At 36.9% G+C, this 72,089-nt stretch overlaps 1 long non-coding RNA gene across 1 annotated transcript; it reads left to right on the forward strand.

Annotated features, from left to right (window-relative positions):
- The first annotated feature begins 9,199 nt into the window (after positions 1 to 9,199).
- On the forward strand, positions 9,200 to 18,164 carry LOC111096901. The gene is made up of 4 exons (XR_005361691.1): positions 9,200 to 9,349; positions 15,912 to 15,966; positions 17,640 to 17,719; positions 17,825 to 18,164. It is a non-coding gene; the product is annotated as an uncharacterized LOC111096901 (long non-coding RNA).
- Positions 18,165 to 72,089: the final 53,925 nt, after the last annotated feature.

Below are 72,089 nucleotides of genomic sequence, written 5' to 3' on the forward strand. Positions count from 1 at the left end.
TGAATTTCCCCAAAATAGACAGAGATTCAAAAATTCAGTGTTAAGTATCTTATTAGGAAAATGAAGGAAATGCTGGTATGAGAGTGGGGAATTGAAATCAGAAACAGAAGCATGCTAAAGGGAAGGGAAGTAGTAAATGGTAAATTTTCAAGCCAACTGCCACCACAGGAGGCTGGAGACTTAGCCAACAGGGTAAGTCTAGGAGTTAGTAGATCACACACACTTCAGAATTATTCCATTGAAAGGATGCAAAGCTGGGGTTTCCCATGGCAGGAAAAGTATTCATGTAAAGAAACCCTGGTGCTGGGAGTTGGAAGTTGAGTGGTGCATACTGAGGAGAGAGATACAGTTAGGTAGGGAAATGGTAGCATCTACCTTCCAAAGACGAAATGCTTTTGCAAGATTATGCGTACCATAAATTATCAGAAGTAGAATTATTGAAATTTCTTTTTCAAGTCTTCCTACTGAAGTTACAGCAAGATGAGTTTTTTTATTATTATTTTTCTACAACACTCTTTCCTTTTTAAAAGCTAAGCACATGCAGTCCACTTAGATGCTAACCCGGTTTTACAACAGCACAAGGAATCTCATGATACAAATTATATGTTGTATTGTAGTCAGTGAAGATCTATTTAATTTTCCAGGAAGAATTCACTTCAACAACCACCATATCATGGTGGAACTTCTCCTCTTTCTTTTTATTGTACAGCATCATTTATTAACACCTACTATACATAGAACAATCTGGCTGTCAGCATAGGTACAAAAGAACCTGAAAACATAATTGCTGGCTTGTGGAATTTCCATCAAAGAAGAAAATTCTTGACAAGTACACACAAAAAAGATATAAAACGTACAAAAGATAAAACATAAATAGATGTAAACAAATCAATTACTCAGAATATATATATTGAGTGCCCTTCCTATACTAAATCATATTAAATGCTATATGACTAAGCCAAATTCCCAAAACATACAGCACATGTACTTGGAGGAAATCCTAACAATGAAACGGTAAGAGACTCCATAAGAGAATACATACTGAATTCATACACTGGGTAGTAGTATATAGTCAACTGATTTCAGAACAGGGAGCATGAAAATGGGCTATCTAGAAAATGCTTCTCATAGTAAAATAGAGAATATGTTCCAGATTAGTGTCACAAAAGAATAGAAGAATACATCGTGGGAAAGCAATTGTGTAGATATGTTTGTTTTGCTTGAATTCACTGGTGTTTTTCTGAGTTAATCAAGCTGATGTTCTTTTGGTGACAAAGGGTATGTTCTGGCATTAGTTAAAATTTCTCATCATTATCGACAAAATATAGTTTTGCACAAACACCAATCATAAAGTTCTCATGTCTAAATGTAGTAATTCGACCTTAGCATGCATTTTGCAAGTGTGAGGCCATATGTGTCTCCTGAGAACCAGCACTAATGTCTCTCTCAATGGAATTTAAGGATTATCTTTTGTTCCCATGACAAAAGACCCAGAGCTACAAACACAAACAAAACCCAAAAGGTCTCTGCTAGAGATGTGAATGTGTAGTGTATAGTAACTCATAAGTATTAAACATCTGCTATGAATGGAGAACTGTTGTAATATCCTCCTTGTCCAGGGAGTAGGCTAAGAAAGTAAAATGTAGAGAAACCAGCAAGAATAAAATCTAGCCAGTGACCAAATAAAATCTTTCAGCCATGGGAAAGCTACTGGAATTATTAATAAGGAGAAAAGCTTAGGAACATTTAGAAATGCATTATTTATTAAGAAACTGTCAGTGGGACTCATAAAAGGCAGGCTGTGAGTGAAAAATATGCTTGTTTGGGTTGAGTATATTACTGCAGACAGGCTGGAGATAAGCTGGAAACAAAAGGGAACATTAATCTACTCTCAGGAAAGCATTTGTTATGGCAGCAACTATTGCAGTGGTTTTAAGCAAATGAATCACAATATGTGGTGAAAGCAAGTAGGAGTAATTAAAGAACAAAGGTTATATGTTGTCTCAGCAATGGAGGTGAATTTAGTCATCTCATCTTGGGGCCAGTTAGAGGAGAGAGTCGGACACCAGACCGGCTGGCCTGTGTCATGAGAAATGAGAAAATGGACAAGAGACAACCAAAGAAATACATGAGCATTAGGTAAAGAACACTTGACTGAGCAACTGAATGAGGGGCTTACCTGCTACCAAGAAACCTAAGCAGTATCAGCGGGTAGCCCTTCTCCACCCCCCAAGGATGACAGTGACCCTGCTGGTCAGGACACATCGGGGTGGGTGCGGGATAGGTGGGTGTGGACTTTATCTCCTGAGCCCCTAAGTATTTGCCTCCCTTATGTACAAGCAGAAGAGTAAAGTCAATGCCACAAGAAATAGTGTAACAAGCTCAGACCTTAGAATAAGCAGATCTGGATTCAAACCTGGGTTCGTCACTTACTAGCTACATAATTTAGACTAGTGTTCTTGGAGGCTTTTTGTAATCAATGGGAACAGTAACACCAATCTCACATAGTTAGATGAAGGCTAAAAATTTTAAAGCATTAATGAGCACAAAAAGTCCAACAGAGTTGCTGACACATAGCAAGGGTGTGATTAACATTAGCTGCATTCCCTTTTCTGGGCCTAGTAGACAATGCCTTCTTCAAGACAAGGAGAATAATTTGACACGATCTACTCATTACATTTGGAGTTGTATCACTGACATACTCCAAAGCTTTTTTATTTCTCTATTTGGTTCATTATACACTGAGAGAGATAGACCAAAATCCCACATAATAATTCTGTGTTGATTTCTGAAATGTTTGTTTTATATGAGTAGCTGTACTTACATTTGATAAATGAAGTCATTGGTTTTTTTTTAATCTTAATTATGGATTCTACCTTTTATCCTCTCATAATTCTCTTTTAATGATTTTTCTTGAATTCTAGAATATTATTAAAATTAATATTGTCAACATTTTCTTTTTGCTTGAATAGTTCCCATTTCATTTCTGTTCCTAACTGCTGTATGTCACTTTATTCTTAATGAATATTTTATAAGCAGAATAAAGTTTAAAAAAAGAAACTCCTGAATCTTCATATTTTAATCTGTTTCAATTAAGTGGTAACTGATACATTTACAAGTTCAATATTAATGTTCATCTCGATTTTTATTTCCTTTTTAAAGCATTTTAATGTATTTTGCTCTTTGCTTCATTTTATTTTTTCACCATATAAATTATATTTTCTTTGCTTTTTTCTTCCCTAGGATTTTATAACATACAAAATAAGTTTTAATTCTTCTAAAATTTACCTCTAATTTTTTCTGAAATATTCTTGTTCTTATGGGGTTTTTTTCTAATTATTAAAATTAAAAGTGCAAGGTATCTTCAGATACCTTTCCTTCCACCCAGTAGGAGTACTTTGGTCTTTTACTACTTCCCTCCAGTTGCTAGTCTCGGTCTTTCTAACTCCTTATTCTCTTATATCCCTCTATTTATATATGGTATTTAAAGCCATGGACGTGATAGAGAAGAGACTTCCCTTCAGCTTCAGACTCTATCCAGCTGGCTACTGAAAACCTCAAAGGGATATCTGTTGAACATCTCAAATTCAATATGCTCAAAATTCATCTTCTGATTTTTTCCTATAAATCTGCTTCAACCAGAGTCATCTCTATCTCACCAATGGATGGTGTCCTTGTTAACTCATGCCAGAAACCCTGGAATCAATCTGGACTCCTTACTCGATTACATAACAAATTTTCTTGGCTGTCCCTTAAATTTTTTCCTAACATTCTGTCCTTCTCATCTATACCTTTGACTCTCTTCTCCAACCATTGCCTCTCACCCACCTGGATTGTTGCAGGTCTCCTACCTAGTCTCCTCCCCTATATCACCTCTTATACCCTACTGCCCATGCAGCAGCCAAAAGAAAGCTGGTCATAATGGCTATCTTTAGTGATTTTCCATATCTTCAGTTTTCTTCATCTGTCTGCATAAAGTCATAGATATGCTCTAGAAAAGAAGCCAGGGTCATTGCATCTTTGTGTGGAAGAGTGCCAACTAGGAGATTCTCCTCACCCCTTATATCACATGAAGAGAACATCATGCCATTGAGTTAAACTATAGGATTTGGCTGGCAAGTGGTGTGGGTAATACTTGTGCAGAATAGCCACAAGTAGTCTAGAAATTATTAGCAAAATTGAGATGCCACTGAAAAAAATCCAAAAGCATACAGTATTGGCTTAGAAATTATGCATCAACTGATGAAAAGAGATACACATGGTCAGAATTTGGGCTGCAGAAAGTTGAATTGCCAGCTGGCAATGGAGATTGAAAGGCAAACTGGCCTGCTGGAGATTGTTATAACTGGCAAAATATTTGGTGGGATCACCAGCTACTATAACTTAGAAGGCAGTTCCTGTGCTTATTGACCTCAAAGCTCCAAGGGAAAAGGTCAGAAAATGTAACATTAGTTGGTAGGTATTCACTAATCCCCTCTGATCTAGCTGAACATAGATGAACACTAGAATAATAAACTTCTCTTGAATTAAGACTATATGACCAAGTACTTGACAGTGGAATGTGGGTAGAAGGGATGATGATCACATTCAAATGACCTGCAAGATCTCCAAGATGCTCTTATTTACCCATCCATAGAGTAGAGAACAGGAGGTTTTAAGGTGGCATGGCCACACATGAGAAAACAAAAATGTGAGGGGCTTATTTTCTGACCTTCTTCCTATCCTAGAAATTCTTTCCCCTTCTTCTAATGAACTATTCTTAGTCCTCAATATTTTTTCTATACTCCTGTAAAGTTTCATTTTCTTCTAATATTGGGTATTGCTAAGACAAATGCTGATGCCCACATAATGTTTGATCAAGATATTAAAATGTTCTTTTCAAACTGATACTTGTGAGAGATTTTTATCATGTTCTTTACTAACCATTGGTCTATTGAATCTATCTCTTTGGTACATGGTGAATCTTTCAATCTAAATACCCATGCCTTAAATTTTGGAAATGCTTTTCTTAACATCTTAAATTATTGTTTCCTTCCCACTTGCCTTTTCCCCTTTTCTTGTTTCATTTTTGAGAAGAGTCCTCATCTGTCTGAATTATTACCATTTGAAAATACATTTTCTCTGTTTTTATGTAGTAGTTGTATTTCCTTACATTTAGGTGTGTCTCAATTTTACGCCCCACCCTACTGATTCAACTTTCTGCAGCCCAAATTCTGACCATGTGTATTTCCAATGACTACCCTCATGATTTTCAATGGCACAATCATTCCTTTTCTCAGGCAGTTCTAGGTCTATGGATACACCTTATAGTATCATCTTCTGTTTTATTTTTTTTTAAGATTTATTTATTTATTTATTTATGATAGACACAGAGAGAGAAAGAGAAAGAGAGAGAGGCAGAGACACAGGAGGAGGGAGAAGCAAGCTCCATGCTGGGAGCCCGAGGCAGGACTCGATCCCCGGACTCCAGGATCGTGCCCTGGGCCAAAGGCAGGCTCTAAACCGCTGAGCCACCCAGGGATCCCCTCATCTTCTGTTTTAGTTTTGTCGTCGCCTGTAAATTTATTGTTCTCTTTCATAGACATATGCCATTGAAATTTGTATCCTTTTGAATATAGCAAGTAGTTTTCTCAAGTTTCAGCATAGTATTTCCAGATGCTATGTCCTACAGTGTATTTTTATATTTGCATGTCACTCACTCAGAATAAGGCAAACTTACTTAACACTCAGCAGTGTTTATACATAGATACTCCTTGCCTTCCTTCACCATTTACTTGGGTAATAGAGGAACCCACTTCCCCGATGCACACCAGAGGATGGCTGTATCTGCAAAGCTTCTCCCTAAACCCCATTATCTTGTATCCATTTATCTAGTGAGATTTACTAGTTTGAGGTAATATTTTTCTCTTCCCACTGCTTATCTGATTCTCTAATGATTAAAAAAACCATAATGCCAAATGTAGCATTTTACCAGGGCTCATGCTGTATCATATTTTGTTCATTTGTTGAGTCATCGATTTGCTTAATAATATGTGAGTTCTACTCTATAAAATATGCTCTCTAACCTCAACATGTGAGGTTAGGTGGATGGAGTCACAATCACGCATCATTCAAGGGAACTAGCTCCAGATAAAAAGCTATGCCACCTGCCTCAGCCTCCAACCAAGCACTTTCTGCCCCCATGTTATTTGAAAACTAAAGCACCTGAATGAAAAGAAAATCAAAAAGGAATGAGCCAGTGTTACTCTAATCCCATTTTTAAAAAACCATAAGATAGAACAAAATAGTACAGTTTTCTTCAGATTATACATCACTGGTCTCTGCGCTATGATCAGGAAGTCAGGAGGCCAAATTTCTTAACATCTTTCAGATGAGCAGAGTTGGAGCTAAAATATGATCAGGAGAAAATGTTCTGCATCACTTGCCATCAGGGAAATACAAATCAAAACTACAATGAGATACCACCTCACACCAGTGAGAATGGGGAAAATTAACAAGGCAGGAAACAACAAATGTTGGAGAGGATGCGGAGAAAAGGGAACCCTCATACACTGTTGGTGGGAATGTGAACTGGTGCAGCCACTCTGGAAAACTGTGTGGAGGTTCCTCAAACAGTTAAAAATAGACCTGCCCTACGACCCAGCAATTGCACTGTTGGGGATTTACCCCAAAGATACAAATGCAATGAAACGACGGGACACCTGCACCCCGATGTTTATAGCAGCAATGGCCACGATAGCCAAACTGTGGAAGGAGCCTCGGTGTCCAACGAAAGATGAATGGATAAAGAAGATGTGGTTTATGTATACAATGGAATATTACTCAGCTATTAGAAATGACAAATACCCACCATTTGCTTCAACATGTATGGAACTGGAGGGTATTATGCTGACTGAAGTAAGTCAGTCGGAGAAGGACAAACATTATATGGTCTCATTCATTTGGGGAATATAAATAATAGTGAAAGGGAATATAAGGGAAGGGAGAAGAAATGTGTGGGAAATATCAGAAAGGGAGACAGAACGTAAAGACTGCTAACTCTGGGAAACGAACTAGGGGTGGTAGAAGGGGAGGAGGGCGGGGGGTGGGAGTGAATGGGTGACGGGCACTGGGTGTTATTCTGTATGTTAGTAAATTGAACACCAATAAAAAATAAATTAAAAAAAAAAAAAAAAAAAGGAAATCAATTATTTTCTCCCAGAGGCTCACTTTGCTTTGTAATCAACAGGTTGAAGGCCATAGGTCAAATGCTTGGTCTTTGCCTTTTGAGTTGTAAACTTGTTTTCTATTTCTTTATCTCTATCTTTCTCTATCTTTAATGTGCATACCAGTGGTTTCTGTTTCCATTACTTTCCTTTCCACACATGAAGTTCTCATTCTGATCTATTTTACTGATTCCACTAGTTTCAACAACAAAGCCAATCTTCTTTGACTGCCAAAAAAAAAAAAAAAAAAAAATCACTTGTCTTATCATTTCCCTTTTATATAATGAGATCCTTATCCTCTCCATTAGCCAGGCTTGACATCTTAGAAACGCTTCCCTGTTCTTCTCTTCCTATGTTACCAATGAAGTTTTCCTTTGAAAACGCCATATTACTTGCTCCAGAATTCTTCTGAATAGCTTAATCTCTAGCAATCACAATCTTCATTATACTCATAATTATCATGTAACATAGACTGAAACTTCTATATACCAAGAAACTGTACTAAGAGCTTTATATTGAATTTTCATGACAATCCTATGTGATGGTTACTATTCTTATATCCAACTTATAGATGAGGGAACTAGACCTTAAGGAAGTTAAAGTTTCCCAAGTTAATATTCCTAGTAAAGTGTTAGGAAATGTTCCTCCTTGGAGGGCAGTAGAATATAGAAAGAAAATAGGCTTTGAGGTTGGATGAATATACCCATACCTTAGTTCTTTTATTTAGTTCTCTGTGGAGCTATTTAATCTTTCTGGACTTTGGTCTCCACATCTATATAACATAAATAATAACAGAGTTGTAGTGAGAATTAAGCATAAAGTGTCTAAAACAATACAAATACAACTGACTCTTGAGCAACTTGAAGGTTAAGGGCACTGACTCCTCATACGATCAAAAATCCATGGACAACTTTTGACAAAAATTTAACAACTGCTGACCAGAGGCCTTACAAGTAACATAAACATTCCAGTAACACACATTTTGTATTCATATATTGTATTTTTATAGTAAAGTGAACTAGAAAAAAGAAACTATTAAGAAAAACATAAGAGGAAATATATTTATAATACCGTACCACATTTGTATTAAAAAATTCCAGGTATAAATGGACCCACAGAGTTCACACTCATGTTGTTCAAAGGTCAGCTATAATTTTAAAATGTTAATTCTATTTTCTGTAGTAGAAAAACAAAAGGACTTGTTGAGCTTCTTTTGGTCAACTAATTTGGAATATGAGACTTTCTGTGATGTCTAAATCTTATCTAAGAGGCCAATTATAAATGAATATAGCTTTTGGTCCCCCATTTTAACATTCAGCTTTAAATCTTGACATTTAAAAATGTTAAATTAATGGCTGATCAATTCCAAATAAATTACCATCTTTAGAGGTGATGCTAATCAATGGAGGACATGGCAGTGTTGGTTTCACAAAGGCTCATTTGACATTGAAGAAGATGTGATAATAATGGCTTGGTATTTGTGATTTTTACTCACTTATCATGTCATTACCACAGCAAACTTAATAGCTCTAATTAAACCCTTTGATGCTATGACTTCTACCAAGATGATGATGGTAATCATGTTATTATATAGATTATGTTAATAATAGGGCTGGCTTTCTTAGAAATAAAGGAGTGATAACAATAAAATTTGTCTCCATATTCTCCATGTACCAACAGAGAAGCACAATATTAGACATGCACTATGTGAGAGGGCAGCCTAGGCACACTGGCTGTCGAAGGAACCTTGAAACATAAGGTAACTGGCTGGGAATAGGAGGAAAAGAAAGAGAGAGAGAGAGAGATGTCATGCAAAGGTACTTCATGAACATTCATAAATTCACCTACACCCAGAAAAAGCATTTGCACAAAAGAATCATGACACCAGAAAAAGTAGTATAGAAGTGAGAACCCTATGCTCTAAGATCCAGAAAAACGACTATGGATATAAGCAAAGATTCTAAGAAACAAAGGACAGAGTCCAGCCAAAGAATTTGGAAGTTAATAGACAGGAGAGGGGAAAGGAGGGAGACGAAGTGAGACAGAGAGAGAATTTAAGTTTAATGACCAGATGTTACTATCCATGAGTCAAGGAAGTGGTGAATGTTAAGCCTAGCAATGGTCTAGATTTGAGGAGGAATGAGGTAAGTCTGAGACGAGTCTCCCAGTAGCCATGATATTCTCTCCCTGGCCTTGTCTTTACAATACTGTGAAGAAGGATTGACAGAAGACATTCTAGCAGACTTTAAGAACACCAAGCTAACATGATAAATGTCACTCTGGTTCTTAAGTATTTTTCTGGTTCAAAATTAAGATGTTATTGTAATGTTCCATTTAGGCATTTAATATTTTTTCAGAATAAAGTGATCACAAGGTTGGTATGTTTAATTAACTTGCAGCTAAATAATTATAATCCTATTCTTTCCAGTGAGGAGGAATCAAAACAGAGAAAAGTTTTACTTTTCAAACATTAGATAAAAAAGAGGCCAGTTAAGTTACTGATTCTAATTCCATCATTTTAAAGCTAAACAAACTTAAATCAAGAATATATAGGACTTTCATGAGGTGGTTAGTATTAGCCAGTGGAAGAGCTAGACCTAAAATGCCTACTTTCTAATTCTCAGTCCACTGTGCTTTGCCTATTAGTAATTCTATCCTTATGTTACCTGTGTAATTTCTCAAACACTTCTCACATTTTATCTTACTGACTTCTAAAAGTTTCCCTGAAAATGAGTGGATGTGAAAATTGGGACTTAAACTCAAATATTTTTTAATATACCCAAGTAATTGTTCTCTTCAACTTTATCTTCACTCCTTAACTGTCACTGGATAGTGACATGAATCTACCTACCCTTATGATATATCTAATGGAACATCTAATTTGCTTCTCAAACTTAAGATGGTAAGATAGGAATCTTGACTTCCTCATCCAACCTCTACTCTTACCTGCTGGTCCTCTAGCCTTTCTCGTCTTATTAGATGGTACTGCTATGCATTGAACTGCTAAAGTCTAAACACAGGGCTTAAGTCCTCTCTTCCCCTTCTTCCCAATGTCATAATCATTCAGCACATTCTATTGACTACCTCCAACACATATCCCAATGTGTCCACTTCTTTCCAACTCCCTTTCTACTATACTAATCCAGGCCTCTGTCATCACTTGCCTAGATTATCACTATAGTGTGTGTGTCTAGATCTCACTGTTTCCAATATTGCCATCTGCAATTCTGTCTCCACAGAGCTAAGAAATTTTCTCATAAATCCAGTGACAAGAATTTCAAAGCTCCTAGACCATGGACACTCTGACAATATTTGCATATCTGTCCCTGTGTCAGTCTCCCAAACTGGAGGATAAGAGCATCGTGAAGGAATTATATTGCATGCAATCAATATATGTGCCTAAATATAAGTATGTATAGTGCATATTAATTATCGTAATAAATATATATGCCCATCACCAAGAAAATCTTGAAGCGCCTTATGTTGCCGGCCCCCCTCATGTTTCAATCTGCTATCCTTCCCATCCCCCTCAAAAAAAGAAGGCATGAGTCTGACCTTTGGGTATAGGAATCTTATGCTCTGCTTTATAGTTTTAGAATAGATTACATTCCCAAAAGCAGATTTTTATAGTTTTTCTTGTATTTAAACTTTGGATGACTTGAATCATATTAGTTATATTCTTGTGTGGCTTGCTTTTTCTTTTCATTCAACATCTATTCAGTCTGTATAAGCTTTTACATGTTGAAGTCTGTATAGCTTTTACATGTTGATGTGTATAGCTATAGGTCCATTCCTTAGGTTGGACTACTACTGCTAGATTGTCCATTCTGTCAGTCTATCACTGTTTATTAATTTCATAATTTTTGTTTGGGTTGTTTTATATCCTAATATTACATGGTGTTATATAGTAGTTTTATATAAAAACATAGTACATATGTCCAAGATTTTCTTCACAGTATATATCTAAGGGTAGAATTGCTGGGTTGTAGGATTTAGAGATCTTCAAATTTACCAAATAGCAACAAAGAGTTTTGTAGAGTGGTTATACAAATACACCCTTCTATTCCCACTAGCAGTCTGTAAGATTCCCCACAGTCTCACATCCTTGCCAAATCTTGACACCGTCAGAAATTTTAACTTTTGCCAAAATTATTAATGTGAAATGAAAGATTTTATGAGTTTAGTTTGAATTTCCCTGATTTATAGTGAGCCTGAAAATTGTTTCATATTTATTGGCCATTAATTTTTTCTATGAAATGTCTTTTTATATCTTTGAATTATTTAGTTAGTTGGCTCATAAGAGTTTTTTTTACATAGTCTAGATGCAAACCTTTTGTTGATTTTATATGTGGCAAATAACCTCTTCAAATGTATAGCTTTTATTTTCACTTTACAATATGTACCCTGATAAAATGAAATATTGAATTTATTTTTAAAAATTCTATGTTGTTTCTTCTTTCAAAAAAATTTGTTCTCTTCCCCAAAAGGCAATAAATATCTTTTTCAAGTAGTTTTAAAGTTTTACATTTTACATTTAATCTTCAGTCTTCCTGGATGGGATTATTGTATACTGTGAAAGGTGAGCACCCAAATTTATATTTTCCCTATTTGAAAACTAATTGCCTTAGCACCACGTTAAATGTATCATGTTTTGCCGGATATGTTTTCCACCGTTGTCATATAGCAAGATTCTGTATATGCCAGAGTCTGTTTCTAAGCTCTGCTTTATGTCCCACTGGTTATCTGTCTATCCTTGGGTGAATCTCACCCTCTCAATTATTAAGACAGAATAGAGAGACCGTACAATATCATGCTCAAGACAGTGGACTCTGGCACCAGTTACCTGGTTTGATTTCTAGTTCAATTCCATCAGTGCTAGTTGTGTGACCCAGAATAGGTTGCCCAATTCTTTCTAGTCTCCATTTGTAAAAATGGGGACAATATCTATCCCAAAAGTTAGCTGTGAAGACTAAATAAGTCAATTAATATTTTTCAAAAACTTGTAAAAATGCTGATGTGTAGTAATGCTTCATATATGTCAGCATTGCTTTAAAAATTAATTTTTCATTACATGCATTTCTTTCAGACTATCAAAAAAGCTGATCCAAAAAAGTAAAGTCTGTTATTAGATAGGCAAATAAAAACCACTTTCTGTCCTCCCCTCATTTTTGAAATGTAATTAATATCATTACCTCTCAGGTCATACCTGCTGTCCTCAAGCCTGCTGTCATTTCTCCATGAGGAATTGTCCTTGACAAGTATTTTGGCCCCTTTCCCTGGCCTGCTACCAGCCTTCTGCTTATTTCCTGGGACCTGCCGTGTGATGTATTGTTTTCAGCCTCAGCATTGTTTAATGTTCATATACCAAACACTAATTGAAGTTTCCAGGAGCTTATTCCTCCAAGCCAACTTTGTGCTAGTGCTGGGTCCAATCTGTCCAAAGCCCCTTGGGAAATCATTCATCCAAATGCAGGGATTGGTCATCTGGCTGCAAACCAGAGGTCTCGGCATGGTCCACTTGGCCTTGAAGTCTTTAGCCTTCAAAGTCCATATTTTACGAGAAGTTCTGTTTGTTAATGGAGAGACTGAAGTATCTCCAAAAGTACTCCAAAAAGTCTGCTTTGTCTCAGTTAAGAATAGGCACAGATGTTCAGAAAAAGTGCTTACATTTTCCAGGTTGCAGTATGCTCCATGTGCTCTACCTGAGACAGAGTAAAAAATAACTTATTTGTTGCATGAACGGATGATGATACACTTTACCTTTGTAAATTCTCTTTTCCAAAAGGCTTTCTCACACACCCAATTTTCACCTTATCACCTTGAGAAAAAATTCTCATCACTCTCTTCCTATCAGCCTCATTTTTACCATTGAAAACTAAAGGAAATGGCAAATACATGGATTTAATCAAAGTTAAGCAGTTATACATCTCTTCTCTCATCTTCTCATTTAGCAATATTTGAATGTCTGTCAGGACCTGTTAGCTACTAGAAAAGCAAAGATGTTTAAAATAAGGTTCTTGACACCATTTGCTGCCTTACTCACTCATCTTCAGCTTCATGTTGCAGAAATTAAAATAAAAGTATAAATACATTTATATACAACAAACTTACAAATGCTATCACAGAGATACATACAAAGCACTAACAGGACCAGGATTACAGAGGTCTAAATACTACTTAGAATGACCAAGGTCTTAAAGAATCAACAGAACCTTCCAAGATAAAGAATGAAGTAAGGACATTAAAGATAGAGAAAAGCATAAAGGAGAGAGGTGATTTTGTCTTCAGCAATGGAACAGAGTTCAACTGGATTAAAAAAATGATGATGAATACAGTATAGTTTAAAAGGAGGTTAAAAATAAGGTTAGCAAAATAAATAGAGAATGTATTTTGCTCTTGTGAAGAGTGAGACTATCAACAGGTATGTATATTATCTAAGCACCAGCTTTCAATTAGTTGGGGTATATACCTAGAAGAGGAATTGCTATGTAGCATGCTAACTCTGTTTAACTTTTTGATGCATCACCAAACTGTTGTAAAAAGGATCCGTGTTTTCTTCATCCTTGCCAACATTTGTTACTTTCCAACTTTTTGATTGCCAAAATTTTTTATATTCCATCTTTTTTATTAAAGCATCTGAGTGAATGTGAAATGATATTTCATTGTGGTTTTTTTCCCTCTATTGACTAAGAATATTGAGCATCTTGGGGTGCCTGGGTGGCTCAGTCAGTTGGTCATCTGCCTTCAGCTCAAGTTATGATCCCAGGGTCCTAAGATCAAGCCCCATGTTGGTCTCCATGCTCAGCAGGGAGCCTGCTTCTCCCTATTCTGCTCCCCCCCTGCTTGTGCTCTATGTCAAATAAATAAATAAAATTTAAAAAAAAAGAATATCGAGCATCTTTCAATATGCTTGGTTATTTGTATATCTTCTTTGGAAAAATGCCTTTTTCAGTCTTTTGCCCATTTTTGAATTAGGGTATATACTTTTCAGCTGTGAGTTATATGAGTTCTTAATATGTTTTGGATAGTAGATCCTTGTCAGGTAGATGATTTGCAAATATTTTCCCATATTCTATAGATGATCTTTTCACTTTCTAGATAATGTCCTTGAATACAAAAGTTTTGATTTTCTATGAACTTCAATGTACTTTTTCTTTTGTTGCTCATTCTTTTGGTATATCTAAGTATATAATGTCAAATTTGTACTTATAAAGATTTACCTCTGTGTTTTAAGAATTTTATGGCTTTAGCACTTACAATTACGCTGTTGATTCATTTTGAGTTGGTTTTATATTTACTGTGATGGATGAACCCAAATTTATTCTTTTACCAAACAATGCTCTTGAAACCCTTGTCAAAAATTAATTAGCTAGAGATGTATGAATATGTATATGTATAGATGTATACATCTGAGTTCTATTGCATTGATCTATATAAGTCAATCCTAATTTAGTCAGTACTATGTTATCTTCATTACTGTAGCTCTGTAGTATGTTTTGATATTGGGAAAAATTGGTCTTTTAACTTTGTTACTCTTTTACAGCATTGTTTTGAAGACTGAATTAAGGTTCTACAGAGAAATAAAATTAATAGGAGACAGACCAAGATAGATAGCAGAAGAGGTTTATTATAGGAACTGGCTCACTTGAGAAGTTCCCCAACCTGTTGCCACAAGCTGGGAAACAGGAAAACTACTGGCATAATTCAGTCTGAGTCTAAAGGCCTGAGAACTAGGAGCTCAAGAAGAGAGAGAGCAAGAATTTGCACTTCCTTCCCTTTTTTGCTCTATTCAGGTCCTCTAGGGATCAGATGAGGCCCACCCACATTGATGAGGACAGATTTCCTTTACTCAGTCGACAGATATAAATTCTAAATCTCTTCCAGAAGTGCTCTCAGGACACACCCAGAAATGTTTTATTAGCTATCTAGGCATCCTTTGGCCTAGTCAAGTTGACACATTAAATAAATCATCATAGGACTCCTCCTGGCAGTAGATATGAATTTGAGGATCAGCATTTTCATTTCTGCAAAAAACGGCTATTGGAATTTTGATAGGAATTGCACTGAATGTATGGATCATTTTGAAAGTATTGTCATCTTAACAATATTAAGTCTTTCAGTCCATAAATACTGGATGTCTTTCTATTTATTTAGGTCTTTAATTTCTTTCATCAAGTTGTTACAGTGTTCAGTTTACAAGTCTTTTATCTCCTTGTTTAAATTTATTCCTAGGTATTTTTTCTTTTGAATGTAATATTAAATGGAACTGTCCAAAACAAACAAACAACAAACGACAGTCAAGCACATAAAAGACACCACATATATAAGATCTAACAAAATCAATAGAAAATAGAATAAGACCTATAAGGCTGTACCTGGAAATGGGAATTTCCAGATGTAGATTTTAGAATAACACGTATACTACATTTAAAGGTAAAAGTTTACAAATTTCTACTTGTTAATGAAAATTTTTTTTTTAAAAAAAAGGATGTAACTTATTTGAAAACAACAAGGTAAAATTTCCCATCAGAAGAAAAGCTGTGACTATGTGTTCAGCTGACTCTCCTTTCATTATAACAAGAATAGCTATTAATCTTTGAGTACTTATGAGTGCCGGGTCCTATTTTAAATGAGTTATATGTTTTAACACCTTTAATCTTTTTAGCAATCAGATGAGATAAATACTATTATTACCTTCTATTTCAGATGAGAACACAGAGGCAAAGAGACCATAAAGCACTTACCTAATATCACAAAGCTAGTAAGTACTGAAGTCAGGTTTTATGCCCTAGTCTCCAGGTCTTAGAATACTAAAAGTATGAATCCTCTTTTAACACAAATACATCAGTTCCTTAGAGGAATACAAGTGTGCCTTTGTCAACTTTGAAGAATCTGAGATTATTTTTTTAAGAAAGCCATTTCATTTTACAAATGTATATCGCACAAACTGTATATCAGATTCTCATTAGTTTTATTCCAGAAAAAAAAATGAAAATACACATTCCAAACTTAAGCAAGGCAAATAGCTTGAAAATAAAGGGATGTAGGGATGCCTGGGTAGCTCAGCAGTTGAGCATCTGCCTTCAGCTCAGGGCATGATCCCAGGTACCAGGGATCGAATCCTGCATCAGGCTCCCTGTGAGGAGCCTGCTTCTCCCTCTATGCCTCTGCATCTCTCTCCCTCTCTCTCTCTCTCTCTCTCTGTGTGTGTGTGTGTGTCTCATGAATAAATTAATAAAATCTCTAAAAAAAAAAAAGATGCAAAGAGAGGAAGAAAGAAGGATCGATCACATATGACCTAGGTCTTCATGGATAGAAATGATTTCTACATTTGGAGAAAGAAAGGAAGGGCCTTACAGACAAAAGAATAACATCTGATGTGTTCAGGGATCATACCTTTTTCCTTGGGCCTGGAGCGCTGAATATATGAAATACCAGGAAAGGACTTTCATTGAGAATGGAGGAGAAAGAGTTCTCTCTCTCTCTCTCTCTCTCTCTCTCTCTCACACACACACACACACACACACACACACACACACACACACACACAGATTCTGGAGTGATAAACTGAGATTGTGAAAGGTTTGAATTCATTTTAATGTGGCTTTCATACTAATCTTTTAGCAAAATAAAACTACCAGGGGCTTTGAACAGGGTAATAAAACTATCTGAACAATGTCTTAGAAGATGACAATGGTGCTCAGCACCCACTGAGCAAGCAAAGCATCTTGGAAGCAACTGCCATGGTTGGGGAAAGAGAAATTAGAAACTCTTATAAGGCATTGGCTAAGAAAATAGAATCAATTTTAAAATGTAATACTTAGACAAAGCTCAAGCAAAACAGGAATGGAAACAACCTACTAAATCAGAATTTTAAAATGCAGGAATATGAGACCCTTGCCATGTAGCTAGAATTATCTATGCATTTGCTTGAAACATATTTTTTTTTTAAATTAGACTCCTGTAAGTTTAATTCAGTGTATTTACATTAAGAAAATGTTTGTATTCTCTTGACTTTTTTGTCCAAATTGTTTTAATTATAGGCATGCACTGACTCATTGTATATTGATTTCAATAGAAAAAATAAGGACTTTAATTTTTTTTTTCATCCTGCCTCTGCTATAATCAAAATGTGTGAATCTAAGAGAGTCTCTGGAACTCAGTTTTTCTTAAAATTAAGGGAGACTGAACTAACCTAATCTCCACAATCAATTCCCTCTACAGACCTATGTGTACAGATTGCCACGTGAATGGCATAGTTTTTACATCCCACAGAGAAATAAGTGTTTCAAATGTTCATTCGAATAAGGCCCTCACATCTGTATACCCAAGTGATTTTTTAGGCCATCAGCGATCCCACAATCCCACTCTCTGCCTGCATGAAATGGTTCCTCATCTCTCCTGATACTTGCACTGTACCCTTTCAATCTTCAGAAAGAAGGAAGCTAAGATTTCTGGACTTAACAAAAAACCCATTCCCAGAAGAGGTGCTCTGTCTTCCACGGAAATGGCTGGTGAGGAGCTGGGCGGAGGAACTGTCTGGCTAGAGGGTTAGCCTAGACTGCCTGTGACTGGGATAGAGGGATGGAGGTGAGGTATAATGGTACATTTATCTCTAGGGCTGGGAACAGGCCGCCTCTCAAGTCTCTTGAGACTTTTCCTGTAGAGGAAGCGGCATTCAACAGGATCTGCTGACAGCTCCTAACAGCCTCAGCTGGCACCACACAAACCAAATGGAGGAGGCTGCTAGCAATGCTTTCATTAGGTGACCTAGTTGCTCTTCAGGTCTTCAGACTCCTTGAGATTGGCTAGAAACCCTAATACACACCATATGGGCACAGGGCCTTCTTTATGACTTTTGCTAGCTCTGTGAAGGCTCAAGTTCCCAGGCTCTCTCCTGCCTTCAAGGGCTTCGTCCCCACACCACTCAGCATGGTGGGAGACCATTAACTCGGTTTTTGTTACCCATGCACAAAAACAAAAAACAGAAACAAAAAAAGTTTTAAAAAAATCCTTAATAAAAATGTTAGATAATTCAATGATTATTACTGAATAAATGGAGAAAGTTAATACTAGCTGGGGCACACTGCTTATTGAATCTGTACGATTACCTTCAACTTGCAGAGAAAAAAGTCTCATTCTTTTTCCAGAAAAGGTTTGTGAGACAAACCTCAGGGAGCACCTGCCCTTCCCCAGGCACTGTGGTTCAGTTTCTTGGGGTGGGACTCAGAAATGTGAATTTTCAGCATTATATAGGAACTGACACAGGAAGCCAGTGGGTCCACATAAACTGTGCCTTAGGGTCTCACTTTCTCCCTGAGAAGCTTATCAACAGATTTCATTAAAAACAGCTTCTTTTAAGAGGAATTCCAATTCTGGCTATTAAGAAAATACAAATTCCTCTCATTTTTACTTTAAACTTGGTTAGTGGCAAAAGTGTGTATAGATAATTAAGGCCCTAAGTGACTGTATATTGTTTATAAACTATCTATAAAGATTACTAAGAATAACTTTTTTTTTTAAGAATAACTTTTTAAAAACAGATTTAGCAACTTGCTTGGAAGAGGGCTATAGTAAAAGTCTTGCTCATTTCTTTGGAGAGTTACATTAATTTTGTAGTAACTCTGAAATGTGCGTGTGTGTGTGTGTGTGTGTGTGTGTGTGATATTTTCAGAGCTCTGGAAGAGGGACATACCAACTGTTATGTACCTCTCCTGTCACTGGAGCAAATCCATTGATTCAATGAGTACATAGGGAAAGAAAATGCATTCTAATCACAAAATCTCCCTAGTCAAACATAAAGAGAAAAGAGAAGGAAGAGTTTTAGATACTTTCAATTACAGTATCTTCAATTTCCAAATCACTGAAGTATTTGTGTTACCTTTACCTATTTTATTTTAAGATTTTTAAATTTATTTCAGAGAGAGACAGATAGAGACAGAGCATGATGAGAGGTAGGGTGGGGGGTGGGCTCCCCACTGAGCAGGGAGCCCAATGTGGGGTTCCATCCCAGGACCCTGAGATCATGACCTGAGCCAGAGGCAGATGCTTAACCCACTGAGCCACTGAGGTGCCCCGCCTCTACCTTATTTAATGAGGGGCTGATCTGACTTACGCTTGTGTTTTAACTTCAACACATTTCACTTTTCAGAGAGTAATGACGATCATGGTATTATGGGGACAAAATATCATCATAAAATTCAAATAATACTGAATGTCAGACAAGTAGAAATCCCACCTCCTTCACTGTTCTAGTTGTTCCTTTATGCAAATACATACACAGACATGCATAAGCACACATACAAGCATATATTTTTCAACATACATAGGATTATGTTCTATATCTTTTACAGTAATTTACTTTCTTTTTTCTTAAACCAATGTTCTCTTTCAATGACAGAACATTGACCTATCCTGCTCTTTCCAAGGGGGCATCTGATTCTACACTAACTATATACTACAATGTATTTAATCAACCCCTAATTGTGGAGGTCAACTATTTATTTAATTTTTAAATAATTTTGGTATTTTAATAAAAATGTTTATGACTGATTAAAAAAATTAAAACAGGGGTGCCTGTCTGGCTCAGTGGGCAGAACATATGACTCTTGATCTCAGGATTGTGAGTTCAAGGCCCATATCGGGTATAGAGAAGACTTAAAGATCTTTGAAAAATCAAAACACACTAAAGCATAAAATTTAGTCTTCCTCCTATTTCAACCTCAGAAGTAACCACTATCAGTAGTTTGGAGAACTCTGTTCCTTTTAATGTGCTGGTTGTTTTTAAGCTCTTCTGATGATTTCTATTAAAATTGTGAATAATTTTGAAAAAATACAGCACATAAACAATTTGTTGTTTTCCCTTACATTATTACTTTTGTTCTTCTATTGCTCAATATTGTAACTTTACATGGTAAACTTAAAACTCTCAGTCTTTGTCACATCAATTTCAGAATGTATTTGTGAAATTCTCAGTGTGAGAGATGGCAAACACATACACAGCCTTCCATTTTTCTGCTCTCTTCTCCCCTTCCAGGTTTAAGAAATTCTGTTGATATTTAACATATACAGCTTGTGACTTAATTAAAATCATCCTGTTTTCTCTAACAGTTAACTCTAAAATTTCCTACCCAATAAAGGTACTAACACTATTAGTATTATGTAAATACTATTCTCTAGAGAAGTATGTAGTGAAACAAGATTCACGGGTGAATGGGTGACAGGCACTGAGGGGGGCACTTGACGGGATGAGCACTGGGTGTTATTCTGTATGTTGGTAAATTGAACACCAATAAAAAATTAATTTATTAAAAAAATAAAATAAAAAAGATTTTAGCATAAAAAGAAAAAAGAAACAAGATTCACAAGGACAAAAATGTAATCTAGTGTCCCTACCTCAGCCTTGCTTGAGGGAGAATGCCTCAGGCACCCAGGGCCAAAGGAGTTTCCTGTGATCTCTCTGCTTACACTTTTTTGATTTTTCCAGCTCATTGTTAGTGTTGTCCCTTAAGTGTTCCTGCCATTGTCCGTTTATCAGCCTATGTCCTATAGTAATATTTTCAAGTTGAGTAAAATATAAATAGTTCAATATCTAACACTATGCATATTTGAGAAATACCTGTGTGTGTGTGTGTGTGTGTGTGTGTGTGTGTGTGCTTTCAAACTTGATTAGTTACATGCAATGCACAGAGGGACTGGTGAATATAATTTGCCCCTTCAGAGTTTTGAAGGAATTTCTTCATTTCAGTGTGTGACCAGATGACCCTTGGTGGTAGGTGGCAGAGGATTAAATGTAGGCTCTGAATCTTAGCTCCTTTAACACTTAAGTACTTCACTTTTCTTTACCTTGCCTTTCTCATTCATAAAATGAGAATAATATTAGAATTGTGGTGAGAATGAGTTAATGCATTTAAAATATTTAGCTTCATGCCTATGACTTAGTGACATTCAAAAAAGGTTGACTATTCTTTGATGTAGCCAAAATTGCTAATAAGAAGTTGATGTCATATTTATTTCATACTCTCATAAATAAATCTCATATACTTATTTTGTAGCTATTTCCTGAAAGTTTTAAGATTTCTTCTTTTCCTTGGAGAAGTTAAATTTCTCAGAATGTGTCTGGGTATGATCTTTAATCATCCATTCCTCCTCAGGTATAGATAGATATTTAAGTTTGAACTCTGTCTTTGCCTTGGGGATATTTCATTTTATATTTTTTTGATTACTTATTTCCTCTGCTATCTATATTCTCTATTTCTGGAAATGATTTCAGAGAGATGTATCTATCCTGAGTCTATTCTGCATTTTTCTTCATGTCTCTTAACTATTTTCTATTTCTACAGTATTGCTATAAATTGCAGATGTTCCTAGTTTTTCCTCCCTACTGACAAACTGCCCATTCACTGACTTTTATTTCAGTAGTTAAATATACTCTGATTTTTGGGAAACATTACTTGTTGTTTGATTGCTAGTTTTTCATAGCAGCCTATTATTTGCTTGGATGCAATAATCTCCCTAAGGATGCAAATTAGAATTTAATTCTCAGTTCTCTTCTTTTCCCTGAATTATCTCACCTTCCTCTGGGATTGGATGCTTTTTTGTTCATTCATCTTACTTATTCTCCATTCTTTTCTTATGTTTCCCTATTGTCTGGAACTTTGTATGTTTATTTATGTAGGGATATTTTATGTAATTTCAATCAAAATAATGCATATATATATATATAAAGGTTAAAATTTCAAATGTAGCCTAAAAGACTATGCTGTCCAGTCACTTCACCCCTTCCATCCCTGAAATCTTCCTCCAATTCTCAGACATGGAACACTTTCTACTTTTTCATTTCCTCTTATATGTAAGCTCAGTTTTTCTGTTTTATTATGTGTTTAAAGATTTTATTTATTTATTTATTTATTTATTTATTTATTTATTTAATTTGAGAGAGAGCGAGAGAGAGAGAGAGAGAGAGCAAGCACACAAGCAAGGGGATCTGAGGGCAGAGGGAAAGAATCTCAAGCAGATTCTCCACTGAGCATGGGGTCTGATACGGGACTCAATCTCACTACCCTAAGATCATGACCTGAGCTAAATTAAGATTCAGACACTTAACTGACTGAGACACCCAAGCACTCTTGTAACTCAGTTTTTCTAAATAAGTGTTCATAGTTCTGTATGTTCACTTATCAGTTCTAGACATCTTGTACTGAGTTTCACTGAAGATGAAAACTGAGCTCTCATCCTATGATCTCAAGATATACCTGCCTCTTCATATCTTTATATCACAGTATTTAATTAAATCAGTATGCACTATTTACAATATTTACACTATAATTTCACAGATGTGCTTTTTCTTTACATTCATCCTGTTTAGGGATCATTGTGCTTCTTGAACCTGTAGGTTACTATTTCTCAGTGGAAGAATGGCTCAGTCAGATACTCGTCTAGAGACACAAGACTCTTTTATTTTTTTTTTACTTTTATTTTTTTATTTTTTAATAATAAATTTATTTTTTATTGGTGTTCATTTTGCCAACATACAGAATAACACCCAGTGCTCATCCCATCAAGTGCCCCTACTCAGTGCCCGCCACCCAGTCACCCCCACCCCCCGCCCTCCTCCCCTTCCACCACCCCTAGTTCGGTTCCCAGAGTTAGGAGTCTTCCATGTTCTGTCTCCCTTTCTAATATTTCCTACCCATTTCTTCTCCCTTCCCCTCTATTCCCATTCACTATTATTTATATTCCTCTTTTTAAAGGAATCCCTGCCTTTAAAGCTGCTTGTTAAGGAGTCAAGGTATTTGGCTTTGTCTTAAAGGCAATAAACATGAGAAAAATTTGTTTGCCAAACCAATATGTTGTCCTGACCTAGTTGAATAGCTAAAAGAAAAGATTTGCATGAAAAAAGATTGAGTATTTTTCCATTCCTTCTTCTGTTAACTTTTTTTAAACCTGCAGTATGCACTGTCTAGGACGTGCTAAATTTTCATTGCTTATCTTACGATCCAATAAAAATTCCAGTAAATAATTTAAAACTAGTCTTATTAAAATCAGGCTTCTGTGTGCATTTGGCAGACTCCTCATACCTCTATAACATCCTTTTTTAATTATTATTATAAGGAAATTATACAAACTTAGACTTCTGTTTGGTTAAATATAAATCCATGGAGAATACAATCAGTTTCCTTATGTTCTAGACAAAAAAAAAAAAAAAAATTCATTAACTCTTTAAATTTCCTCTGATTATTCAAGACATATTCCATTAGCAAATGTTTTACAGTGGTACTATGAGAATTTCTCAACACTAAAGATCATTTTTGGTTTTCACGTGTAGGATAACCTTGTAATAATAATCAAATAATTAGGTATATCAGTGGTAAGCAATGTTATTGAACCAAGACCTATTAAATTTCAAGGAAAATAAAAAATGAGCATGAACTGCTTCTTACTTTCCCATTCCAAAGGAAGGTTTTTTGTTTTTGTTTTTGTTTTGTTTTGTTTTGTTTTTTTAGTCCCACAGAGAAAACATAGGTACTCTGATAACTTAAATCAAGGGTTAACAAAGTGCTCTATAAAGATAGAAAGGCCAAACAGTAAATATTTTAGATTTCATGGGCATAACATCTGGGCCCTTATAGGTCAAAAGACAGTACATTTTTTTTAAAAGTGTGTGTGTTCTATTCTAATACAACTTTCTTTTAAAAACTCAGTTTTCCCTTCATCAGAGAATCATTCTTTTCATCACACTTAGCCCTCCTCCTAGCCCCAAACAAAATGTCCTGAAGGGGCTAAACCCTCACAAAGCTCAAAAACTGTCTAGAACTTTCACTAGATGACCAGAAAGCAGCATCACCATCTGTACCTACTAGATGAAGATTCTGTGCATGGCAGACATAGCTAAGAAAGGAAGGAGTAACAGTCCTTATGAGAAATCATCCCTTCCCTTTTGGGTGGCTCAGTCAGTTAAGCATCTGCCGTCGGTTCAGGTCATGATCCCAGGGTCCTGGGATTGAGTCCCACATCAGGCTCCCTGCTCAGCGGGGAGTCTGCTTCTTCCTAGGCCTCTGCCTCTGCCCCTCTCCCATTCATTCATTCTCTCTCTCTCTCTCTCTCTCAAATAAATAAAATCTTTAAAAAAAAATCACCCCTTCCCATTTGGTTGAAAAGCCTTCATGGCTCTCTTGTCTCCACAAGATTAACTAGTGGAGTGACAGGTTGAGAGAATAACTTGGTTTTGCTTTTTTTTGTCTGGGGCTCTCTCCTGTCAGCTCTCTGCTATCAGCTGCTGAGCCAGTTAAGGGCTGGCCAACACTGGGTGGGCATCTCTATTCCCCACCATACAGTCATTCAAGCAGATCATATTGATTCTAGCAGATCAGAGTGGACTCTTTCACTTGATAGAAGGTTCCAAGAGAAAGCAAGAGGGAAAATCCACTGAAAAAGTAAATGTCAAGTAGCTGTGTCACGTCTGCTGCTATCCTATTGGCTAAAGCAAGTCATATGACCAAATCCAGAGTCAGTGTGGAAAGACACAGGGAGGCCTGAATGAGATGAAGCCATTATTGTGCTTAATGGTAACCCCAAGGAAGAATATTAAAAGTGAGAGTCTGTATAATAATTATTCATTAGGTCAACTGTAAAGCTATCACATGTCTAGATTTTTTTTCAAAGTGTTCTCGTTTCATAAATCTTATTTTCAACAAGTATGATTCATTGAATATATTACTAATATACATTAATCTCACACAGTTACTTGCAGATAAATTTGAAAATCAATTAGCATTTTTTCAGTTTGATTTTTTACATTCAGTTTGGGAAATTCGGTGTCCTTATTCACTCTTCAAAGATTTATTTCTAACCTACCACTGATAGGTATAACATGGCATTTTATTATGGAGGGTTTTGTCATTACAAGGGCATTTTTCAATCAAAAACTGATAAGGAGAGCTAATCCAGTTTGCAACTAATACATTTAAAAGACAAAAGCCATAATCCTTTCCAACAGCTTTCTGGCTCCTATGTTAGGGGTTATAATAACTACTAGAGGGAAAAAAAATAGCCTCTTCTTGATATTTCCTCTTACAAAGGACCCTACTAAATCAGAATTTATTTTTAATCTTTTCTTCCTGCTATAATCCAACTCGTTTAACCATGTAAACTCAAAACTGCTTTTCCTGAGCCTGAATATCATGTTTCAATAAATTCAGAAGATCACTGCAAGGGACTGCGGAAAGCTCTGTGTGCCTTTAACCTAGATAAACAGACGGCCACAGCATACAGCTCCTAAGCAGACACTACTCTGAGACTTTCCTACAAATTAGAAAATCATTTAGAAAAAGAGACATAAACAGAGCCTTTGTTCATGCCACTTTCTTGTCCCCAGATAAGATCAGATGATCTTCTTGTTTAATCAAAATGCTGTTAGGTAGATTAACTACTCTTGCAGAAGCTCAGGAGAGGGATTTGGCAAAAGTGGAAGCAGAACACGTGTGCCATCAAGAACAGCAAGTGTAAAATCCCAACATAAGGGAAGAGATGCCTCATGAGAAAGTGGCAGGCAGGGTGGGGGCTGAGGGGTGGGGGGTGGGGGGTGGGGAGGGGGAGCTGCCCTTCATTTTGAGGAATGATCCATTTGGAGTACTCATTTTCCCAGGAGTTGTTCACTGTTTTTCCTGAATGGAAGAGGACTCTGACAAGGGCACTGCTACTATCTGTTTACAGAGGCAGAATGGGTTTTATCTGCACACAGGGATCCTTTCCTCTGAATTAAACTGTTAGAACTATTGGTACATATTAGTTTATGTCTCTGTGTCTTAAGGACCAACCCTGGCTTATTCCTAAGATACATTATTAGGCACTTAATTTTTACCTGATGATTTTGAAACAGAAATTGATCATCGTGAATTCCCTACTCTGAAATTTAGTCATTTTCTAACATTCTTTTCTCTTATAGAAAGGGAACTTGCCCTTTAATATCATATGTTCAGTGCTGGAAATGAATGTCTATGGATGAATTGATTTTTTTAAAATGAGAATGCTAATAGAATATATGCATGGTGTTGCAACAGATGTGGATTTTATTGGGCAATGTATCAATAAACTTGTTCCTTTCTTAGTGTGTTGAAAACCAAATGAATAAAAAGAAAGAAAAGCAGTATATAAAAATTTAATGAATGCAAAGATCTTCAAAGTATCACTGAAACTGAAAGTACAAAGCTTATCCACTGACGGAATATGCAGGAGTAAAGCTGTTAGCGCTTAAAACTCTGGCCTGATGATCCTGTGTACCTGCACAGCACCTTCTCATTGTCCTGATCACTATTATTTTTGTTTATCAATGAACCATACTCCATCTTTTGCATTTGCAGTCTTTCATAAGAAGGGGACTTTTGCTAATCCCTCATGACACCCAGTGCCCTGAAGGAAAGTTTAATATTCTTTGTTGTTTGGCCCTTTGCTTTTGCTTTGTTATATAATCATTGATTACATGGACCTTACTTCAGAGACAGTGTTGGGATCCAAGAGCTTTCTCCAAAATGGTATCAAAGTACCATCTTTTATTGTATCCTAATGCTTTAAAAGAAATATTCCTACTTTAAAATTGATGAGCCTAAAAATAACTCACCTCAAGAGGGGAAAATAAGTCATTAAAATGGAGAGCACTCCTGTTTGAGAGTTTTTTCTCCCCTAGAGGGTTGGTTGGGGAAGTCAGCAATCTGAATACAATAATTTCAAGTATCTACTTGTGAAAAATGACCGAAAAAAGAAAGAAAGAAAAAAAAAAGCCCTGCCCTGATAAATTGATACTAGTGATCTCTAGCCAGAAAAAGAGAAACCTTTCTTTGTATTCCTCAACACTTACATGGTTACACATAGATGCACATACACATATGTATCCCATGTATACAGACTTAATTCTGCATGTGAACTGTGCCTAGAGAGGAAAGAAAATGTTGAGTAAGGGGTTCCTGGTAGATATTAGAGAGCATACAGAGTCCCTGCTTGTAGAGATAAATATTGAGAAGGACATATGTTTAATATGTTCTTCTATAAGTAAAGTTAAAGGGAAACATCATCCCACTCTACCTTTCATTATCATAATAATGACAGGCAGATGGGATTTCACATATCTTAGTTGTTCACATAAATGAAATTCCCAATAGCAGCAAAACGCCTCTCTGTGAATTGGACTCTGTCGAGCCCTTCCTATCATCTTGAGTCTTTAAGGCTTACAATAGCACATGAGGGGTGCATAAATCACCCCAAAAGAGTGAGAAAGGAAACAGCTTCAAGGGTAGGAGTCTAGGGAGAAATTCTTGAGTTACAGAAATCCCAATGTTACATTGTGGTGTCATTAGCCAGGGACAAACCCCAGCAGGCCTGACTTTCCAGACTCTGAACAATCAAAAGTCTAAAAACTCCTCCCTACCTTATCTGAAGCACTCATGCTGATCCTAAGAAGGGAGAATGTGGATACAGGACTGCCAGCCATCCTGCGATTTCCAGTTCAAGTAGAAAATGATGCAAAGAGACATTAGCATTCAGTGTTTGTGAGTCAGTTTGGAGTTCCAGTAAGTTTCCTTCTGTAACCAGCTACAGGATTTCTGGAAAGGCTCTCTAAGTAATATGAAAGCTTTTAGTACACAAAAAAATTAAGTTTTGTGAAAAGGAGCTTATTACATATTCCGAAGGCATGGTTATTTTTTAAACTATCTCAATAAGCTGTATAAGCAACTTGCTTTATTGTTCATTAGTAAAATAGGGAATATACATGTTTGTTCTCAAGTGATATCAGGGAAAAACCCTCTGAACAATATATATGCAGAATAGAACCATCCTTTAAAGGAAAGGTAATGATCCAAACATTAAAGAGAGTCAGATCCCATGCCAACCCTTTGGGTCAAAGGGGCAGATAAAGAATTGACTGGAAGAGAAGATACCAGGAATAGAAATGAAAAATAGAATGAAGATAGGGATAGAAGTTTAACCCACTAAATCCAGGAGGAACCTGAACAGATCACCAATTCTTAGACTTGTTTTCAGGTCCAAACACAAATAACACATTTGTTACGGGGATGGTTATGCACTCTCCAAATTCATATGTTAAAGTCTTAACCACTAGCACCTCCAAATGTGACTATGTTTGGAAATAGAGGCCCTTAAAGAGATAATGTATCTTAAAGAGATAATTAAGTTAAAATGATACTGTTGGGTAGGCCCTAATCCAATATGACTGGAGTCCTTACAAGAAGAGGAGATCAGAACACATAAACACGTTGGGACGCCTGACTGGCTCAGTGGTTTAGTGCCTGCCTTTGGCCCAGGGTGTGGATCTGAATCCCAGGATTGAGTCCCACATTGGGCTCCCTGCATGGAGCCTGCTTCTCCCTCTGCCTGTGTCTCTGCCCTTGTCTTTCTCTCTGTCTCTTATAAATAGATAAATAAAATCTTAAAAAAAAAAAAAGAAAAGAAAAGAAAAAGAAAAGAAAAAGAAAAAGAAAAAGAAAAGAAAAAGAAAAAGAAAAAGAAAAAGAAAAAGAAAAGAAAAGAAAAAGAAAAAGAAAAAGAAAAAGAAAAAGAAAAAGAATGCACACACACAGAGGAAAGACTGTGTGAAGACACAGGGAAACCACGGCCATCTGCCAGCCAAAGAGAGGGAACTATGAAGAAACCATACCTGCAGACACTGTAAGCTTAGACTCTGGGCCTCTAAACCCATGAGAAAATAAATTTCTATTGTTTAAACCACCCAACCTCTGGTACTTGGTATGGCAGGCTAGCAAACAGATACACCATCTTAAATAATTTCTATCCATTCATTTAACGACCACTTATGGAGCATCCACTACCCATTAGACATTGGGAAAACATAAAGAAATCAGCAGGAACAAATCCAGTCTCTGCCCTCATCAAGATTACTGTCTAAGGGAGTAGACCAACATGATCTAGTCATGCACAGACAGGTACAACTGCAGTTGTGGCATCTGGTACAAGGAGAATGTATAACAGGAGGGTGTACCCAGGAAGGACAGGGATATCTACAACAGGAAAGAATGCTTCATCACAGATGTGAGTGAGGAGTCTGTCCAGCAATGAGGGGAGAGATGAACAGTCTTTTCTCGACAATTCCCAAAAGAATCCATTAAGGGCATGTGGCACAGACAGATTTGAGTTCAGTAACCCATTACATTCCCCTCCTGGGATGCACAGAACTACTTTGCAGCCTACTTGGCATTGAGGTAAGGCCAAATGATCAGTTTCTATCAATGGAATGTAAGCAGAAGTGCTGGACACAAGTGCCACCCCAAGTGTAGGGACAGAAAATCCTAGTTTCAAATTGCTTGTTACTGACTGTGGTGAGACAGAAAATCCTTTTGGAACATGAACCATGAACATGCCCATGAACCAGGCACACCTATTTGGCTGAGGTTTTCTTTTGAAAATTTCCTTTTAAAACAGTTTTAAGTTACAGACAAATTGAGAAGACAGGGGTGCTCGGGTGGCTCAATCACTTAGGTGTCAGACTCTCGATTTCAGCTCAGGTCATGATCTCAGGGTCATGAGATCGAGCCCTGCAATAGGCTCCACACTCAGTGGGGAGTGTGCTGGAGATCCCCTCTCTCCCTCTGCCCCTCCCCTCATTTTCTCTCTCTCTAAAATAAATAAATCTTTAAAAAGAAGGGAGGGAGGGAGGGAGGGAGGAAGGAGGAAGGGAAGGAAGGAAGGAAGGAAGGAGGAAGGAAGGAGGAAAAGAAGAAAGAATAAAGAAAGAAGAAAAAGAAAGAAAGAAAGAAGAGAAGAAAGAAAGAAGAAGAAGAAAAAAGAACAGAAAGAAAGAAAGAAGAAAGAAGAAAGAGAAGAAAAGAAAGAAAAGAAGAAAGAAAGAAAGAAAGAAAGAAAGAAAGAAAGAAAGAAAGAAATTGAGATCATACAAAAAGACCCCATGTACTTTATACCCAGTTTTCCTGATTATTAACATCTTATATCAAGATGGCCCTTTTCTCAATAATTAGTGAACCAATATTGATACATTGTTATTACCTAAAGCCTATACATTATTCAGGTTTTCTTAGGTTTTTTTTTTTTTCCTCTTAGCTTTTTCTAATATCCTTTTGTTGCTGTTCAGGATCCTACCAGGATACCACTCTGCATCTGTTTAATAGTCCCATCTCCTAAAGCTCCAATAGTTTCTTAGACTTTCTTTGTTTTTGGTGACATTACTAGTTTTGAGAAGTACTGCCATGTATTTTGTAGAAGTCCCTCTATTGTGATCTTTTAGGTTTTTCTAACGATTACACTCTGGTTATATGTTTTGGGAAGAAAGTTCACAGAGGCAAAGTATCATTTTCATCATATCATATCAAGAATATATGTTATCAACATGATGTCACTGCTGATGTTCACCTTGAACACTTGGCTGAGATAGTGTCTATGAGGCTCCTCTACTGTGTGATTACTCTCTCACTCTCTTCTATACCATGCTATTCTGGAGGAAGTTACCATGTACAGCCCACATTTAAGAAGTGGGGAGCTATGTTCCACCACCTTGAGTGGGGAGCATCTACTTCAATTCCTTTGCATTCTTTGCAAGGGAGATTTGTCTTTTCTCCCAGGTTATTCATTATTTACTCATGACACAATGAGCTCAGAAATATTTAATACTTTGACTTATAATATTACTTTATTTTATGCTTTTTATTATTTTTTATCTTATTATTTATTATGTTATTACTTAAAGAGGGGTGGTGAAGTCCCCAGTCATAATAGTGGCTTTGTCTATTCCTCCTTTCAAATATATCAGTTTTTTTGCCTCGTGTATTTTGATACTCTATTGTTAAGTACATACACATTTAGGGTTATGTCTTCTTGGAGAATTGATCCTTTCATTACTTTGTAATGTCCCTTTTTACCCTGATAACTTGCCTATTTCAGAAGTCTCCTCAGTTTGAAAATAATACAGCTATTCTAGTTCTATTGAGATTAGCATTAGGATGCTATAAGTTTCTTTATCCCTTTACTTTGAACTGGAATCTTTGTATTTACAGTGGGTTTCTTGTACTCTGCCCAGTAACAACAGTTTTTCTTTTCTTTCCATAGAAATGCCTATTTAATACTTAATTACTTGAAACAAAGGCCTAACTTTAGGAATGCGCCCACATAACCACCTCCTGAAGTGAGTTTAACTGAACCTACCCATTATCAGGACTAACAACTGGTGCTGAAAAATAAACTGCCAGCTCAAGCTATTTTGTATTTGAAACTTTTAGGGAAGTTTCAGAGGATGAAATTTTAGGGAGCCACAGCAGGCTGCCCCCAAAATGTTCCACTATGGCATATTTGTTATTTTGATTTAAAGATGTTAAAAATAGAACCACCCTATGATATAGCAACTGCACTACTGGGTATTTACCCAAAGGATACAAAAATACAGATTCAAAGGGATACATGCACCATGATGTTTATAGCAGCATTATCAACAATAGCCAAGCTATGGAAAGAGCCCAAATGTCCCTCAACTGATGAATGGTTAAAGAAGATGTGGTCTATATACACAATGGAATATTACTCAGCTACCAAAAAGAATGAAATCTGGCCATGTGCAATGACAATGGATGGAGCTAGAGTATATTTTGCAAAGTGAAATAAGTCAATCAGAGAAAGACAAATACCATATAGTCTACCTCACTCAAATTTAATAAAGAAAGCAGATGAACATATGGGAAGGGGGAAAAGGAAAAAAAGGAGAGAGGGAAACAGACCATAAGAGACTCTTAATGATACAGAACAAATTAAGGGTTGATAGAAGGAGGTGGGTAGGGGATGGCCCAGGTGGGTGATGGGTATTAAGGAGGGCACTTGTTACAATGAGCATTGGGTATTGTATGTAAGTGATGATCACTGAATTCTACTCCTGGATCCAATATTGTACTGTATGTTAACTACCTAAATTTTAAATAATTTTTAAAAAGCAACAAAAATCTTAAAATAAAGTTACTTCATAAATGGCCAGTGCAAGAAGAACTACTCTGATGCTCCCTTGTTTCCAAAAGGCAGGAAATAAATTTTCCATATGAAATGTGCCCCACTTACTCCCCACCAGGAAGTAGACAGACATCCTTATCACTTGAGTTGAGGAACGCAGGGCCAAAAAAGTCTGTGTAAACAAAGCTTGTTACTTTTACTAATTTACTACCCCAGCCCAAATCCTATTAAGAATGCCTTACTAATTGAAGTGCCCAAACATAAGACATAACTGTCCTGTAAATTCCTCACAGATTTATATTTGTCTAAAATGTACAAAAGCTGCCTGCCTTGGCAGTCCTTTGGGTCTCAATTTCATTACTGGTACTCTGTGAATACTTAATAAAACTTCTTTTTTCCTGTTAAAGAGAAAAATAATAAAGTGAGTTTCTTGTAGATGTTATAAGGTTGGGTCTTATTTTCTTATCGCTGTCTATTAACTGGTTTATTTAGACATTTCACATTTAATGTAATTATTTATATACTTCAATATCTGTTTTTATTGGCTGCATTTATTCTCTCTTTTCTGCCTCCTGTGGTTTTAATCGAGGATTTTATTTTTCTTTCATCTATTAGCGTCTCTTTTTGTCCATTCTCCCTAAGGCCTTAGTTCTTTGACAATCCCAAGAAAAGCTGTTTATTTTCCGATTGTTCAAACTGTTTCTTGTTTTAAAGATGGGCATGATGAATTCCAAGCTTTTTACATGTCAAAGTTGTAACCAGATGTACTGTAATTTTCCTAACACAAATTTTTTTTTAAAGACTTTGAGAGAAAGAGAAAGAAAGAAAGAGAGCAAACATGAGTAAGGAGAGGAGACAGAGGAAGAGGAAGAAGTAAATTTCCCGCTGAGCAGGGACATCCCCATCCTCAACTCAGGGCTCCATCCCAGGACCCTGAGATCATGACCTAAGCCAGAGGAATACACTTAACTGTCTGAACCACCCTGGCACACCCTAACACAAATTCCTGGATGAAGAAAGTCATGTTTAGATTTATGTTCTGGTGCAAACGCTTGTTTTTGTCACAATCAGTGATATATACCACTTCTTAGCCTGCTCTGTAAACTGATCAAGTATGATGTATAAAATTATAATAATGCACAAATATATTTGTGAACTAGTTTGCTGCATATGTCACTAGCTAGTGTCCAAAGGACCTTGGGGATTACATACAAGTCAGGGACATTTAATTTGGGAGAAGGCTGACTGGGGTGGGGGAGAAATAATCGCAAATAATATACAAATCTGGAACAATGGACATTCCTAAAAACAGGGAGTGACCAGATGTAGAGAAAGAAATAATAGAGTATCACATATAGCCTTGCCTACTTCTAAAATATAACAGTCGCAAAGTTGACACTAAGGCTGTGTGTGCTAGTGGAACATTCTATATGGAGAGAGTATTCCAAGAGTTCATGGTTTCATTCATTCACTCATTTGTTAAGTTTTCCAGGGAAGCTATAAATAAAAATACTTATTCCTAGATTTTAAAATTGATTAAATCACTCATGAGTCCTTTCTTCCAAATAACTATGCTACTGAGTCTACAATTCCATAAGAGGCAAGCAGTGAGCCTTATCATTGGATTCAGGGGACATTCCACTCCAGACTGGGAGGCAGTGGCCAGAGCAAGGTTCCAGCTGCAGCTTTCATGGAATTTTGATTAGTAGCTCTACATCACAGGCCAGGCCAGCTCTTTGTGAAATTATCTCTTAGACCGTTCTTCCACACCAGCCTGCCTGTTCAGCACTATTTCCCTTCTACCCACCTCCTCTGCTCCAGGTGACCTGGTTTTCCCACTAATCCATGAACCAGCTACTTACATTCCCACTGCAGCTATTTATTCACATTCCTAACCTGACCCAGAATCTATTCTCTTCTCCATTCACATTCTTTCATTGTATAACATTTATTCCAAGTTCTGCCTTCTACATAAAACCTCTGGGATTATCCCAGTCCATTAAAAATAGCCAATAATTACTGGGCACATGCTGTTTGAGAATATTACATGTTTCAACAGATTCAATCTGCACAGCTGGTCTAAGAGAAGACACCATTATCTCTATTTGACAGAGAAGGAAACGGAGGTAAATAAAGGCTAAGAGTTGGAGCCACAGAGCTAGTGAGTGGTAGACGGAGGGTTTGAATTTGGACAGCCTAGCTCCAGGGCTCCTGTATGTAGCCTCTCCATGATAGTGGTTCTTAACATACTGATTTCCCACTTCAATCTTACTGTCAGTAATGTATTTTAGGATTTCATTAGTCCTTAGTTTTATAAATGAATGTCTCACCTCATAGAATATAGCCAGTACCAGAACTGGAACCATGTTCCATGTTTTTCTGTATTTTACCCATATATAACACAGAACCAGGCTAATAGTCACTACCAAATAAATATATTTTGGCTGGTTATTCTCAATCAGGATTATTGAATTTCTAATAGATCTGGACAAATAATCAAAATGATCAAAATAACAGGGCAAATATAAATTACATTATCATTGTATATACCTAAATACATATTCCTACACATCTAATAAGCCTCAAAGAAATAGGATTTAAGCACAACTACCATTGCAACAAAAAGACTTCACATCAACATCCATAACCATGGCTGAGAAAGAAAATATATGGAATATTCTAATATGTCCCCCTCTTGATTCTGAAAGGGTGAGTGCAAAGTCAGAAAGCTTTCCTAAATTCTAGCCTTAATTTTGTTTTTCCTTTCATATAATGCCACCTATGACTGCATGAAGTGAGTCAAATTTAGGCATTTTGCAAAAACAAGTGTAAACTCAAGAAACTACCCAGTCAACAGTTACAATGTACTTTCTGTGTGACTTTGGCCGAGTCTTGAAACTTCAGGTTCCTTGGAACTCAGTATTCCCACTTAAAACTGGAATTCATAAGCTGCCCTATCTAACTCCTAGACCAGCAATAAGGACTTTAAAACACATGTGCTTAAATACATTGACAATAGTTTAAAGCATTAATGACAAAAACAATTAAACAAGTGCAGACCCATTTTTTCAGTGTGAAACCCTGGCAAAGCACAGGGATCTACACTGCTCAGTCTATACCCATGTTACATGGTAATTTTTAACATATGGGGTCCCCATCTACAGCTCCTAGAGAACTTATCATCTCCCAATCTAGGAGAGAAAATCTTGTTTTGAATTTCTTCTTTTTCTGCCTAGGAAACTAAAATTAACTGTATACATGTAAGTGGGGAAATTTGAAAGAAAAAAAAATCATTTTCCTCAAATGCTTAGCCCTCTTTCTTTACCTCAAACCTTTTAGACATGTAGAATGTCTGTTTCCATATATAAGATTCACAAAATCTAGGAAGGAAGCCCATGATATCAGCACATTCTAGATTCCTAACAAAAGTCCTCTAATCCTTGAATCCTGTGATCAATGTTATGAATAGTAAATGAAGTTGATGGTGTTTTAATTAAATATGTAAACTACTGACTTGGAAGATGCTGACTTTCACGGGATTCATTAGCTAATAAAATTTATCTAAACACACATATATCCACCATTTTCATCAGGAGAAGGTATTAATTTTCCAATTTATTAGGAAATGTAAATAAATGTTGATGCACACCTGATGTTATCATTAGTTTTCACAAATGTCTCTTATGATCCAACAATGATCATTTGGAAAGGATAAGAGCTTCAAGAGCAATTTTCATCCTGCCTCTGCATTTTCAAACCATGTTGTCTGAAACACACTGATTCAGGTGGCCACAGAAATAAAGCCCAGCTCTCATGCTATAGGACAAAAAACAAATTGAAAGCTTCAAAAAACTTCAAATTCTCATCTATTGTTTGATAATCACTGCAAGTTGTCTTTGTATGTGAATTTCAAGACCAAGTGGACACTTATTAAGGTTATTCAGGCCAATAAAATCAACACAGTGAGAATAATAAAATAATAAATCAGTCAACAGTATCATGTGCTATTTTTTGAACCTCGATTATCTCCACTTAATAGATATTAGCACTGTCTTAGACTAGTGAGATAGCAAAAGAGGGTAAGAGGAAAATGAGATGTTGCCAGAAAATGGAAATGGACATGAAGTACTGTAATATTGTTTTGCATTTGGGTAATTTAAAAAAAAAAAATCATGATTAGTGTTCTAAGGAAAACTATCAAAAATTCTCTTGTTCTAACAATTTTTTTTTTTTTTTTTACCAGAAGGTTTCATGCATCATGGTAAGATTCCTATGTGTCCAAAACCCTGAATTTTCAAGACGGCAGGCAATCTTCCCTGTGCCAAATACTCTAAAAAGCAAATTTGGAAGCCAAGTAATTCTCTAAACAAATAGCCACATTTTAAGAATTTGTGTACTCACATACATGCTTCAGATAATTTATAAATCATTATTTCCAGTTGTACATATTTTTAGAATATGCAGTTTGAGTTCATGGCCAATGGAGGTTGACTTGGGTAGATAGGAGGTTTGTTTTAGTTTTCTCCCTTGGTTTTTCAGCTGAGGCCACCTACTCAAGGATATTAGATCTCTTTTCATCATATCTTAACAATTCAGAATTTGCCACAGAGGAGTTCTCTTCAAACACTTCTTCCTCTTGTCCCTTTCCTGGGCTTGCAATGGTACATACAATGAGTTCCAATTTTAGGGAGTGCAGCAACTTTCTAGGCTTCCTCACTTACCCCATTCTCCTTGCCATGACAATAAAAGAGGTCTTCCTGCAGGACATTCTCCAGGGCAGAGAATACTCTAGCAACCCTTCTCTTGGAGGAGATGTCAGGAAAATATTCACAGAGGCTTCTTAATATCTTTCTCCTCCTTCACTAGAAGAACAAGTTCAACCCAACATACTTCCTATATCAGATTCCAGGCATCTACTCAATTGCAGAAGGGAAAGAAGTGTTATAGAATGTCCCTTTCTCAGTGACCATGGGTTTCTCTTATTTTCTCTTAGAATAGATACTGGAGGTAGAGTAGGAGAACACTAAGAACAAATTGATCTCAGTAGGTCCTCATGTCCCACTTTAAAAATATACATACAAGAAAAGTACTCAAATCACACTTTTCAAGAAAAGTACACCAATCATAATCCCATAATTTTCAAAGAAGTGAATATACTCATATAGTTAGCACCATATCAAGAGACAAAACATAGAATGTGGAAGGTATTGCATTATGGTTTTAATCTGCATTTCCCTAGGATTAATTTTTATGTGTTTACTGGCCATTTAGATATTCTCTTTTATCAGGTGCCTATTCAAGTATTTTGTCCATTTCTATGATTTTTAAAATTTATTGTTAGAAATTCTTTCTACATTCTGACTGAGAATCCTTTCTTGAGCATATGTTTTGTAATGATCCTTTTCCCCTCCAACTGTGCTGCCTTTTCACTTTTTTAAAAAGGTTTTATTTATTTATTTGAGAGAGAGAAAGAGAGCATGTGCATGAGCAGTAAGAGAGGAAGAGGGAGAGAGAGAGAAGCAGACTTCCTGTGAGCAGGGAGCCAGATATGGGGCTCAATCCCTGGGACTCCAGGATTATGACCTGAGCCAAAGGCAGATGCTTACCAACTGACTCACCAGGGCACTGCTGCCTTTTCACTCTTAATGATATCTTTCAATAAATATGGTATATTCCTATAATTAGCACTTTTCATATTAAGAGATTTTATTTACTACAAGGTCATGATGATAATTTTCTCATGTTTTCTTCTAAAAACTTTATTGTTTTACTGTTCATATTTAAATTTGCAGTCCATCTCAAATTGGATTGGAGGGTATGTTGTGATTCTATTGGTGTTCATAAATTGAGTTCATAGTACTAAAAGATTTCTCAGTTAACTGTTTCTAATCTTTTAGATTTAATTTTTATCTTCAAAAAATCATTTCAGCTATAATACAATTAATTTTTACAGTAAAGATATAATTCACTATTAAAAATATTTTGTTCTCTTATTTTTGTCTTTATTCTTTTTACCTCATCTACTTTTTCTGTTCAAATTTTCACAATCTAAGTTTTAAGATGACTTTGGTCTCTTTAGTAAATATATTTAAAAGTTCATAGTTTAAATTATTGTCACTTTAAGTACTATTTATGTAGGAATTAGATAAAGAATAACAGCTCATTTTATTTGTTAACATGAGAAGCCTGGGTGTTTTTTTCAACATGGAAGAAAAGAAAGAGATAAGGTAGGGTTGAAGAGTTGGAGACACAGTCTCACATGACTATATTTCCATGTAAGTAATGCACAGCAGAGATACAACATTCTTGAGAACACAAAAGAGTCAAAATGTTGGGAGATACATCCCACTCCACTCCTTGGACAAGCTAATTCAGTCTTCTACATAAGAATTCTTAAAAGACATTCTAGTGTCTGTCCTACCTCTATTGATGACACCTGACATGGTAGGCACAATTTTCAACTTGGAGGATTTAGCTTTTCAACCCAGCACTAAAACAATAGTATATAAGACATATGAAATCATTTAACATAACAGAGTTAACTCTGATATCTTGCAGATGCCTATTTTAGTATCTAGAGATATTTCCTTTACTTTTCTAATATACATATATATGTATTTTTCTCCTTTTTTCTCTCTGTAAGAATATTCTTAAATGGATTGAAACTTGCCTAGTGAAGTGTACAAGGATTCACTGATGAATTAATGGAATTCATTTACAACAGCCTAAGTGAAAGATGGCCATGGCTTTTTAGATCTGATTCTAACAGCTTCTAAATTTAAAAGTAATACTGGTATTTCAGAGAAAACTGAGGGAGCCTGCAGGACTATATTCATAAGGGTGTGGAAAGAGTAGGAATAAAATTGTCCAAAAGCCAATTCAGTATTCAAAGTGTCTAAGTTTCTTTCCTAATTTTCTTTAAAATGATGTGGGTTCTTTATCCAGCACTCCTTGACTACCCTTACTACCCTTTCTTTTCTGGATCCTTCTGCATGGTATCCTACAGTACAGCAGAGTAAAAAAGTATATATTAATTGATTTGACAATTATTTTCCATATATTAATTCTTTTCATATAAATATTTTATTTATTTATGAGAGAGAGAGAGGCAGAGACACAGGCAGAGGGAGAAGCAGGCTCCCTGTAGGGAGCCCGATGTGGGCCTCAATCCCAGGATCACTCCCTAAAGGGAAGGCAGACAGTCAACCACTAAACTGCCCAGGCATCCTGCATATGTTAATCCCAACTCTATGTTGTATGCTCCCTGAGGACAAGTGTGGATTCCACGATAGTAATATAATAGGGTAGCTACCTTCTTTGAGTGGCTTTAGGGGTCTTTGAAAATTACTTTTTTTACCCTAAATATATTCTTTTTTATTTAAATGTCTGAGATTTCATTTCCATAAACCAAAGCTTTTTATTACAGTTAGAAATATACCTTAAAATGATAGTGACATACTCATCCTAAAGTATAAATAATAATTTGAAAGCCTATTTGGACAGCAATTCGAATAAGGAAATGAATAAGAGATCTTGAAGTAGGTTATCTCCTGAAGAGGATCTCAGAAAGGTTGAGATGCATCAGAGAGACTGTCCCAAGGACACACAGAAAGGAGTTTGAATGAGAATCTAGGTAGTCAAGAGGAATGTTATTTAAATACAATTTTGCTGAGATGCTGGTCTGAAGGGTAGCAGTTGTATGCTATACTTTATTAGACACCCCTCACACACACAGTATTTCAGATTTTAATTTTTGACTGATAAAATGAATGCAGCTATCATTAAAATAATTATAGCATGTGAATTTATAGATAATCAAGTAACTTTTAGTCAGATAAGAAACATTTTCAAATTATGGCTGTTATAATTGGGTTAATACATTCTCATTATTGTGCAATATGCCAAAATAAGTTTGTTTAAAAAATAGCATTACAAGCCTTTCCTTCCTAACAATCTAGGTAGATGCTGCTTCTAATTCTGAGCATTGCCTCTGCTCCCAAATAATGAATGTAAAAGGAAGTGGTTACATAGATTTATGATGTGATTTCATGGCATTATGGTGAATACTCATAACTATGAGACCTTGTAGAAAGCGGGACCTGATATTTAACTCAAGCAGTCTAGACCCTATCCCTCTGTGGGAAAGCATATATTTCTTGTAGCTTAAGGCCATCTCAGAAGAATAGATACACATGGCATGAATGTTGTAACATTTTGTGAGTGTGTGTGTGTGCAGAATTTATCTCTTCCAGTCATTCCTGGCATCATTTTTCACCATTGAAAAGCTCTATCCTTGTTATACGATACCTTGTTTCTAGCTATAAAAATGAGAAATGGCTTTTTTTTTCCTCCAGAAATGTTTGATTAAAAAAAAGCAACTTGCTGTCAAGTTTTGGTTTTCAGATACAAATTGTGCATTTTACAACTTCACGCAAATAAATGTTATTTTTCCCAAGAGGTCACTGTTCTGAAAGTATAAACAAGAGTCATTGATACCATAAAATTAGTTGATACTTTTTAGAAAAGTAAAAGGAAGAAAAGCCTTAAATATATCCAAATAGCCTTCTTATTGTCTCTATTTTTTTCCTTGAAAGCTAATCACTAAGAATTATGGAAATAACACACATAACACCAGGAAGATATATGCCCAACAGAACCATTTTTCTCAGGCCTTTTCTTTCTGCCCTTCTATCACACTGTATAAATAGATACCAAGTACCACCATTCTAATTTGTCTCTCTGCTCAGAGTTGCTTATCTCCCACCCCATTCCTATATTCTTGAAATGTCTCTTGAAATGACTGTGATGAAATCCATCAAATCAATCTTAATATCTTGATGGAGAGTCACAAAGGCAAACTTGATAGTATTTATAAAAGATCTATGCAGTCAGGGGCACCTGGGTGGCTCAATTGGTTAAGCCTCTGACTCTTGGTTTCAGCCAGGCCATGATCTCATGGGTTGTGTAATTGAGCTCCTGTGGTCCTCTGCCCAGAACACTCTCCCCTCACCACGTAGGTAATCTCTATTCATTCAGTGGGGAGTCTGCTTGAGGATTCTCTCCCTCTGTCCCTCCCCTCACTTGTGCACCTACACACTCTTTCTGAAATAATCTTTTTAAAATTAAAAAAAAAATCTACCCAGCAGACATCTTCTGTTTTACTGCAAGGATTTAAAAATATAACTACATGATCAACATTTAAAATCAGGAGAATACACACAGAGAGATTAAAGGCAGCTTTCTAAATGCTCTTGACCAACAGAATATTCCTTCCATGAAAAGCCCAAATTCTGGTATGGGACAACCAGCCTTCAGTTCCTACCCTTTATTCATTAACCATTTATATGGTTAAATCTCTGGAGAGGCTTGAGTTCTCCATTCTCAAGATGCAAAAGATCACCAGCCATACTGTTCATCTCATATTTGTGTAACAGTTAATCCTCCATTTGATGCCCCTGACCCATTCAGGATGCCCTCCTTTTGGCCCAGTGTTAATCTGACTCCTTAAGCCCCACTTTCACTCAAGAATTTCCGTGAACTTAAGCAGTGCCATACCAGCCAGTATTTGATCAAGCTCTATCATGCACAGGGCCAAGGACAGTGCTCCAGCTGGACCTTTGACCAAAGTCATCACCTGTTAATTCACAAGTTAAAAGGCAGAGTGAATCATCAATCTTGCACTAAAAAAAAAAAAAAAAAATGTTTTGTTGACTTTAGAATCCCTTTCTTTTTCGCTTTCCCTTAGGCAGATGTCCCCCCCCCCCCCCCCCCCCCCCCACCCCCCCCCCGGCAACCTCCATGACCCCTTCCCTAATAACTGGAAGGAACAAAGAACCCAGGTGAAATCTCCCATTCACTTTGAGGGAAGCTGTTGGAAACATGGAGTTTCCTTAAGAACAGGAATGGCATCTTCCCTCCTGGGTACCATGTTAATGGGCAGGAATACTATGCATGAGAAATTAATAAAAGTATTTGAATGAACAAATGAGGAAATGAAGGCCAGGCTGCATGGACGCATGCACTGAACTTAGCTGAGTCATTGAAGTAGGAACGGCTTTAGCAGGAAGTAGAGCAAGTATGATTTAATGAGAAATGGTTTGTGATCAGAAATAAGTATTCCACTATTTATCACTGTCTTAAAAATCTTTCCTCAGAACTGTTTTTAAGAATCCCAATACAGTGAAATACCCTAATGAGACTTATCTCTTTAATTTTTTTCTTTCGGTAGAACTTCCTTATTGGAGTGACTTCTAATAATAAAAGCTAGGGAGATTAAGATTATCTCACTACAGGCATAGGGGAAGATGAAAGAGAACAGGGGCCAGGTTTTGGAAATTTGGTAGAATCCACATAAATGAATTTTATTCTGCAATGAAAACTCATAAAATTATACATAAAGGAGACATTAAATTTATCTTCTTCTCTGTCATGAGAGCACATGAACCTACCCTACCCCCAGCAAAACTGACTACCCTAAGACCAGGGCATTCATTAGTGGCCCACAAATGATGCTGATCCTCATCCTGTGTTCTTTCTTTAACATTCTCAGTAGCAAATAGTATTTTCTTCCCTATTTACTAAATATATTTTTTTACTGACCAGTGGCTTGAGACTCATTTTCCCAGTGTCACTTTATAGCAGGCTTTTACACCAACTCTTGGCTGAAGAATAAACTTAATTTTCCTTCTGATGGATACAATCACCAGGCTCTGCTCCTGTGAGGAAGAGCTGGCACTAAGAAACAGGGCAGGGTGTGCTGACATCCACTGGGTATGCAAGAGAGGGCAGCCTGAGGGTGCTGCAGGGAGACTGGACTAATTCAAAACCTCATTATCTGGTCATTTCTTCTCTAATACTTGTGCCTCAGTCTCATCATTGAGGGCACAAGTGTGCAAGTGTACACACACATACACACACACACATAGATCTATGTAGAAAGACAGATTTTTTATGGACTTACCTAACAGACAGATGATGCCTAAAAGAGAACATATAAGAATATTGAGGAGAAAAAGAAAACAAAAAACAACTGGGATAAGAATGAAAAAAAAATACACGGAGCATTGTAAATCTATTTAAAAACAAATTCTAAATGTCACACTATATATCATCCTGTAATGGATCTCCTGCTGTGTCCTTCACAGTCTCCTTCCTGCTTTGGTCCCATGCTAGCCAGCATCAGCCATGGAAAAATATCTGTATATACTTTTCCACCAGCAGCACTGAACAAATGGTTGTGGTGAAAATTTCCCAATTTGAATTTCAGAATAAAGGAAGAGGATGTCTTTGGCAAAACTTAATTAAGCCAACCCTTGTTGGTGCTGACAGCCTCTGAGATCTCTGTCACTCTCAGCTCAGGGGTTTTCTTGGGCTGCTGTCCTTCCTACAGGGGCCAGTGTCCACAGATCCTATCCTTTCTGTTCATTGCCACACCTGCTTTCTTGCAAAGCATCAAGACTCCATTCATACTAATGCATGAGCATCTGAGGGCAGCTTTTAGGGGATAACCTGTACAAACAAAGTAATGAAGTGAGGACAGCTTTTATGGGATAACTTGTACAAAGTAGTTAAGTGCAGACTAGTGAAATTGCAAGTATCAGTGACCAAGTGATATGCATACACGAAGAGGGTGGAGAAGAGCGTCCAGCAGAGTGGCAGGGGTTTGAGAGGAGTGCCCCACCCCTGGGAAAGCATCCTACAAAGTTCAGCTATTCATTCTTGGGCCAGACCATTCTGTTTAAGGGAGAAGAGGAAGGGAGCTGGGAGACGGAATGACCATTCCAGAACCATTAGTGAGTTCAGTCGTCACCTCTATTAGTCTGTTAGGTGTGGTTCTACAAAGGCCAGAACTGATTGAAGCGCAAATAATAGTAAAATCAGAAGTTACCACACGGTTGTCTTTTATTTTTTTAAGATTTTATTTATTTATTCATGAGAATACACACACACACACACACACACACACAGAGAGAGAGAAAGAGAGAGAGAGAAGCAGAGACACAGGCAGAGGGAGAAGCAGGCTCCCTGCAGGGAACCCGACGTGGGACTCGATCCCGGGTCTCTAGGATCTGGCCCTGGGCTGAAGGCGTTGCTAAACCGCTGAGCCACCCGGGGTGCCCACGGTTGTCTTATTAAAACACAAAGTAAATATGCAATCTATTCAAATGGTAGAAGTCATTACTTTCTCTGATTTAAAAAAAAAAAAGGACAGAATGAGTATAATGGCTCCTACACTTACACCTTTTGACACAAACTTTGTTTTTAGCTCTGGTCTGTGTCTGAGGAAAAGAGATTGTGGTTTGGGATTGGCAAAGGAGAAACTTCCTGAGAAGGAAGAAGGCAAAAGCAGGCATCAATAATAGATAAATGGGATCTGCACAGGCCTGCCAATGCAGCCCTAGACCTCTAACAAGACCCCACATAACAGTCAACCCTTTAAGAGGCATCTTGTTTTCCCTGCGCCTCCAGACAGGGAGCAGAGGTGAGAAGTTCATTGCATATTGTTTTCTTAGCTCCACACTTTTCATGGGGCTATCATTCCCTCCCTCTAGCTCTCAAATCCAAATCTGTATTTGGGGATTTGAAGAGGGCAGGCGGCATACAGTCTTAATATTCTTTATTTAAAATCAACTAAAAATACAAAAGGAGAGGCAGCCTGAAGAGCTTCCTCATGGCAGGGGGCCCATCTCTTAGAAAAAATGACCATCTATTGCTTTGTCTTGTGTCTTCCCCATTAGAGGCTCCTGGAGTGCTCCCTGGCATCATCTGTAATCACACATCCTCAGCAGAACTCTGAAAGAGTGATTTTTTTTCTTTAATGAAAAAGATTGAGGCCACTGGGGAAGGGAGGAAAGGGAAAAGCTGGTATGTGTGTTTGACGAGCAGATAGAAAGAATCTGATATTCTTAAACTTCATGTCACATATGCATAAGTGGAATATGCTAACCCATTAAAATTTTAATTCTGTACTTTCAAAGAGGTTTCACTGAAAATACTAGGTAAATATATTCCCATTTCTGGTGAGCATTCTATATAACAGCACTTTAGTAAACTGAATTTCCAAGTAGATAGCTTATATTAGGGGACAAAGCTTCTCCCACTGATGACATTTTGAAAGGGACTTTGCACACATCTCTATCTTCTGTCTTCGTTATATATCTATAATATCTAGCAGCAGAGGGCTTGGGTAGCTCATCACTGCTAATAATGGTAATGTGGTAATTCAACATAAGTGATCTTTTCTTTTCTCCAATGTCTCCTTCTCAGCTCCAGATTCATTATATTAAATGGGCTAATCCCTTTTATCCCTATGCCTGAGCCCTGTTTATTCATTTATTCATTCAATGCATATTTATGAACAGACCCTGAGTATTCAATTGTGAACAAAACAGAAACGGATGTTAACTTCATAAAATTTGTATTTGAGTTGGAAAGATACGCAATAAAAAAAATTAATGAGCATAAATGAATACACACACACAAACACACACACACACACACACACACACACACACTAAGTTACATAAGGGAGAAGGACCAGGTGTCCTAAGAAAGGCAAACAGAACAGAAATAACTATTACAGATTGGAGAGAGTGGGGGGTCAGATGAGCCTCTGGAGGATGGTAAAGAGTCAGAGGGAAAAGTATTCTAGAGACAAAGCGGGTATGTGAAGATCCTAAGCCTGCCTTTCATCTTGTCCTGGTTTCTTCCTTTTCCTACTTTGCTTTTGATCTTCCTTTTCCTGATGGCCAAAAAGGACTGGACTTAGCTCTCGATACTAGCACTAAGTATGCATTTTACCTCTTACCTGAAGAGTTCTCCACTGGTCACTCTATATCTGTCTGCTTATACATTCACTGTCTCCTTGACTAGACTTTATTATGTCCTTAATGATTCTGCTCCCAATTCCAACAAGTGGATTTCTTCCACCACACCATCAAGTAACACCAGTCGGTTTTCTACAATTTAACTCAGTCCTGACATGATCTACATGAAATAGTATCAGATGCCACAGGTAAAGGGCCCAATCCTATAATGTTCCCAAATTGAGACACCAATTGCAAGCCCAGGTTGTCAACTGGCTGACCAACTGGCTATCAGTCAGAGCTTTCCATGATTCCCTTCTTGGGTTGGATTAATTTGCTGGAGTGGCTCACAGAATTCATAGAAACATTTTACTTATTAGATTAGCAGTTTACTATGAAAGGATACAACTCAGGAACAGCCAGATGGAAGAGACACATGGGGCAAGCTATGTGGGAAGGAGTACAAAGCTCCCATGCCTTTTCTAGGCAAGCCACTCTCTTGAATCTCCATGTGTTCACCAACTCAGAAGCTCTCGGAAGCCCATCTTTTTTTGGGTCTTTATGCAGGCTTTGTTACATAGGTGCCATTCATTATACTATTAGCTATTGGTGACTGAACTAAATTTCCAGCCCCTCTGCCCTCCCTGGACATTCTTGCCACCTATACCCTCATTCCACCAATAGGACCTAGTGTCCAAATATGTCCACTGACAACAAATACCATTTCCTTAAATTAAGTCAAAGAAACAGTGAGAGGGGGCTTTATCAGCATGGACTCTTGTGTCTGGCCCCTGACTTTGAATACTGGCTTAGGTACTTACTGGCTGTGCGATATTGGGGGAAAAAAAAAAAAAAAAAAAACGTTTTTTCTCCTTTAATTTTCTCAACTGTAAAATGGGGTCATAGTATTTGCCTCAGAGAAGTTAGATGGATCAAATAAAAATACACAAAAAATACTTAAAATGGTGCATGGAACACTGAAAATATTATCTAGAACTGCAAAAGGAAATAAATTGGTAATCAGTTATGAAATCCAGCATATGTATTAGGAAGTTTACCCCAAGAAGCATAAAATATTAGACTGCAAATACTAAAAATCTAGATATAAGATTAGAATGGGTCTACATTAAGGATGAACTGTTAACCAATTTTGTGCCATAATTTTCCTTATATTTGTTCTAATCTGAAGCAGGAGTAATGCCACTTTGTATGGCAGGATTGAGCAGGGGCCAGGTGTCCTTGACTTCTGGAAAGGAGATATGTGGGGGTCCAACAAATTAAGTAGATGATTTTCCACTGTGGGCTCTATCCCTACCCTACCCTGTTTTCCTTTCATTGTCAACTAACAGGTTTGGACTGGATAATCCCTCATACAGTTATATGCACTCAACAATGCTGAATTTTTGTGCTTACAGCTTTGAATAATTCCAATGTGAAATGGTTGCTTCTTGCAAGGACCTCATTTATCCCTTAACGATGCACCATAGACACATGTAAGAGCCTATATAGCAACATCTGACAATAATACACAACTCTATATGAATTTACTACATAAACAACAGATGGATCATATTGTGACATGGGAAGACTTTCTGTAGGACATGGAAATTAGATCAAGGCCTAAAAGCCATAAGTTTAGGTTATTTGTTTTTCCAAAAGCACACTGCTTGTTTGAAATGCTGCTTGCATAGGACAATGATTGCCAACTCCAGACAGCTACAAATTCCTGTCATTAGTAATAAATGACCATGGCAGTCTTGGAAATGAATAGCATCCAGAGTTATAAGATGGCTCTATTCCAGATGATGTTTGTTTATGTGCAGCAATTAGAGCCCAGCTGCTATAGGGGGACAGTCATATTCCCAGCTGGATGTTAGGAAATGTGGCCTTTCATTAATGAGACTACTCTCAAGAAATTGGATTTACATGAACTGAAAGAAGTGGACCTTGCAAAGATGTGTCAAAAGTGCTGCATAAAACCATGAACTCCCTCTGGCTCATCCTGACATCCCAATCATGACAGCCTGAGTAGTGGCCAACTCCATTTATTTAACAAAAGAGGACCTGCCCTGGGACTGCCTCTGGCTACAAAAGAAAACCAGCATGAACTTACATTTGAATTGTAGACTCAAACTTCTCTTTTCAAGGAGTTTCAATTCCAAGATCCTTGATCCAATAAGGAATTGATGCAGTATAAGGTCATAGGGGTGGGAAGGGGTTAGGGAAAGCTGGTACAAAATGGGAGAAAGAAGCTCTAGAAGAAAACTAGCAGGAAGTCATCTGGGAAGTAAAATGTAACTTCAAAGATGCACTCCTGGATCAGAAGAGTGTGGTTTTGTCCTGGAGAGTGTGCAGGCTGCATTTCTAGTATGTGTTATTTTTATCCTCCACAGAAGAGTTTCAAGTTCTGGCATCCCCTTGACCTACAAGGATGTGGGGTGTATTTCTAGTTGGCGTTTGAAGAGATTTATCATTGGGTGGAAGGTAGAACTTCTTGGGAAGACTTTCTCCCTATGTTTCATTTCCATAAACCCTTACTCATTCAGAAGATTATTTTAAGTGTCCCAGATTGAGGCCATTTTAGAGGCCTCCTGGGTTCCTAAATTAATGGATTTATTAGTTTACTTCTTTGGCCTCAAGAGCCATGTGATTTGATGATTGCTAAAAGTGGATTTGAGAACAGAAGGGTGACTTCTATGGGGGAACTGTGAAGCAGTTTCCTTTTCCCTAAACTGGCAATGTCCTGGGTAAGAGGGAGGGACTTGGAAGCCTTGGGTGCATGGAGTAAATCATAACTCCTGACCTCAACAAAAATGCCAAATCCATTTCAAGCCAAAAGAGTGGTGACTAAAGACTTAAGGATCCATAGGAGCTAAGCCAACAGCCATCTCCACAATTAACAGCATGGACCAAAAGGCTCAGAATCAGACAGGTCTCCCTGGAACATTAGTCCTCCCTATAAACATGAAAACTTGGTACAACTCTTGGCAAAACTATAGGGTATAAACCTCAAATGATCTAATGTAAAATTTCCTACCAACCTTAGAAAGTCAGGTTTGGAAATTAAGTTAAGGAAATAACTAGAAGCCATATCTCTTGCAAACTGAATTGAGAGACCTGGAATTGTATCCACCCCTGAGAGAGTTCAAATAGCTGAGAGAAAAGAGTTCCATTTTCTCTGAATCAGGACCCAAGTATTAATGACATCCAAGTGGCATATTTTCTTAACAGCTGAAACTACACATTAAAAAAAAGAATTTGGGCAGCCCAGGTGGCTCAGCGTTTAGCGCCGCCTTCAGCCTAGGGTGTGATCCTGGAGACCCAGGGTCGAGTTCCATGTCGGGCTCCCTGCATGGAGTCTGCTTCTCCCTCTGCCTGTGTCTCTGCCTCTCTCTGTCTCTCATGAATAAATAAATAAATCTTAAAAAATAAAATAAAATAATTTAAGAAATGTAACAAAATTAAATTCAAACAAGTAGCTGTTTTTTAAAATAGCTAATTGGACATGCATTTAATTGCATCCCTCTGTCTTTCGGACTAAAAGAAACATATCATTACATTGTCACCTTCTTTGTGATATTAGACTGGAGGCCCCTGCCCTGTGGGCTTTACAATTACACAGAACCAGAGGAAGTCAGCTCAGGAGAACTCCACACACTGCCGGACAACTTCTAGAATATCTCATGCACTTGACAGGATCACACCTACTGTATTGAATTACACTTAGCAGACTCCAATACAGCCTTTAAAATGCCCTTTTTTTTCTGATAGTATGACCTATGAAAGTGCCCCAATAGCACAAGTGCATTTAGCTTCATGTATGCACCAAAGAAAATAACATTTAAAATAATAGTGCTGGACTATCTAGCTTTATCACATGTAACATGCCTTTTGAAGTTAAAAACAAGATTATCCTGTAAATGCTTGGCAAGCCACAGTTAATCCTCATCTTCACAAGGAAACATGAAAGGACTATTCACAACCAATATTGGCTCAAGGTTTTACATGTCATTATTTTGAGGGGTGAATTTGATACTCCTGTAATGAAACTCATCCATGAACTATTCTAGATGGTATTCCACTGGTCATAACAAAAAGGTATTTTTCTTTCCCATAAGATGTCTGCACTGGTCTTTTCAAGTATCAAAGCCACTGAAGATTTCAAACAGTGTTGCCTCAGCTTTGAAGAATTGGAAACTGTAAACCACAGTTTATGGCACTAGGTCTCAAATAAACAGGTGATAATATCGATGGTATGATTTTTGGTTGTAGAGTAGGTTGCCAGGAGGGTATCTTTGTCTTTGCACAGTAGTAAACCAGCATGTTCTGTTTTCCAACAAAGTCTATGGCTTCTTTGTTTTTCCATGTTTAGGAAAAACATAGTGCAATCTACCTGAAAGATGAAGGCAGCTACTGCTGAATGATAACTGAGGAGAATTCACTTCTCACTTGTAGGCCATTCTGATCCTGAATATTATGTCTGAATCAGAGCAGACTGGTGAGATCTATAGCATAGAAGAATGTCACAGCTAACTTATTAAATCACAAAATACATTGGTCTAATTTTGACCAGATATATCTGATTTGTTGATATGAGACCTTGTATTTCTCAAGTGGGTGTGAGTTAAAGATTCTCCTGCTAATTCTATTTTTTCAAGATTTATTTATTTATGGGGGGGGGGGGGCAGAGGGAGAGACTCTCAAGCAAACTCCCCACTGAGTACAGAGCCCGTTGTGGGGCTCAACCCCACAACCCATGAGATCAAAAGTTGGACACTCAACTAAGCCACCCAGGCACCCCAAGATTTTCTTGCTAATTTTAAACTAAATGTATACAAGTATCTGATAAAATGAGTTAGTCTATTCCTCTATCTACACACTTCAAAAGAGGTACACAAACATATAGTTGGATCATTTAAAATTGAACTCTCAAAATGACTGCTTTAAATGTACCCAGAATTTAATTTATAAGTATGACTGGGTTGATACCATGAAAAGGTCAATGTCTTTGAAAGCAGAATTTATTAATTACAATGCCCAAGAGCAGGAGCAGACCACACCCTACAGAGCCACATGGAGAAGAATTAGTTGGCCAGGAGACAGAAGGAGTGAAGGGAAAGCTTGGAGGAGAGCCATTATTACTATAGTGGAATGAAAGTGTGAGGTAGGGTCATCCCCTCTTCGGCAGGAAGAAAAACAGACATTGAGGTTTATGGTGATAATTTTAAACAAGATTTTTATGTACCTTTCAAAGCACAGGGAGGCACAGCTGTGAAACCTATGGTTATTAGTTTGGCTTATACTTCCAAGATGCCAAATCATCAATTATAGAATATTAATAATTCCACAACAATGTAGACTAACATTAATCAACTTACATGTCTATTCTACATATTTACCAATAAATAGTCTTTCAAGTATGTGAAATTATATTTATGAAATATTACAAATTTCCTATAGATGCTTTGGGAAAACTTAGAAACTTTCTTCAAAACCTTGCTTTTTCTTCTCAACTGCATTAACTAAATTACATTTAATTTTTTCCTTTTTTTTTAATGCATGAGTAAATAATCAGTAATATATTCCCCTCTCAGATTAGTATTCTACTTCATCCTTATTCCTAATCTGGTGAATTAACTGTCATAGGTACAATTTTGAATCATGTAACCTTATTTTGCAGCAGTTAAATGACGCATTTTGGTAAAAAGCAATTCACCTTTAAAAAATTTCATTCAATGCTAACCAGAAACTATTTAGGAACACTTAAAACATTGTTATTTTGCTTCTGTTAAGATTAAGAGCTGGTTCTAGCTACATGGGCACTTAAATTGCTGTTTGTTGGTGCTGTGCATACAGGAGAGAGAGAGAGAGAGAATTTAAAGGGTTCAATTAGTATTCTGTGATAATCTGCTCATCACACAGAAACAGCATCTAAGCAGAGGGCTCGACATTCAGAATCAATACTGTGCTGAACATTTAAGTGTCACAGCAAATATCAATAGGCCCAGAGTCATTCATGTGCTGGGCAAAGTCTAACTGGCAATGCAACCAGAATGACCAATGTATTTTCAAGTTCCTCTGACCACATCTTTCCCTCTCACTCACAACCAGGCACTGGAATAGCACTGGGTCATCAAATGCAGAGACCCACATCAGCTCCATTCACTTGAGCTATCTTGGAGGGCAGAGCTCACCCATATCCCATGGGACTTAAACTCAAGCTGGCAACTTCTAGATCTGATACCCCTTATCCAAGTACACAGGCTTTTCCTCTTTAATTTGATGCTTTTATTTGTGATGTGAGAAAAGAAGAATTTGAAAAAAGAAAATAATTTTCAAACTAATTGAACATAAAAAAATCCAATAGTTCCTTAATAAAACCTATAGTATAACCAATGCAGATGTGAACTATAACTTCTTTAGGCTGCAGACATAAAAAAAAAAAAAAAACACAACAACAACAACAACAAAAACTTATCATGTAACCATTCAGATACTCCCAGGAATGAGGAAGGATTGTGTTCAAGAAAGAGCAGGTAACTAGGATATGAAGACCTCAAGTCCTAACACCTTCATTATTTCCTTTTGTTTTATTTTGTTTATTTATTTTTAAAGATTTATTTATTTATTTGAGACAGAGAGAGACAGAGAGAGAGGCAGAGACACAGGCAGAGGGAGAAGCAGGCTCCATGCAGGGAGCTCCACGTGGGACCCGATCCCAGGTCTCCAGGATCACGCCCTGGGCCAAAGGCAGGCACCAAACCGCTGAGCCACCCAGGGATCCCCGCCCTCCTTTTGTTTTAAATAGTGGTACACAAACTCTGAGCCTCAGTTTCCTTCTTGGACAAGGGAAGAAAATTATCCATTTTTCCTATCTTGTAGTAATCAAATGAGATAATTAGAAAGTGCTGGGCAAATATTACACATTATTAGTACTGTCTCTCCCCACAACTCATTTGTTGAAAGGTTTGGATTTATACTAGCTAAATATTATTTTATTTTATTTTTTTTTTTTTACTATCTAAATATTATTTTAAATGGTTCAGTTGAGTTTGGCCAAACAGCTTGCTATCAACTAATAACAGCTATTTGTATCAATCATTTCTTATTTTAAGTAGATTGTCTCTATGGATATTCTTTAAACAGTTCACTTAAAGACTGGTCTTTCAGTAACATTGATGAATAAAGATAATCCCTCATAGTACAGGCTTAAGTTCTCAAAGTATTGCCTCAAAATTCAAGTATCAAAAAAAAAAAAAAAAAAGAATAATTGACCAGGTGATAGACATCAGAAGCAAAGTCTGGCAATCCCAGGAGACCAAGGCATTTGCATTTGGACACCTCCCACACCAACAGCTGAGTCAAAAACAAAGCTCCATTGTTGGTGGTAGAGGACCGTGAAGTGGGCAGCCAAGAGGGTCACAATAGCACTTACTTTCTTAACATTCGTATTTTCACTATTCAATAAATACCCACGGTGTGTAAAACCACTTGTAAGAATGGAGCATATGAAAATGATTAAGGCACAGTCCTTTGTGAAAAAGCAGCTGTGAAAAAACACGATTGACTGTGAAAAATTCCCCAGACCTCTCTCAACATTTTCTGTTTGGGCTTATCCCACAAGAGTACTTTGGGTCTCACTACCTGTAGTGGGTTCAATAGTGTCCCCCTTCCAAAATTTGCAACTAGCCAGAGCCTACAAATGTGACCCTAGTTAGAAATAGGACCCTCACAGACATAATAATGTTTGACCATGATGTCAAACTAGATTAGCGTGGAAGGTCTTACAGGAAGAGGAAAATTTGGAAACAGAGAAACGTGGAGGAGAAGGCCTTGTGAGGACAGAAGTAGAAACTGAAGATAGGAATCTACCAGCTGTGGAATTCCGAGGGCTGCTGGCCAATACCAGAAGCTATGAGGAAGGATTCTTTCCTAGAATCTTCAGAGGTAGTATTGCTTTGCCAACAATTTGATTTTAGATCTTTAGCCTCCAGAACTGTGAGAAAACAAATTTTTGTTGTTTTAAGCTATCCAGTTTGTGATACTTTGTTATGACAGCCCTAGGAAACTAATACACAAAGGACATTAAGACCTCCTATTTCTCTTTTAGAACAAATGTCATTTAGATAACCATGGAAATTGATTCAACAGATATCAATATAGTATAAAATAGGACTGAATGCCAAAAGGATTTGAAAGAAATAGAGAGATCAGGGGACAAGGAAATTGCAGAATGGAATATTTGATTAAAGCTAATTTCTTAGGGTTAATTATGTAACACTTAATCTAATTCACTTTACTGAGCAAGTCCTGAAGAAATGTCACTTGAACACTGACAATATTAATATTCTCTTAGGGGAGTCTACTCATTGCAATATTCAGTATGACTGGCCCTTCTCCATTTTCCCATCAGACTTGTCTTTCCCAGCTTCCATGGAGATGGTCTGCCAGTCACCCAAGAACCCATTCCCACCTCACAGCTGTACCTGACCATGTTGAAGGCAGGATCAACTCTAACATTTGGCTACAGTTTATAAAGGGAAAGAGGAGAGGAGGGAAGTCAAAGGTCTGAAGTGTCAGGCATCCCAGTAATCACTTTTACATGTATAGATTACTCATTCATTCACTTGACACTCATATGTGTCTTGCCTGTTTTTTCTTAATAATTTTTTAAGTGCCTAACATTAAACCAATTTTTCAGGATTCCAAGTTGGACAAGAGAGTAACAGTTCCTGCCCTCTTTTCCACTTACATTCATTTTTGCTTGATTCTAGTAGTTATACCTTGGTCTGCCTTCTGGGTTCTTGTGTTGCCTCTAAGCTTCACCTGACAGCAGGTCCAACTCCTCTCAGCATATCAAGTTCCCAAAACACCTTTACCAACCTGCTTTTCTTATATCTGCCCAATTATCTGGATTGGGCTTCCTCCTTGACACCTTACATCACTCCAGAGTTTTTCCTGTTGTCTTTTTTAAGACCTGATCTCCATTGTCACCAAAGTCAAGCCTAGAAACTTCTAATGGTGAGGATGCTTGGCTAGCATCTGACAGCTTTCCTTCCCTACAGCTAGATTCTCCCTCTAATATGCTGCGTTCCCCTAAATCATTCATTCGGTTTGTCAAGTAAGCATTGAATATTTATGTAGAACTTACTATGTGCCAGAAACCACTCTAAAGATATGGTGCTAAACATGATAGATTGTTTTTCTGTCATGGAGCCTAATAGGGCAATTAATAGGCCAATAGAAAGAAAAAGAGGAAAAAATCCAAGTAGTACACAGATAAATAAAACACTGCAGGACTAAGACATCCTATGAAAACAAAATAAAACAAATTCAAGGTGATGAAAGAAAGAAGTGATTAAATAAGACCTTCCTAAGGAGATGTCATTCAAACTGATATTATTTTTTTTTCAAACTGATATTAAAACAACAACAACAAACTAGCCCTGTAATTATGTATAAAAGCACACAAGGCCCAGAAAACAGCCTGTGCAGAAAACCTGAAGATCTATACAGCATGTTATATTCCAAAACCAGAAAAAGACATATAGGCAGGGCACAGTTGAAAAATGAAAAATTGACTATATCAGCTTCCTATTGTTGCTGGCACAAATTAGCCACAGACAACACAAGTTATGGTTTTGGAGGTCAAAAATCTGAAATGGGTCGCACTGGGCTAACATTAAGATATCATCTGAATAGTATTCCTTTTGGAGGCCCCAGTGGAAAATCTATTTGCTTGCCTTTTCCAGAATCTAGAAGCCACCTGCATTCCTTGGTCTGTGGTTCCCTTCCAGCAAGCACGTCATTCCAATCTCTGCTTCTATCATCACATCTCATCCTCTGATTCTGGCCCTCCTGCTTCCCTACTATGAGGACCCCTCTGATTACACTGAGACTACACAGATAACTTTGGCTAATCTGATAGATAGATAGATAGATAGATAGATAGATAGATAGATAGATAGATAATAGATAGATAGATAATAGATAGATAGATAGATAGACACACACATGTATATATATATATATATATATATATATATATGAAAATAGGAAAGTACAAAAGTTTTTAAGAATAAAAGTGTTGTTTTCTAACTTATAGTTTTAAAAAGATCACTTATACCATTATGTGGAAAAAGAATTCAAGATGGGAGAGAGGGATAATTGGAAATCAGGGAAGAAAAGATGCTATATCCCTGTACACTGGTTCAGAAAATGGTCAATGTCCAGACTAAAATGGTAGTGGTAGACTTGAAGAGTAGAAGGAAAATCCAATTATATCAGCTGAACTAGTTAAATTATACAATGATGAGAGAGGGAAAGAGCAAGAATGAAGGATGACTCTTAAATTTTTAAAAAATTGGTTTATGATGATGCTATTTACTGAGATGGGAAAGATGAAGAAGTTAGGGAGGGATTTGGAATTCTATTTGAACATGTTAAATTTTAATTGTCTATGAAAAAGTAAAGTAGAGATGTATCATTAGCTTCTCTCGAGTTAAGAAGTCAGAGAGGAACTGAGGTGAAGAAATTAATCTGGGAGTTATTTAAATAAAGACAACTTTCAAATTGTGATTGAGGAAGTCACCTAAGAAGAAAGCACAAGGGAGGAAGGGGGAGGAGAGGAAGGAGAAAGAAAGAAGGGGAGCGGAAAAGGAGAGTTCTTATCATATAGGATTCCTTGGACTCTCAAGACACCAGCTGTTAGTCTCTGACCTTTTCATACTCAGCTGTCATCTTACACTTGGCCTCTTACTTCTCTGACTCTTCCAGTCCTTCCAAATTACATTTTTGCCCTCTTGGGACATTATACAGGCTTCTCTTGCCCATTTGAACTTAAATCCTAGCTTTCATTTACCTGTTCTCTACTGTCACTATCAATAATCCTTACTGGTCATTAAATGTGAATTTTTCTATGTCTCTCAGCTAGTGGCTTCCAAATGAAGCTACTCTGTCATCTAAGGGTCACCTATTAAAATACTAATCCCTTTCTAGGAGAAAAGTCTTAGGTTCCCACAGCTCTAGGATTACCACAAGACCTTTTGGGAAATGTCTTGGAATCTAATAAAGTCAGAAGAGAGTTTGGTTTGAGAAATCCAGTTTAATGTCCTTTATCTTACGTATAGTGAAACTGAGGCTTCAAATGGTATTCAAAGTTTTACAGAGAGAGGCAGAACAAGAACTAAGACTCAGGCAGCAATAACCTTTATATGCAAAGATGCTCTCTACTAAACCACATTATTTCTAGGTAGAAACAATCATCTGATACCAACATGTTCTTGCCCCACACACAATGATAACAAAGGCTATGGATAACAAATGCTATGCTCTTTCTGTACCGTGAAATTTAAAACAAAAACAAACCTTTCCTGGAGATGACTAAGCCTTCACATACCTCTTGATGCAAAGGAAAAAGTGGGGATAATGGTGCTGCCCTAATTAGAAGAAAGCTAACATGATTGTCTCCATCATGTTATGCTAATAAAAGATGTCCAGTCAGCAACCCTACAGACTTAGATTCTTCTCTTCTGGAAAAGGACAAAACTCTATATCTCAGTGCATGTCTAGAAGGAAGATTGGAGACATGCTAATTCAATGTCTACAACCAATTTAATCCCTGCCCCTCTTTCTAGACTTCCAGCAGCTCTTGATGATCATCAATTGTGAAGGTGTTTTCTTGCTACGCTAGGAACTTAACTAAGACCCGTAACTCATCTCGTAAGTCACTGAGCAGGTGACAAAGTATAATGACTTTCAGTCACTCTTAAACAGGGGATAAATTCGAACCAAAGACATAACAGCAAAAGTCCTCTACCCAGTGTCCATTATGCAGCTGCAAGGTAAATTTATGTTTAATGCAATTGTATATTTGAAAGCTGAAAAGAACTGAGTGGTAATTAATCTTTAAGGACACATTTAGCTGTGACTGGTCTTCCTGAAAGCTTTGGAAAGTGGCATTCGCAAACTTCTCCACATTAAATAGGTGTGACTATGTGTCCAGGGGTTAACCAAGCACAGCATGTTTTTGTAGTACTCACTGGAGCAGCAAAGTAAAACTCAATTCAAGTTGAAGATACATGATAATATTAGAGTTTTGGTGATTGATTTTTTTTTATATCATGCTGCAGAAGGTTTCCAGGGTAGATAGGGAATTTTTCCCAAGTCCATTATTTAAAAGACCTCTGTAATAAATATATCCATTATTATAAATACACTGAAATTTTTAGACAAGAGTATTCTATCAATAGATTTCTTATTTAACAGTTCATGGACAAACACTGAGATTCTTGGTAGAAAATAAAAAATGATGTGAGGCTCTTTCCTTGCACAGCACAATGACATTCACAGAACTGTTCTAGCTGGAGGAGAGATCAAAAATCTCTGATTCAAGCCTCCCTTTTTGTAAATGAGAGAACTGAAGTTTAAAGTGTTCACATGCCTTCCCTACACTCACACAGCTTAGACTTTAAACCAAACCTTTTTGTAAGAGCCCAAAGTAGTTTTGACTTTATCTTACCTTCTTACCCAAGAAAATATGTAATTATTTTTAAAGAGATTATTACTTTTTAACCCATGCATTCTTTGTAAAATAACTATTGCTCCTGCCAAATGAAATGCTTTCTCCCAGGGAAACTGATTAGTCCAGCAGCTTGTTTTTTTTTTTTTTTTTAAGATTATTTATTATTTTAGAGAGAGAGCACATGTGAGTGGGGAGAGGGACAAAGGGAGAGGGAGAGAGAGAACCTCAAGCAGGCTCCCCAAGAACACAGAGCCCAACATGGGGCTAGATCTCAGGACCCTGAGATCATGACTTGAGCTGAAATCAAGAGTCAGAGGCTTAATGGACTGAGCCACCCAGGGGCTCCAGTCCAGTAGCTTGTTTAATGAATACTAGCCATGTCCTTAACCAGCACCTGTGGGAATCTGAGAGAGGGCCCAAAAGTGAACAAAGCCCTATTCCTGCCCTGGAGGAACGTAGGATCAAATTGGGAATAATAATGATGTCACAGTAAAGCAAGCGCTGGGACAGAAATTTAAGGATGAGAGAGAGAAGATAATGGTGTCAGAGGAGGCCTTCAGTAAGAACTAAATTTGAAAATGGTTTTGAAAGTAGGATTCAGACAAGTGGAAGGAACTAAACCTCAAAAACTGGAAAAACAAAATAAAGTGAATGAAAGTGGATCTGCAATTACAGCATGGTAATGACCCAAACAACCCAGAGCAAATATAAGGAACTATATCTGCTTTGAGAGGAAGAGTAGAAGCTTCTTTGGTTTTAGCTTCATGTTCATGACCATACTCTCCACTCAGACACAATGTTTGCAAAATCATTTAGGGACTCTAATTTGCATTTATCATTTTTCTTTCTGTTGCCTTATGCTTTTCACAAAAACTTTGTGTTTTATATTCTCAATTTTCAAATTGTGCTTATTCATATGCTATAATACAGGAACTATGAGAGGTCCTGGAATATAAGGATGAGTGGGATGAACATGATTCTGGCTTTTTTAGGGAAGGCAGATAATTGGGAATAATTATAGTAAAGTGGGGGAATATCTATGTATGATAAAAGCATAGCAAAATGATACAGCAGTGCATGCTATAGACATGTATCTAAGCTCAAGTATCCCAGAAAAGTTTTCCATAGGAAAGGGGGAGTTGGTTTGGTATCTAAAAGATGGGTAAGAGATAGCTGAAGCAAGAGGACTACCATGGAGGTTTAGGGTAAAATGTTCCAGGTAGAGGAATCAACATATATAATATCTTAAGAAGCAAGAGAAAACATGAGAAGTTCCAAGTACTGGACAAAGTATGGGAAGTAGGTCAGGGCAAATAAAGCTAGAGGTTACAGGTAGGAGGTAATCACAGGGGAACTTAAAAACTGAGACATAGAGTTATATTTTCTCTTTATGATAAGAGATTAAACTATTTTGAATAGGTTCTTTAGGTAAGCTTTCTTGCTGGACTAGTATCAATCTTATTATTAATGGAACTCATAAAAGATGATATTTAAAATGGAATGATATTCTACAGAATTTTGGAAACCAAAGTAATGGTTCAGATTGTTATCCTAAAGGCAATGAAGAAGGGAGGCTCATTAAACATTGTCTAAAGAAAAGACATAAAATTGTGTTTTATGTATACATTCCATAGGAATGCCAAAAAAAAATGATGGCAGTGAAAAAGCAGAGAAAAAAATACATGGTGAATGCTACCTCCATTAGATGATACAGCAATTGGTAGAATGTGCACTTTTGGGGCAACCACTCCTTAAAGTTTGTTAGTTCACCTCGGAGATTCTTCTCACATTCTACTTTTGGAGCAAAATGATGGTATTTGATCATTTAGAATAGCCTAAGTCTTATAATTTTGACTTTCTCATATCTGGCTAGTAATTTTGGAGAAAAACTGGTACAAAATCCTTAACTTGATATTGTATAAAATTAGACAAGTATATAAAAGTGATTATGGTTTTGAAATACATACCTTCTTTATCTAAAATTTACAATGCTGGTATATGAATAGACAAATTTAAAGAGCATCTGCTAGAATATGAAACCTTATTCCTAGTCAATATTAATCATTTTAATTGATTTAACTGCATTCACTCTTTGACCAATGAAAGTCTGGTTTGAGTTCCATGAGACATAGGCCAGACATATACCACTTACATCTCTTACTTTAAGTGTTTCTGGAAACATGAAGACCACATGCATCAACTCACGGTTAGGATATTGAGGATGTGCTACTCTAGGTGTGTAAAAGACAAGAAGTTCAGTGCTAGTGTGAATTCTGTGTTACTTAAGGCTCAGGGCTTTCACAGGTAAAATTATATCATCATAAAGCTCTTGCATGTTTTTTACTAGCTTCATAATCCAACTACAGAAGCTCTCCAGAAATGTTCACCCCTTTCTTAGTCTTTCCAATTAAACACACTATGTGTCATGTACCAAAAGCTGACACTCAGAATGAAATTTGGATGGAGCCAAGACCTATGTGGTTCTATCCCTTCTTGGACCAAGAAACACAATCCAGCAAATAAAATCATTTCAAAATAACTCAACATTTGTGCTTCTATTTCCCAAGAAGCAGAAGGATGGTTTAAATATATAATCCATGGGCAACACTTACTAAAATTCATTGGACTCTAAAGTTTACCTTCTTCACATTCTAAAATGGTTGCTCCAAAATGCTTTCTTTAAACCTCCTGGGGAAAAAAATGAAATGCTAAATACAAAGTCCAAAGCTAAATAAAAAGTCTTCCTCTATACTCAGCTTGATGAATTTTCTCCTCCTTTTCTTCAGTTCTTCATTATATGAGTCAAGCCTTGAATCTTCTCCCTCCCTCTAGCTTCTGCCCTCATAACTCATCCCCTTCTGGAAATTCAGCTCCAAAGTCCAAAGATTCAGTCTGGCACAAGGAACTCCCCTCAAAAAGATGAGTAGGGTAAGGAAGGCATGTTGGCAACATCTGGGGGATAACATGAGAAGAAGGGGAACCGAGGCAGATAGAGACCCAAAATTATTTTTGAAGAGTGGGGCCTTCCACTACCAAGAGTGCATGGTAATAGTATCCTCATTCAGAATCCTACTACCCTCCAGCCTTCACCTGTCACTTCCTTCCTCCTCTTTCTACCATCCATCCTGATTCCTGCCTGCTTGTTTTCATCATTGCCCTGGCCCCAAATATGTGATTCCACATTGGGGTAACAGCACTTCAATCTTTCATTTTCCTAGATGCCCATCTTCCTCTTTAAGGTCTCTTTGTCTTTCCTAACTTCAGTATTTCCACTTTCCTGATGATGATTCCCAACTACAACACATAGTCATGCTATTCTCCTCTTCCTTCTACTTGAACATGGCCTTAAGAGTTCATGGTGTTGGGCAGGGACGGGGCAGGGTTGGCAAGCAAACACTGAAGGAGACCAGAAAAGAACTCCAAATGGTGGGATGGTCTACCATACGGATATCCAAGATTCAATTATAGATAGTTTCCATTGCTGTAAACATCCTACATTACCCCAAATATTTGGTATATTCACAGACATTTCATTGAATAGGTTTGTTGAATAGTCACATCAAGATACTGAGTTCAACCTTTGGTCAATGAGGTGTGTAGGGAGGAGATACATCATGGGAAGGAAGCTATAATATAGTCCAATCCTGGATGGAAGAAAGATGTGAGGCCACTAATGCTTAGGAAATTGCAAGACTCTGGGATTTTACTGAGTATTAGGACATGAGACATTCCATAGGTACGGGGGTGAATTGGTCTGGTTTTCATTCTTATGGAGTATACTGAGGTCTGCTAATATCTAAGTTATGTTCCAGTCTCTTTTAATTATGTTTTAGCCAAAAAAAATTCCAGTTGTTCTCCCCCTTTATGTTTATTTTTATGTTTATATTTTTTGAATTTATCCATGATTGCTCAAAGTTGTATCTGTGTCATTTGCTTCAAAATCTGGATATTTATAACTCTCCAACTATCTTATTCTCATATTGTTTTTCTCTGCCTTCTGCCCCCGCCCCTTTCTTGAGTACTGCTTTCATCCAAGGGTTGTGGCTTGGCAATGCTCTTTCTGGAAGTCTCAATTGAAGATAAATACATATAGTTAGCTGCTTATTTGCAGACTTCATTCTGTCCACTGGAATAAAAGTTTGCAAATGTCCCTATTGCTCAGAATTTAACTAAAAAATACATTCTCAAAATATAAAAGAAATTTAAAAGATATTAGTTCATACTGCATCTTCACTTTATAAAATGACCTAACCATCACAGACAGTGTTCCCAGGTCATTGGCAGTGTTCCATTAAATCTGTGAGTCTAGACAACATTTCAAAGAAATAGATCACACCTTCCCTAAGTGAACTTGATGCTGGATTTAGCATCATGTAGAGCATAGAAACACAGACTGATATAGCTGGCAGCAAACTGAAAGGTCATATAATCCATTCTTTTAGATGAAGAAATGGAGTGGTTAAAATACTTGCCTAAAGCTACACAGTTAATTAATGGTAAAGCTTGGACCAGAAACTGTCCCTGGCTTACACCAAAAAACAGATGAACAGGAAACAAGAAAGTCCCCATAATTTTGGGGGGAGATTATTTCTACTTTCCATTTCTATAATCATAATCCCATGGTGTACATGATACTGATCAACATGCTTTTTTTTTTTGGTTGGGGGGAAGTGTGGGGAGCATGGATTTAATCTATTTCAAAATCCTATAAAACACTATAGGAAATGTTTTCAAGTATACAAAAGAGTTCAAAAAAAAAAAAGAGAAATGTTTGGATTTCCTTATAACTTCCTGTGATAATTACTTTAAAGGAACTAGGATCTTTTGGAAAAATGAATTATTTTTATATTCAAAAATTAGTCACATAAACTTAGAAATGACTCATGAGACAATGTACACTCAAACCATATCCTTTAGACCATCATATTCAACGGGACCTCTAAGTGAAGCAAAATGTCACTAACATCTTAAATGGTACCACGATCCGCCATCATCCACAGGACAAATTTTACATCCACAAGACATCAGTCTTTAAGATGCCAAAGAAAAATCAAGTATGCATTTATTAAGTCCCAAGCTAGAAGATCTTGTTCCCCATACCAGGTCCTGACACAGAGCCATAGAATGAGAAGCTGATAATGGATAATGCAACAATATCACGGGACTGACTTTAATACATCCTTGAGAGCACATCAGTGATGCATTCAGGTTACACAAAAGCATCAAAGAAATTCTACAAACTTTTTTTTAAGGAAATTTGTTTGGATAGACTACTTAAGACCAAAAGGCAGAAAGATCCAAATTTTCAGTCCTGCTATATTATTTGATTTGTTCCAGTTACTATTCTTTTCTTATTACATCGGTGTTTCTGTATCCTGTATGACCTGTCTCAGAGTGTACTTTATTTTGGAGCTGTCCTTGGTGCTTACCTCATACCTGGAAATCTGCTTCTAGGACTGATCCTGCCTGCAATTCCCTAATGATGAGAAATCTACTTTTCATGAACCAGATGTTTCTCAGCCCCCTTTGGCACCTGCCACTATCTGCACATCGACCTGCAGGGAAATGTGGCAATTTTATCTTGCCCCTGTCCTCCTCTGCCATGCTTTCCCAAGTCTGACTCTCCTTACAATTCTTACTGGCATATCTCCCTACTTAGATAAACATACAAGCAGTAATCTCTATCATAAGTAAAAGTAGTTTGGTACAGTGGGAACAACACAGAGCTGAGTGTTAGTAAATGTGGTTTTTAATTATGGCTCTAATATTAATAAACCATGTGACCTTGACCAAGTCATGTAAAATCCCAGAAATCAATTTGCATTTACAGAATGAAGACAATGACATCGTCTCTATATTACTATGGAGGGTAATTATAAGGCTCACACGTGATGATAACATGAGATCAACTCTGAAAAATAAGTATAATGATCTATGTTTGCAAAATACTTAATGTTTTAGTCAAAATTATCAATAATTACTATGATTCTTCTTGAAGTCTTTAATTCCTAACTCGAGGAGATGGAAGATGAAGTTTTAACATGATTTCAGATAAATCTATTTCTTCATCTATTAAATGAATGAGTACTAAAATAAATAGTCTCATGACACTAAGAAGATTCACAGGAAGAAAAGAGGGAAAAAAGGAAGAAGAAAAAAATAAGGGATAAAGGAAGAGGGAAGGAAGGGAGGGAGGGAAGGAGAGAGGGAAAGAGGGAGGAAGGCAGGGAAAGAAGGAAAGAAAAGAAAAGAAAAAGCAAAGGAAAGAAAGAAGTTGTGCCTTAATAGATGCTGGAGTCACTCAACTTTGCTGGATTGGATTTCTTTAACTGACAAATGAAAAGACTTGGACTAGTGGACTGTTAAGATCTTTTCAAAATCTATGGGAAATTCTGCAATTTTAATTCCCTTTTTGAACTCCATAAAGCTAAGAACCGTTTGCTTTGTATAAGCAAAAGCTGGAAAAGCACTATTATGGAGCACCATTCTCCAATACATTTTTGTGACAATGAAGAGAAAAAGAGGGTCTAGGATACTTCTTCCATACAGTATGAGACAGCAAAAGCTTTTCACCTTATTAAAAATTACCAAGTCTTTCAGCATGAGGCTAATGTGCTGAATGCAGCTGTTGGAGCTGTTAACCATTAAACTAAATAGAACACCATTTCATGTCTGACTTCCTTCAGCGATATGAGGACTGAAGTGGCATGTTAGAAAAGGTAGTAGGGGGATCAAGGAAATCAAGAATTTCTCTTTGTGATAGGTGGCAGTCTTTTCCTCATTTAAAAGTCTTTTAAAAAGAGCACCAATACCCTACTCATGGGACCAGCACACTTCTGCAGATGGCACCGCCTACTTAGATGACAGCACAACTGTCTGCATCCTTCACGATAAAAGGAATAGGGACAAAAAGAACTGGCAATAAAAGCTTCACAGATATACATACAATGATAATACACTGGTCTTGGGATCAAACAATAGACGTCACTTTATATTTCACAAAACCATCCTGGCCCAAGGCAAAACTGAAAATTAGGTTGGTCAAAAATTCTCTCTACCATTCCAAGGCTTCTCTTCTAATCTCTCTTTCTTCAAACTTCCTTTTCCTTTACAATTTTCCATTTCTCTTTGTTTCTTAGGATCCAATAATATCTTATCCTGACTTTCTCTATCTCACAGCTCTTAACTCATTCATAATGAAGTGTTAAGAACTTACTGTGTGGTCTCTCAGACTGGTGGTGAAATCGAATACTAGCAAGAGTGATGGTTTACTCAAAGACAACACAATATAAAAAAAAAGCATATAAAACTAGAATTCACAGTTCTGCTTTAGCTTCACGAACAAATAGCCGTGTGGCCCTTGGCAACTTTACTCTTCTGAAACTTAGTTTTCTCACATAGAAAATGATCTAGGGATTGTTTATTATTCAGGAATCAATTAAGGCAGAATTTCAGGCCCAACAGAAGAAAACATGGATGGACTTGGAAAAAACTCAAGTAAGTCTCATGACATGATATATGCCCCATATTCTGTCACAGAGAAGGGCAGGATTGATTAGAAATGAATGTAAGCGCTACAATTTACTTGCAAATATACGAGAATTTTCTATTACGCACCTAAAAACGTTCCATGACTTACCAATACAACTACTTGGTTGGTGTACATGCCACCTTAATAATCACCTTCAGACACAGCAGTGTATCACTGCTGAAATTGGCAAAGGGGCCCATTCTCCTTTTGCTTCATCCTGGCAGTGTTAGTAAATCACTTAGAACATAATTCCTGCCGAGCCTGCATGCACTTGACAAAATAATGGGACAATATAATGTTGTGAGTCCATTGATGACATCCTACAAATTAAACAAAATATGATAAGTTGACTTTGTAAGTCCATTTAAATAAGGCCAATGAATTCCTCTTTATCTCTGGAGAGAGGTTAATCTCAGGATAAATGCTGCAGGATTAAGAGAGCATTCCGAGGTGGTAGCTGAGGAGACCATGAGCTAGAGACCAGCAACTGAGTAGTCAGAGCACTGCATGAGATAGCAAGTAAGAGCAGATGAAGAGAGATTGGATGAAATGGTGCACAGGGACACGCAAAAGGGCATTTTTCTACTACTGGTGAGAATCCAGTTCCAGGGCTGTCAATGATATTTGGGGAAACATAGGAAATCTTTATATTTGAAACCTCAACATTCTGTGGCCCTACATAAACAGATTCATCCCTGAGTAGCCCACAAACAGTGCTGATATTTTTTTTCCTTCAAATTTTTACTTAAATTCTAGTTAGTTGACATACTCGTACAATATTAGTTTCAGGAGTAGAATGCAGTGACTCATCACTTACAACATCTAGTGCTCATCCCAACAAGTGCCCTCTTTTAATATCTATCCCCCATTCCCCACCCATGTCCCTCCATAAACCCTCAGTTTGTTCTCTATCATTAAGAGTCTCTTATGGTTTGCCTCTCTTCTTTTTCTCCCTTGCCATATGTTCATTTGTTTTTTGTTTCTTAAATTCCACATACGAGTGAAATCATATGGTATTTGTCTTTCTTTGGCTTATTTCACTTAGCATAATATGTTCTAGCTCTATCCACATTATTGCAAATGGCAAGATTTCTTTCTTTTTGAAGGTTGAGTGATATTCCATTGTGTAGACACACACACACACACACACACACACACACACACTGCATCTTTATCCACTCATCAGTTAATGAACATTTGGGTTCTTTCCATAGTTTGGCTCTTACTGATAATGCTGCTATAAACATCACGGTGCATATATCCCTTTGAATCTGTATTTTTGTATCCTTTGGGTAAATACCTAGTGCATTTGCTGGATGGAAGGGTAGTTCTATTTTTAACATCCATACTGTTTTCCAGGGTGGCTGTACCAGCTCGCATTCCCACCAACCGTGTAAGAGGGGTCCCCTTTCTCCACATCCTCACCAACACCTGTTGTTTCTTTTGTTAACTTTAATCATTCTGACAGGTGTGAGGTGGTATATCATCGTGATTTTGATGTCTTTTTCCCCAATGATGAGTGATGTTGAACATCTTTTCATGTGTCTGTTGACCACCTGGATGTTTTCTTTGGAAAGTGTCTATTCATGTCTTCTTCCTATTTCTAAAAGGATTATCTGTCTTTTGGGTGTTGAGTTTGATAAGTTCCTTATAGATTTTGGATACTAACGCTTTATCAGATATATCATTTGCAAATATCTTCTTCCATTCCTTTTAGTTTCTTTGATTGTTTCCTTCACTGTGTGAAAACTTTTTATCTTGATGAAGTCCTAATAATTCATTTTTGCTTTTATGTCCTTTGCCTCCAAATAACATGTCCAGTAAGAAGCTGCTAAAGCCAAAGTCAAAGAGGTTGCTGCCTATGTTACCCTCTAAGATTTTGATGGTCTTTCCTGTCTCACACTTAGGTCTTTCATTCATTTTGAGTTTATTTTTGTGTATGGTGCAAGAAAGTGGTCCAGTTTCATTCTTCTACAGGTTGCTGCCCTTTTGTCATAGAGCTAGTCTGTTTTCCATTGGATGTTCTTTTCTGCCTCGTTAGAGATTTGTTAACCATATAGTTGTGGGTCCATTGCTGGGTTCTCTACTCTGTTCCATTAATCTGTGTGTCTGTTTTTGTGCCAGTACCATATTGTCTTGATGACTAGAGCTTTGTAATATTGCTTGAAGTCCAGAATTGTGATGCCTTCACCTTTGCTTTTCTTTTTTGAAGATTGCTTTGACTATTTGGGCTCCTCTGTGGTTCCATTCAAATTTGAGGATTGTTTGTTCTAACTTTGTGAAAACTGCTGGTAGTATTCTGATAGAGATTGCATTAAATGTGTAGATTGCTTTGGGTAGTATAGGCATTTTAACAATGTTTGTTCTTCCAATCCATGAGCATGGAATGTTTTTCCATTTCTTTGTGTCCTCTCCAATTTCTTTCATAAGTATCCTATAGTCTTCAGAGTGTAGATCTTTTACCTCTTTGTGTAGGTTTATTCCTAGGTATCTTATGGTTTTGGGGGGTAATTGTAAATGGGATTAATTCCTTCATTTTTTTCCTGCTGCTTCATTAATGGTGTATAGAAATGCAACGAATTTTTATACATTGATTTTATATCCCACAATTTTGCTGAATTCATGTATTAGTTCTAGCAATTTTTTGGTGGAGTTTTGAATTTTCTATATAGAGTATAACATCATCTGCAAATAGTGAAAGTTTGACTTCTTCCTTGCCAATTTGGATGCTTTTTATTTCTTTTTGTTATTTGATTGCTGAGGTTAAGACTTGCAGTACTATGTTAAATAGTACTGGTGAAAGTGGATATCCCTGTCTTATTCCTGATTGTAGAGGAAAAGTGCTCAGTTTTTCCCCACTGAGGATATTAGCTGTGGGTATTTCATATACAGCCTTTATGATTTTGAGGTATGTTTCCTCTATGCCTACTTTGTTGAGAGATTTTATCAAGAATGGATGCTGTATTTTGGAAAATGCTTTTTTTTTCCCTGTATCTATGAGAGGAGCATATCATTTTTATCCTTTTTTTAATTAATGTGGTGTATCATGTTGATTTATTTGTGAATATTGAACTATCTCTACAGCCCAGGAATAAATCCCACTTAATCATAGGGAATAATTCTTTTAATGTACTATTGTATTCTATTTGCTACTACTTTGTTGAGAATTTTTGCATCCATGTTCATTAGGAATACTGGCCTATAATTATCCTTTTAGTGAGGTCTTTGTCTGGTTTGGGAATCAAGGTAATGCTGGTCTCAGAGAAGGAGTTTGGAAATTTTCTCCCATTTCTATTATTTTGGAACAATATCTTTTTTAAATGTCTAGGAGAGGAAATCCCTGGGTGTCTCAGCAGTTTAGCACCTGCCTTTGGCCCAGGACATGATCCTGGAGTCCCAGAATGGAGTCTCCCATCGGGCTCCCTACAGGGAGCCTGCTTCTCCTTCTGCCTGTGTCTCTGCCTCTCTCTCTCTCTCTATGTCTATCATGAATAAATAAATAAAATTTAAAAAAATAAAAAATAAATGTCTAGGAGAATTCTTCTGGTAAGCCATCTGGCCCTGGACTTTTTTTGTTGGGAGATTTTTGACTATTGATTCAGTTTCTTTGCTGGTTATGAGTCTGTTCAAATTTTCTATTTCTTCCTATTTCAATTTTGGCAGTTTATACATTTCTAGGAATTTATCCATTTCTTACAGATTGCCCAGTTTTTTGGTGTATAATTTTTCATAGTATTCTCTTATAATTGTTTATATTTCTGTGGTGTTGGTTTTGATCTCTTTCATTCATGATTTTATTTACATGGGCCTTTTCTCTTTTCTTTTCAATAAGTCTGACTAGCAGTTTATCTATTGTATTAATTCTTCCAAAGAACCATGGGTTTTTTTATTTGTTTCTATATCATTTGTTTCTGCTCTAATTTTCATTATTTCCCTTCTGCTGGCTTTAGGTTTTGTTTGATGTTGCCTTTCCAGCTCCTTTAGGTGTAAGGTTAGGTAGTGTATTTAAGAATTTTCTTGCTTCTTGAGGTAGGCCTGTATTGCAATATACTTCTCTCCACCTTTGCTGCATCACAAAGATTTTGGATGGTCATGGTTTCAGTTTCAGTTTCTTCTATGTACTTTTTATTTCTTAATTTCTGGTAAACCCCTTCATTCTTTATTAGGGATTTCTTTAACTTCTGTGTACTTGTGGTCTTTCCAAATTTTTTCTTTTTTTAAAAAAAAAGACTTTATTTATTTGAGAGAGAGGGAGAAAGAGAGAGAACACACATGCAGGGGCAGAATGTGAGGGAGAAGCAGGCTCCCCACAGGGCAGGGAACCTGACACTGGGCTAAATCCCAGGACTCTGAGCTCATGATCTGAGCTGAAGGCAGATACATAACCAGTTGAGCCACTCTCAGCAGTGCCCTTCTTTCCAAATTTTTTCTCATGGTTGACTTCAAGTTTCATAGCATTGTGGTCAGAAAATATGTATGGTATGATCTCAAATTTTGGTACTTGTTTAGGGCTGATTTGTGACAGTATGTGATCTATTCTGGAGAATATTCAACATGCACTTGAAAATAATATGTATTCTGCTGCTTTAGGATGAAATATTCTGAATATACCTGTTAAGTTCATCCAGTCCAGTGTGTCATTCAAAGCCAATTGTTTCCTTGTTGATTTCTGCCTAGATGATTTGTCCATTGCTGTTAAGTGGGGTGTTAAAGTCCCCTACTATTATTGTATTATTTATCAGTTAATTTCTTTATGCTTGTTACTAATTAATTCATATATTTGGGTGTGCTTAAATTGGGGGCATAAATATTTACAATTCTTAGATCTTCTTAATGAATAAATCCCTTAATTATGATATTTCTTCATCTCTTATTTCAGTCTTTGATTTAAAATCTAGTTTGTCTGATAAGTATGGTTACTCTAGCCTTCTTTTGACATCCATTAGCATGATAGATGGTTTTCCATCCTCTCACTTTTAATCTGCAGGTATCTTTGGGTATAAAATGAGCCTCTTACAGGTGGCATATAAATGTGTCTTGGTTTTTTTTTTTATCCATTGTGATACTCTATATCTATTTAGTTTATTTACATTTGGAGTAATTGTTGAAAGATATAAATTCAGTGCCATTGTTTACCTGTAAAGTTGATGTTTCTGGTGATGTTCTCTGTTCTTTTCCAGTCTTTGTTACTCTTGGTCATTTTCCCTGCTTTAAGAGTTTCCTTTAATATTTTTTGCAGGGCTGGTTTAGTGGTCAAAAACTCCTTTAGTTTTATTTAGGAAATCCTCTCTCCTTCTATTCTAAATGACAGCCTTACTGGGTAAAGTATTCTTGGCTGCCTATTTTCCCCATTCAGCATGCTGAATATATCATACCACTCTCTTCTGGCCTGTCAAGTTTCTGTGGACAGAACTCTGAGAACCTATCTTCCTTTATAGGATAAAGACTTTGTTTTCCCCTTGCTGCTTTCAGGATTCTTTTCTTGTCTGTGTATTTTGTGAATTTGACTATATGTCTTTGCAAAGGCTGGCTTTTGTTGAATTTAATGGGATTCTCTGTGCTTCTCTGATTTTGATGTCTGTTTCTTTCCCCAGGTTAGTTAAGTTTTCAACTATAATTTGCTCAAATAGAACTTTTTTCACTCTCTTCATCTTCTGGGACTCATGATACAAATGTTATTATGCCTTAAGAAGTCACTGAGTTCCCTAAGTCTTTATCTTCAAATAAAATCCTTTTTCATTCTCTTCATCTTCTGGGACTTCTATGATACAAATGTTATTATGTTTTAAGAAGTCACTGTGTTCCTTAAGTCTACATTTGTGATCCAACACCATTCTTTCTCTCTTCTTTTCAACTTATTTTTCCATAATTTTATCTTCCACATCACTGATTTGTTCCTCATCTTTGTCTATCCTCATTGTTATGGCATCCATTTGGGTTTGTATCTCTGTTATATTATAGAATTTTTAATTTCAGCCTGGCTAGATTTTAGTTGTTTTATCTCTGCAGTAAGGAATTCTCTAGTGTCTTCTATACTTTTTTCAAGCCCA

The sequence above is a fragment of the Canis lupus genome, chromosome 7 (genome assembly GCF_011100685.1).
Source record: "Canis lupus familiaris isolate Mischka breed German Shepherd chromosome 7, alternate assembly UU_Cfam_GSD_1.0, whole genome shotgun sequence".
Lineage (NCBI taxonomy): Eukaryota > Metazoa > Chordata > Mammalia > Carnivora > Canidae > Canis > Canis lupus.